Here is a 72,089-nt window from a genome sequence, read left to right on the forward strand (position 1 = left end):
TATTCTTAAAAAAAAAAAAAAAAGTACAATCAAGTAGTTACTTCCCAAGGATTTGATTGTCTAATGCAAACATGTTCCTTTTGATTATCATAAGAAAATCAACACAACATAATTGCTGTTAGCTTTTTGTTGGTTTTTGAAATGTACTTTCATAGTCATTTTGATTCTGCATTTATGTGCCCCAGATTCTGAACAATGGTTATATTTTGAGATCAGATTGTTACTTAAAAAAAAAAAAATGATTGGGAGTAGTGGTTTTAGTGTCAACATCAGCAAAATTGTGGGGGGTGGGTGTTTGATGACTTTAAATATGGAAAAGGAGTTCTATAATTTGCTAATTGAATAAGTAACTTGCTGTTAATTTCTTTCATGATTATCTGCCAAGTTTCTGTAATAACATGTCTTCAAAATGAAAGTTGCAGATGCTATAATGCTTATGTTTCCACTTAAGTTTTACCCTGATGTCTCATGGCATGAAAGTTTTCCTAAGTTGTCAACACTACAGTAGAACATTATTTCTAACAGGACCTATTCAAAATGGAAGGAATATGGTACAAATATAGTTTCTGATGATGGACTATGAATCTATTCTTTAAAGAAAAGGTTATAGATGTTCAACACCAAAGGGTTGATTATAACAGTTTACAAAAGCAATAAGGAATATCCTTATGAAACATGGAAATATTGAAGTAATATTATTCAGCCCCTCCTGTTGTTATGAATTAAATAATTTTCAAAACTATCATATATTATTAACACATCATGGACTTTTTGGATTATACCCTTTGGAATTTGTGGCTTTAGCACTGATTACTTCATTGTAGGTGATACTCTATGGCAGGCTATATTCTTATAGGCACATAATTAACTGAGAGGAATATTAAAGGCTTATTTTTTTAAAAACTTTTTAAAAGTATATGGTTTGGTAGCTTTTCTTTAGCCAGGTTGTTTAAAAAGCACACAAGCACACATATGTGTGAATATGTATATGTATGTCTGTCTGTATATATATATATATATATATACACTCACACACACATTTATATTTCTCTCTCTATATATATATATATACATATATATTCATGTATATATGTATAGAGATAGTTACATAGCTATAGTTAGATATATAGATATAGTGATTCTTTGAAAAATGTAAATGAGGCATAAAATTTGGAAACTTGTATTTGCTAAAAGTTTTTTGCCTCTGTCATGAAGAAAGGACAAACTCCAAAGAGAAAAAATATTTCCTAGAGATAGTGAGATTTTTCTGTTTACAGATGACAGTACTGACTATATTAAGACTTATAATACTAGTGAACCTTCTAAATAAGATTTTATATTATAATTCTCTAATATACCTAATCAATTTCTGATTTCACTGATATAATTCCCTTCAATGATATAAATACTACCCCTCAATTCCACCTCACCATTTCAAACTTATGTTTGTATCCTTCCATGAATCCAACAGATGAGATTTGCCCAAAAGCCTGGGAATCTTCAATGAGATTTCCTGGCATTGTTTGATACCAAAGTAGCATATGACCAAGAGATCATTTATGTCTTATCCTTAATATATATCCAGCAAATCTACTTCTTTTTTGATTATTTGGATTGTATCCTATGGAATTTGTGACTTTAGCCCAGACTAATTCATTGTAGGTTGTACTTATAACAGTCTACATTCTTACAGTCACGCAATCAACTGAAATGTGTAGTAAAGATTTATTGTTTTTAAATTTTTTTTAAGTACATAATTTTGTAGCTTCTCTTCAGCCAAATTGTTTACAAAGCACATTTATGTGTGTACATATATATATAAAACATACTACCTCTATCTATACATATATACATATGTATTGTATATTTCTGTAAAATTCACTGTTGATTAAGAAGAGTCTAACAGTTGGCTGAGTCTTATGGATTTTTTTTAGAAACAATGATTCAAGAAAAAATTATAGAATGACTATCTTTCAGGATCCTGAACTCATTAATTAATGTAAATTTATAAGGAAATGATAAAAATTGCATTATATCCCTGCATATTGAAAAAAAAAAAAGAGGAACTTCCAATTATTTGCCAGTATATATAATAGACAGAATGGCACTGTGGATAGGCAACTGACCCCAGTGTGAGGAAAACCTAAGATCAACTCTTGGCTCTGACATAAACTGTTTATGTAACCTACAGCAAATCACTTAACCTCTTTGAATGTTAAGTTCCTCATCCATAAAATAGGAGGGTGAGGACAAGGAGTTTTCTATGATCTTCTTGAGCTTAAGCCTATATTCCTATAATATACATGTTTCATAAATTAATAAGCCATACTTAAATGCAAATCTCAAAAAAAGTTTGGAGAATTTAACAAACAACAGTAAGAAATGCAGCATTAACACAGATACAATTGCTCTACACAAACACCAAGATATAATGTTGAGACATAAAAATTTAGAAAGAATGTTTCTAACAGATATAACCATATCAAATGTCTCTAATAGCCAATCTCTATGGAAAGAAAAACTTTCAAAATGTAGAAACCCAGAAGAAAAAAATCAAAAGTGTATGTGAAAAGGATGAAATATATTTCATCCTTATCCTATCTGCTGCTGAGGTCATCTTAAGGATAATTTCAGTGAATCTACAAAAGATGAATTTATATCCCAATACTTTTATTCAATTTCAAAAGCAAGGATCTTATTCACTTGTTTAATGTTCTGATGAATATTCAATATAAAATAATAATAGTGGGATTGTGGGTTGATGCAAGATTATTTCTATCTAAATTATATTAAGTAAGAATGAGATAATGGATGATGATGATAAAGATTTATATTACTGTTTTAAAACACTTGGTTTGAATTATCTCATTTGGTTATCACATCAATTTAGCTTTTAAACATCAGATGAAGAGAACAATCTATTGCTTAGTAATCTTAGATTCTTCCCAGAATCTGGTTCAGAATCAGTGGGACACTTTGGTACCTGAATCTTTTAATAAAACCTGAAACTAGAAAACCTAGTTATAAGTTTTTAGTCATCAATGTATCACTAAGGAATTTTGTCAACAAGGATAGTAATCATGATACTAGTCATCAGTAGTATCAGTAGTAACATAATTTCTGGAAATTCTGTGTTTTTCCTCAAGTCTTTTGTTTGTTTATTTGATTTTGTGGTACAATTACAATAAAATGGGAAACATTCATTTGCCATTTTAAGTTTTACAAAATGCTTTATATTGCATATATTGTCACATTGATTCTCACAATAATCTAATAAGATAGAAGCTATTATGTGTCCCTCCTTCACAGAAGAGAAAATTTTTACTTTGAAAAAATAATGACTTATCCAGGATCACACAGAAGGTAAAACATCTGAGGCAGAATGCAAACTGACATCTTTCTAACATCAAGCTCACTCCTTTATCTACTAAGGCACTTCTGTAAATAGATACATGCATCTGTTATCTTGAAGTTTTTCTCATCTATTTCATATTATGGTCAGTAAAATATTTTTCTTAGTCTTTTGATACAGCATAATTATGATCTACCAGAAATAATCTTTCCATATAATATAATATAGTGTCACTATGGAATCTGATGAGCAATGCCAGTTACAAAGAGCATGATAATAACTATGGTATTATGGTGACTATTTAAAGATATCTCATCATCAGGGGTAGAAAATTACCATTTCAAATTAGCATAATTGAAGAGCTACTTCTTTTTTTGACAGCTCCTAGTTGAGGGACCCACCTTCTATTATTTATGAAATGCTTCATAACATAGCTGTCTCAAAAATTTAATGCTTCTCCTTGAAATATTAATCCCTGTCTCTTGTTGCTCTTGAGTCTTATCATTTTATGAAGCCTGAGTTCCATCAAGATAATGGCATTAATCTTGATGACAAATGTGATTCTTCAGATGCTAGTAGAAGTCAAATCTATTACTTCTTATTGCTTTGGCTCACTTTTACCCAACTCTCTTCTGTCAGAAAAGCACACTGCAACTCAAGAAAAGTAGTCTTTATGGCTTTCTCCATCTGTTTGCAGCACTGTAATGGATGTACCAATGATGGATATCAGTAATATTGATTTGGAGAATATGCACAGAATTGTTAAAAGAAACAAATTTTATGTTAAATGAAAACTCAAAGTTAAGGAATGTTCTCTTCAAGTTCACCATTTGCTAGATGACAATGCCTACTGACAGAACATACTATTGCTGTCTAGCTCTTTTTTCTTTCATATTCATATGACAAACATGTCTTCAGAATGAAAATTGCAGGTGGCAAAATGCTTGTGTTTTATCCTGAATTTTGTAGGAAAAGTTTCCTAAGTTGGCAGCACAACGGGATAGTAGTGGAAAGAGACCTGGACAAAGAAAAACAGCTTTGAAAGATTTCAGAGCTCTTATCAGTGAAATAACCAGTTATGCTATTGAAAAAATGAAAATGACTACACTTGCATAATGTAATCTGTATTTGTAGAAATAGTCAGTGACTAGATTATTTTTGCTTAACTATTCTAATTTGTCACGAGACCTTTCTTTTTGGGGGGGGGTGATTCATTTATTAGAAGAAGAGTGATGTAAAAATAAAGAAAGCAAGGGGGGAAAAGGTGATCATTGAAACTTTTTTAATATACCTAGAGAACCCCAGAGATTCTACCAAAAAGCTATTGGAAATAATTCATAATTTTAGCAAAGTAGCTGGCTACAAAATAAATCCCCATAAATCCTCAGCATTTTTATACATCACCAACAAAACCCAACAGCAAGAGATACAAAGAGAAATTCCATTCAGAATAACTGTTGATACCATAAAATATTTGGGAATCTATCTACCAAAGGAAAGTCAGGAATTATATGAGCAAAATTATAAAAAAGTCTCCACACAAATAAAGTCCGACTTAAATAATTGGAAAAATATTAAGTGCTCCTGGATCGGCCGAGCAAACATAATAAAGATGACAATACTCCCTAAACTAATCTATTTATTTAGTGCTATACCAATCAGACTTCCAAGAAAATATTTTATTGATCTAGAAAAAATAACAACAAAATTCATATGGAACAATAAAAAGTCAAGAATCTCAAGGGAATTAATGAAAAAAAAATCAAATGAAGGTGGCCTAGCTGTACTGATCTAAAACTATATTATAAAGCAGCAGTCACCAAAACCATTTGGTATTGGCTAAGAAATAGATTAGTGGATCAGTGGAAAAGGCTAGGCTCACAAGACAGAATAGTCAATTATAGCAATCTAGTGTTTGACAAACCCAAAGCCCCTAACTTCTGGGAAAAGAATTCATTATTTGATAAAAACTGCTGGGATAATTGGAAATTAGTATGGCAGAAATTAGGCATGGACCCACACTTAACACCATATACCAAGATAAGATCAAAATGGGTCTATGACCTAGGCATAAAGAACGAGACTATAAATAAATTAGAGGAACATAGAATAGTTTATCTCTCAGACTTGTGGAGGAGAAAGAAATTTGTGACCAAAGATGAACTAGAGACCATTACTGATCACAGAATAGAAAATTTCGATTACATCAAATTAAAAAGCCTTTGTACAAATAAAACTAATGCAAACAAGATTAGAAGGGAAGCAACAAACTGGGAAAACATTTTCACAGTTAAGGTTCTGATAAAGGCCTCATTTCCAAAATATATAGAGAACTGACTCAAATTTATAAGAAATCAAGCCATTCTCCAATTGATAAATGGTCAAAGGATATGAACAGACAATTTTCAGAGGATGAGATTGAAACTATTACCACTCATATGAAAGAGTGTTCCAAATCATTATTGATCAGAGAAATGCAAATTAAGACAACTCTGAGATACCACTACACACCTGTCAGATTGGCTAAGATGACAGGAAAAAATAATGATGAATGTTGGAGGGGATGCGGGAAAACTGGGACACTAATGCATTGTGGTGGAGTTGTGAACGAATCCAACCATTCTGGAGAGCAATCTGGAATTATGCCCAAAAAATTATCAAATTGTGCATACCCTTTGATCCAGCAGTGTTTCTATTGGGCTTATATCCCAAAGAAATACTAAAGAAGGGAAAGGGACCTGTATGTGCCAAAATGTTTGTAGCAGCCCTGTTTGTAGTGGCTAGAAACTGGAAAATGAATGGATGCCCATCAATTGGAGAATGGCTGGGTAAATTGTGGTATATGAATGTTATGGAATATTAGTGTTCTGTAAGAAATGACCAGCAGGATGAATACAGAGAGGACTGGCGAGACTTACATGAACTGATGCTAAGTGAAATGAGCAGAACCAGGAGATCATTATACACTTCGACAACGATATTGTATGAGGACATATTTTGATGGAAGTGGATTTCTTTGACAAAGAGACCTGAGTTTCAATTGATAAATGACGGACAAAAGCAGCTACACCCAAAGAAAGAACACTGGGAAACGAATGTAAACTATCTGCATTTTTGTTTTTCTTCCCGGATTATTTATACCTTCTGAATCCAATTCTCCCTACGCAACAAGAGAACTGTTCGGTTCTGCAAACATATATTGTATCTAGGATATACTGCAACATATCCAACATATAAAGGACTGCTTGCCATCTAGGGGAGGGGGTGGAGGGAGGGAGGGGGAAAAAAATCGGAACAGAAACGAGTGTCAATATAATGTAATTATTAAATAAAAAATTTAAAAAAAAAAAAAAGAAACTTTTTTAATATATAAAAGAGAGCACAAGGGAGTTGAGATAGGGTTACAGACAAAGGGGACAATACTGGTGCTATTGTATTAAATTTAATATACATTAAAAACAAGCTACATTACAGTAACACATTCATTTAGATGCATAGCACCATAGGTTTAAAACTGGAAGAGACTTCAGAGGTCATAGAATTCAATCCTCTCCTTTTATAGATGAGAAAACTAAGGCTATTACAGGTTAAATAACATGTAAGTACAAATATATGAGACAGGTTTTGAATGTAGGAATTACTCTTCTTTTCCATTATTTGTATTTCAAAATGTTCTATGTTTGTTAAGTTCATAATAAAAAGAAAAAAAAAAAAGGAAAACAGATGTAGAGAGACTCACATTTGCTTTCAGAAAACCTAGCCCTAGATCCTGGCTCTGTCCCTCACAACTTTTGGGATCTAGATCAAATATACACCTCTCTAGCCCTCGGGTTTTTCATATGTAAAATCAGAAAGGTTGTTGACTAGATCTTCTGTAAAATAATCTGGAGAAAGAAATGGAAAACCACTCCAATATTTTTGCCAAGAAGACCCCAAAATCAGGTCATAAAGTCAGACAGAACCGAAAAGAAAAAAAAAAAAATACTGTATAAAAACAATAATATGTAAAAGGCATCATATTAGGTATTTGAGATATAAAGACAATTTGAAAAATTGTTCTTGTTGAATGAGACCAGGTTAAGTTTTCTCAAAAAAGTCTATGAGAAGGAATAGGTCAGACCTTAGGCCCAAGTTGCAGAAAGTCACATGATCTCTAGGACAAGATATGTTAGACCCTAATTCCTAAATTCAAGAAATGAAAGGCAGTGATGTGACCCATAGGAAGTAGACAACATTGCTGACCATTGGTCCATAATTGTTATTTCTTTTTTAGTCTATCCAATGAAAAGACTTGGGTTTTTTGCTATTTAACCAGCTTTACTATTACTGGCTTGTCAAGTCAGACACATGTTGGGAGCTGAGATGCCTCCCAGGTGTGCTTGGGCCTCTCGCTGCAGGGACTAAATAAAGGCTTTTTCTTTGTACCTGAAGATGTCTCTGATCAGTTAATTTGGAGAAAGGGAAGGGAGTCTAGCACCCTTCCCACACACTGTTCTCAAGGATTTTATATTCTATTGGGCATATGCCTGTGGGACTGGTATTTTGGAATCAAGCACTCGAGGAGTTGGTAGTTAATACTGGAAGCAATTTCAGCCCAGCTCCTGAAAAAGAATCACTTGGAGGAATAGTGAAGGAAAAGAAAGAAAGAAAACAGTCTGGTTTTGCTCTTGGTACACACACACACACACACACACACACACACACACACACACACACACAAACATATATACATGTAAACAAATAATTCAAACAAATAGAGAAAGGTAATTATGAGATGGGGAGAGAGTATTTTAAAAAATCTTTGCAAAGAAAGTGTGTCCTGAAAAGTAACTTACAGAAAGTTAAAAATTCTAAGAGGAAGAAGCAATGGAGAAATGTATACAAAAAATGGAGACAGTATATATGAAGGCACTGAGATAGAAAAAGGATTCCAAATTTGAGGAACATCAAATAGGATAGTTCAATTGTAACACAAAATGTATGATATGAAGAAATGTGAAATAAGATGTGCCCAATGTAGAAATATCTTCTACAAAATCTGTGAGAGATGGTCAACTTGATTATTCTTAATTATCTTTAGTGACTTCTAGTCACTACCTCAGGAGGTTACCTGTTTAATTTTGGATTTGAGAATTATTTCTTATAAGTCACTAATATCAGTATCTGTAATTCCTGCACATCAATCTTGATTGTGATTTCCAAAGTAACAGCATACTAATTTATTCCTTCTACTCAACAGTCATGCAATTATTTGAAAAACTATCATCCTCTCCCCACACATCCATCCCTTGGTCTTCTCGATTGCAGGCTAACATCATAGTTCCTTATATAATGGGTTTTTTAAAACTTTTCACCATCTTGATTAGCTTGTTTTGTACACACTCTATTCTGATTCAACTGAAAGAATAGGGAGAAAAGGTTTATTTTCAAAGATGATTAGGGAAAAAGGAAAGGAACTTTTATGTTCTAAAATTTTAAAGCAGCTCTCTTTGTGGTGAAAAAGAACTAGAAACTGCAGGAATGCTCATCAATTGGGGGAATGATCAAACAAGTTGTGGTATCTTACTGTGATGGAATACTACTTCTCTACAAGAAAGAATGAATTCAGTGATCTTAGAAACAAAATGGAAAAACGATGAAATAATGGAGAATGAAATGAGCCAAACCAAAAGAACACTGTATATGGTAACAGCAATATTTTTTAGAAATGACTTCAAGCAAATAAGTAATTTTGACTATTATAGATACTCAAATTAATTACAAAAGACAATAAATACAATGTCTCCATCCAGAGAAAGAACTAATAATTAGATGTATAGAATAAGTTTGCATAAAGACACATATATACATATGGACATATATGTACATAACACATATACACCTATTTGTGTTTAATAGTAGCCAACTCTAAAGTGGTAAAGGTGGGGAGAAAGGGAGAAAAAGAAATTTACATAATAACTTTATGATATATTGAAAAGGAATAATAAATTGTATATAACAATTGCATTTTCATATACAATCATCTTTTTATTATATGTTATGGAATTTCTTGTTTTATTTCATAAATTAAAAGATAAAATAAATTTTAAAAATAAAAATTACACTGCTCTGAAAAAAAAATTCTTACTATCAAAGTGATATAATAGTTAATTTTGTCATCTTTACCTTGTAAATCAATCAATTCAGAGTTCTTGTTATTCCTTATAATAATAATCCCTCAGGATAAGATTTTTAATGTAGGAAATTCAGTGCCAAACATATATTTTAAATTCATTTACATTATATTCTAAGGATGCTTGACCTATTCAGTAGATATTTATTAGAATTTTCTTTTCCCTAATCAAACTTTATACTCAAAGTGATTCTAGTTTTTAAAGAACTTTTATTATCAGGTTCTGTCTTTATAATGAACTTTCCCAATAAGATATCATCACTAAAGTATTTGCAGCAACAGTACTAGAATCCCCTACTTATGATGTATTATCACATTAACCTTTTATTGTGGACACTCCTGGATCCTTGAAGTATTATTTGTGCTCTGCATAATTCACTAATGCCAAACTGTTCTGTTACTGATTTCCAACTGGTGACCCCATGCTCTTCTACCACCTTTTCTTCTAAAGCAAAAACTATTATCTTCTTTGGCAAGTTATAATAGAGTAGAGGAAAAGGCTATTTAAATTAAGTGAAGAAATCTGATGTTTCTAATCATGTAGCTTTTAGTAAAGTGAAAAGATAATTGTTAAGTCTTTTACACATTTCATTTATGTGTTGTTTGCACTTTCTTTCTTCTAAGTATTCTCATTACTTTTCCAACAAGCCATTTCTGAGAATCCAAAAAGTGAAAGAATGGACAAAATTTCTACCACTTCCTTGTTTTTCTGCTGTCAATAGAGGGAAATGTGATCCTTAAGTACTCAGGGAATTGTACTGCTAATTTCTCTCTTCAGGAACCAGAACAGGGGGAAAAATGTTACAATAAAAATGTGATCTGAATGAAAATGTGTTCTTTTTAATCTTATTTCTGAAGTATTTTTTACCAATCTATTGCCTATCCTTATATGAATAAATTCATTTTGATGTCAGCTTAATTTTTCATTTTTAGAAATTTTTTCAGTATGTTCTCAGAAGTTCATTTCTACATATATATGTACACACATATTAAAAATATGTACTTATAGATGTGGCATTTCTGCAATGGCAATTTGAAATGTAAAAGATAAAAATGTCAAAACAAAAATTCATGTATGTTGCTGTAGCATCACCAAAAATTGCTCTCAATAATACTACTTTAATAAAAGAATTTATCTGAGATTAATATTTTAAATTTTATCCCTAATTACATTAACAAAATGGAACATTCTCACTCTATTGTGTTCACTGTATTCAGACTTCTTTCAGGGATATTTCTGTAGCCTAGCTCTAGAGGATGAAAACCCCAGCTCATTTTAATTCTTCAAAGCAACTATCTCTTTTTTGTGATTTTTTTTTTCATGTGGGCACTACTTACTTTCATAAATATGAAGACTTTAAAAAAATTTTTTGATACTTATCCATTAGGTAAAATATAAAATTAGCATGCTATATGTTCCTCTTTTTCTTCCAGATTGACTTCAATCTAAAAAGCAGCAACAATGAGCATTTAGACGGACTTTTGAATTCATTTAGCATACTTTGCCATTTTATAGAGGAGGAAACAAGCCTAGAAAGATGAAATATCTTGCCAAAGGTAACAGAGGTTGTGAGTGGCAAAGTAAGTTTTTGAAATTGGCATCCTCTTTCTAGAAATCCAGAATTTTTTTTCCTCTGCCTCCTTAAACTGTCTCCCTAAATATTGGTAGATCAATCACAAAGTTTCTACAAGATTGGGCAATGTTAAGTAAAAAAAAAATAGGAACCAGTCTTTTACTTGTGGATAAATGACTATGTAATAAAATTGACTGTTTTATAGTATAAGTGCAAGCTCGTGGATAATTGGAAAAATCCAAGGGCCAAAAAAGTAACTACATCATAGACACTTACAGTACAATGTCTTTTTGAAGTAGATGTCTATAGAATGGGTTTTACCTGAGCAATTTTTATTAGATTATAGAGAAATCATCATTGGCATTCCCTCTTCCAGGCTTTTCTTTGCTTTCTTTACCTACTCTTGAAATGCCTTTCTAAATCCTTTAGAGTTAATAAAATTCTATTATTTTCTCCCAAAGCTCAGCTCAAAGTCCCAATTTCTTTTCTTAAACTTTCATTGACTGTTCTATTCATTCTACTCTGAACTCCCCAAATTGATTAATGTGCATATTCCATTATAAATCTCACACATGCTGCTCTTTCTCACCATTTATATTAGTAAAAGTATTTCTTTACACTATAACTGAGTGGAATTTATACCAGGAATACAGGGGTGGTTCAATATCAAAGAAAACTATCAGTATGATTGACTATATAAATAACAAAGTTAACAGAAATCATATGATTATCTCATTAAATGCAGAAAAAACATTTGACAGAATAAAATATCTATTATTAATAAAAACATTAGAGAATATAGGAATAAATGGAGATTTTCTTAAAGTGATAAGTAGCATCTTTCTAAAATCATCAGCAAACATTATATATAATGGGGATAAATAACAGCATTCTCTTTAAGATTAGGGGTGAAATAAGGTTGCCTATAATTACTATTATCCAATATCGTACTAGCAATGTTAGCTTTAATAAAAAGAGAAGAAAAAAGAAATAGAAGGAATTAGAGAAGGTAAGGAGGGGCAAAAAATTTTCACTTTGTAGATGATATGATGGTATCTAGAGAATCTTAAAGAATCAGCCAAAAAAAAAAAAAAAAAACTACCAGAAACAATCAACGATTCCAGCAAAGTTACAGAACATAAAATAAGCCTACATAACTTATCTACATTTGTATATGGTACCAACAAAGTCCAGCAGCAAGAGATAGAAAAAGAAATCCAATTTGAAATAACTGTAGACAAAATAAAATATTTGGGACTCTGTCTACCAAGACAAAGCCAAGAGTGATATAAACATCATTACAAAACACTTTTCACACAAATCAAGTCAGATATAAATAACTGGAAAAATATCAGTTGCTCATAGGTAGGCTGAGATTATAACAAAAAATGACAATTCTACCTAAATTAACCTATTTATTAAATGCCACATTAATCAAACTGCCAAAAATTACTTTATTGAGCCATCTGAAAGAAAAAAGAAACCTCAAGAATATCAAGGAATTAATGAAAAAGAAAAAGGAAGTTGCTAAAATTATAGTATAAAGTAGCAGCTATCATAATCAGTTGGCACAGGCTAAGAAATAGTGATGGATCAGTTGAATTGGTTAGATACACAATATTCAAGGTAATGAATATAGTAATCAAATATTCAAATAGTAATAGTAATCAAATTCAAATTAAATCAAATAGTAATTAAATGTTGGATAAGCCAAAAGATTACAGCTTTTGGGATAAGAATTCACTATTTGACAAGAATTGCTGAGAAAACTGGAAAATAGTATGGCAGAAACTAATCACTGACCAACATTTAACACCCTTTACTAGGATAACATCTAAATCAGGTCATGATTTAGATATATAGAGTGATATTATAAGCAAAATAGGAGAGCAAGTGATACTCTACCTAACAAATCTGTGGAAAAAGAAGGAATTTATGAGAAAAGAAGAACTAGAGAACATTATGAAAGGCAGAATGAACAATTTTGATTACATCAAATTAAAAAAGTTTTGCACAAAAAACACAATATAGCCAAATTAGAAGAGAAGCAGAAAGGTCCGGAAAATTTTACATCCAGTGTTTCTGATAAAGGCTTCATTTCTAAAATATGTGGAGAATTGCCTCTAATTTACTAAGAAAAAAAAATTGTTATTTCCCAACTGATAACTGGTCAAAATATGTGAACAAATTTCAGATAAAGAAAATAAAGACATTTCTAATCATATGAAAAAATGTTCCAAATCATTATTGATTAGAGAGATGAAAATTAAGACAACTCTAAAGTACTACTTTACAAGTCTCAGATTGACTAAGATGACAGTGAAAGATAATGATAAATATTGGAGGGGATGTGGGAAAACTGGAACACTAATGCATTACTGTTGGGAGTTATGAAATGATCCAACCATTCTAGAGAGCAATTTGGAACAATGCTCAAAGGGTTATAAAACTCCTAACTTTTATCTAGCAGTCTCACTACTGGGTCTGTATCCCAAAGAGATAATAAAAAAGGACAAAGGATGCGTAGGTACAAAAATGTTCGTAGTAGCTCTTTTTTATTGTGACAAAAAACTGGAAATTGAGTGAATGCCAATCAGTTGGGAAGTGGATGAATAACTTATAGCATGGGAAGGTAATGAAATATTATTATTCTATAAGAAATGAGGAGCAGCCTGATTTCAGAAAATCCTGAAAAGACTTACATACACTGATGCTGAGTGCAGTACCAAGAGATCATTGTACACAGTAACAAGAGTATCATGATGATCAATTGGGATGAATTTGGTTCTTCTCAACCAATAGATTTCCAATAGATTTGGGATAGAAAATGCCAATTTCATACAGAAAAAAGAACTATGGAGACTGAATGTGTATTAAAGCATACTATTTTCACCTTATGGTTTGTTTTTCTCAGATTTTTCCCCTGTTTGGTCTGATTTTTATTGCACAACATGACAAATGTGGAAATATGTTTAAAAGAATTACGGATAGTTAATCTATTTCGGATTGCTTGCTGTCTTGGGGAGGAAGGAGGTAAGGAGAGAAGGAGAAAAATCTGGAACACAAAAGTCTTCTAAAAGGAATGTTGAAAACTATCTTTATGTGTATTTGGAAAATTAAAATATTATCTTAAAAAAAAGTACTTCTTGCTTCTCCAACCACATTTTCCTATGAAAGTATGTAGTCAAAGGATGTCTTATTCTACCTCCAGCCCTGAACACAGTATTTTGACTGTATTATTAGCTCAATGAAGGTTTATTGATAAAATGAAAAAAGCAAAGTTTTGATAATACTTGTTGTTCAGTTGTTTGAATCATGCCTAAATCTTTAGGACCTCATTTGTAATTTTCTTAGCAAAGATACTGGAGTGGTTTGTCATTTCCTTGTTTAGTTCATTTTACAGATAAGGAAAGTAAGATAAATAGGATTAAGTCACTTGCCCAAGGTCACATAGGTAGTAATTTTCTGAGACTAGGTTTGAATCCAGGTTTTCTTGACTCTTTCTGACAACCCTACAAATTGGTAATTTGTACTCTGCCAAAAATAAATCAATAAATTATTCTAATGGAGTTGATGCTAGTGCCAAATCTGGCTCATCTCACTACTCAACATTGTCATTTTTTTTTTAATGGCACAAGCAATAAGAGGAATTTTATCATTTCTATTAATAGATAATGTCTTTCTTATTTATTGAGAATGGCTTAAATGGTAACAAACTTTTAAACTAAAAGTCTAAATTGCATAGTTTTAAGTAATGTTTATTATATATTTGTGTGTATGTCTATGTATGTGTGTGTGACAAAATCTGTATTTACAAAACATAGATTGTAAAATATGAAACAAATTTATTTTACTTTCTTCCTCACTTTTCTTCTTGTATCATTTCTTTACCCATATCTTTGTCTGATAATTCTTTACAAGGTTGAGATCATAAAAACTAGCTAAACCTCTTAAACAATTGCAGATTTGAATTGGAGATATAAAAATCCAGGTCCACACTGGAGTTTTCCTTTGAGACTGTGTATATGAGATTCAATAAAATAGGAAATCCCTTCTTTGTTATATAGGATTATTTCTCAAACACAATAAACAAATAAAAGGAAATATTTGCTACAAAATGAAAGTAAGCAGGAAGTGTCACCTAGACACAAAAAAACTCACTAGTCAGGCAACAATTTTCACTAAATGTAATACTCAGGTAAGCTGTGCTCACACAAATTACTACTCCCAAGTCTCTGACTAAATTAAATAGCACAGCTGGTCAAATAACTGGACAGCAAGTAAACAGTAAATATTTGGGTGAAACAATCTCTTTGAGATTTATTATTATTGTTATTATTATTATTGAATTACTTGGCTCTTTAAATGAATTTACTGAATTGATAAAATTGATTGTTTTTACATTATGGAAACACATAGTATAAGAGAAATAATTAACGAAACAATTACTTTTTAATTTGTCTAATAACAGCTGGAGAAACTTTATGTGTGTGTGAATCGAGAAAAGTTAGCTAGTAGGCATTGAAAATCATGTCTCCAAAAACATATGTAGTTATATTTTTCAAAAATTTGAATAGTAACCTTTACATTAGGAGAATATAATTAAGCAAATATTCTTTAATAAATCTATACTATTTAAGTTTCTGTTAATACATGTTAATACATATCTCAAAAAGGAGTACTATATTGTACCACTGTTTCATAACAATTATTTCTGTTTATATTATAAGAGGACAAAAAGACTGTTAATAACAGTTGAATTTTTTACCTTAATTGATTGAATTCACAAGTTGAATTACAAGTAATAAGACACCACACATATTTTGATTACTTCCTTTTGGCTATCCTATACAATGCCAAAATAGGAAGATCTACTGAAAAAATTCATATTTGAATGCCATGGATTGACACCTATTGATAACTAATGAATCCACTTTGTGAATGATTCTGTCCCTTAATTTCATGTGTAACTCTCCCCAGACGACAGTAACTTTTAATTTGTTTATTTATTTTTGCTATTTTCTATTGAAGGCTCCATTCTCTGAGAGTTTATATGGTGATTTATCACTTTTAATTATCAACTTTGTTGACTTCTTTTTGACTTGTGAGAAGGGAAAGAAGCATTTCAAAATAGTTAAACTTTTTTTAAAAAAAACTTGAAACAGGTGTTAAAAAAATTGCTTTAGGTAATTTCTATGCCAAAATCAAAAACTATTAGGCTCCATATGGTGTCTGAGGAACTGTCTCATATGATATATGAGTTGTTACAGTTCCAAACTGACATCTTATTGAATTTGAATTTACTGTAGGATTTCAATATGTAAGGCCACTTTAAAAAAAAAAAAAAAAAGGTTTTCATGCATTTGTACTTAGACTTTGCTGAATGGACAAAGGAGACCCCATGAATGCAATGCAATTATATTTGGAAAAGCAGCTGATTAGTTTCTTCTAAAAAAGATTATGCTGAAACTCATTAATTCTCGTGGTAAAGTAATATATGCAATCCACATCTGTATTTTTCTGACTCCAGTGTTAAGATGGATTATCCTTAGTGTGTTTACAATTTGAGAGCTCAACTTATTTATTCGTTCAAAGATATGAACAGAATGTAATGATAATAATAATTCACAATAAAATAGCACTCCAAGGTTTATGAAGTACTATCTTCACAACAATCCTTTGAAGAAAGGGAAGAAAACATGCATTTATTAAGCACCAACTATGTGATAACTGTTTCACAAATATCTCACTTACTTTCCACAAAAAATTCAGGGAAATAGTCGCTGTTATGAAATCACAGATCCAAGCTTTTATCTCTATTATAAAATATGTAGAATAAAGAGTAGCTAGGTAGTTAAAGTGCCAGATCCAGAGTCAGGAAGACTCATCTTCCTGAGTTCAGATCTGGCCTCAGATACTTCCTAGCTATGTGAGCCTGAGCAAGTCACTTAATCTTGTTTTTCTCAGTTTCTTCAACTCTAAAATGAATCGGAATATGATATGGCAAAAACCCTCCAGTATCTTTGTTAAGAAAACCCCAAATGGTTTCAAAAAGAGTAAGACATGACTGAAAATAACTGAACAACAACATACAGAATAGGAAATAAAAATTTTAAAAAAGATGAGATTATGATGAAATGAAATATTTTAAGATGTTTCTTATTTAGTAACTGTTAAATGTATTTGCTTTCACTAAATATGAGTACTAATGTTTTTAGTGCCAGCAATATAATGGGATATGATTTACTAAAATGAAAGTCATTTGGAGTGAAAGGGGGAAGATTTGAATAAGAAATGTTTTGCCCTAAGTGCTGAGAATATAAATAGAGAAATGAGACAATCCTTAATTTCAAGTTTACATTTCCAAGAGAAAGGGAACATATAAAGGAAAGTTCCCAGAGAAAGAAATTGTGATCTGGAAATTCACAGAGATGATGGTTGAACAATAAATAGGACAGTCAATTGACACAATCAGCCTTTCAAGAAATAATTAATTTGAATACTTAGAGAAAGGTATAGAAAGGAGGGAGGAGAGAAAGGAAAGGGATAAGGAAAAGAAAGGCAGGGTAGAATGGCCATGATGAAAAAAGGCTGAACACTTCCAGGACATGCAGAACTTAATTCTTTTCAGACTTGGTGTTTGGTAATTTGGTTTGGAGAGCATCCCTAGGAGCAAAGTACAGGTAGAAATAACAGCAACAATAATAAATCAGTTAATTTTAATCAATACAGCTAACCAACCAGGTAAACTTAATTCTTTAAGATTTTTTCATTTAAAGGTATCTAATATTCCCACTGAATCATGTCATAAGACTCAGTGAACACAACTTTTCAACAAGAATCATGTTTCTCTGTGTATAAAAATTCACATAGCACATTCTAGAAACACAGTGCCAAAGTGTATTGTCTGTAATTTCAACTAACAAGAAATTTTTCAGTAGAAATAAATTTCTCATTGTTTTCTCCAAGTCCTTTACTCTTTCAAACAACCTTAATTTCTGTTGAAGACACCATTTTTGTATATGTATATGTGTATGTATATATATTATATATATATGTACACATGCACACCTATCTCTTTCTAATGTTATATTTAATAAATATTATATATTATGTGATTTATATTATATTTACATATTACATAATTACATATTATGCCACATTTTTGTTATTATATATTACATTATATTTACTTATATACATATATATCATAAACATAGGCTTATATATACATATGCATATATACATTATGTATTAATATATATGTGATACAATATATCATATATAAATGCAGAGACAGAGACAGGAACAAAGAGAGACAGAGACATAAACAAAGAGAGGGGTTGGGATAAGTGTATATACATGCATATTGTAACCCTTAATACAATGTAAGTTTCTTTAAAACATAGATTAGTTTACTTTTGACTTTGTATCTCTTGGACCTAGTACAATTTTTATCAAATGTTGATTGATTAATTGATTTTGCTTAAGGATAACATAAAATCTTAATTTCTTGTTCCTTTTTTGCCATATAGTTTTGGGGGAATTTCACTCTCACTGAGATGTCTTGCCAATCCCCACCTCCACTTTGGAGATAATGGCAGAAGATGGAAATGCCTTGGGATTTCCCAGTGTCTTACATGTTTATTTGTTTCCTTTAGCAGTAATTCAGAACTCAATTTGCAGCTTTGTTTGAAGTTTTTGGCATAAATATAGTTATACTACTAATATCTAAATTCTTGTTGCTTTTCACAAAAGTGTCTTAATTTGATTGTATATTCAACTTGTTTATCTGGTTCTACAACAAATTTGTTTTATTTAATCTTTACTCTCAGAAAGGAAATTCTATTAGTCCTCGCTAAATTAACTCCATCAAATTCAAATTCCTTTACACAGCAGCTGTTTAAATCTTTCTCATTTCTCCTGGAACATCCTCTACGACCTCCCTCCCTCTTCCAACATAGAAAATACTGAGAAAATAGAAGCTATCCCCTTGGAACTCCTTCTTTTACACTATTTTAAATTTCAAAACATCCTTGGTATTATATCCTATTCTATCCCTCCTCTATCTTAATTTAGGAGGAATTTTCCCCCCTTATTACCAGGGCTACTCTCTCTACTTAAACCCTTTATCCCAACCTCTCATATATTTTGAAGAATATTGCATATATTATGCATATTACCATCATTCATTTCTTGAATAAAACTTTAATAAACTACATATTAAAATTTTAAATGTTTATAACTCTTCTAAAAAGATATCAGTTGTCTATTAAATAGCATTATAGATTTAGAATTATAAGGATTCTTGCAGGCTTTCAACTGCAAACCTTTCATTTTCTATATGAGGATACTGATATCCAGAAAATTTCCTTGACACAGATCACCCAACTTCTAAATGTCTGAGACAAGATTTGAACCTATGGCTTTTACTCCAAATCCAGCATTCTATACTGTGTTGCCACTAATAATGTAGAGTTTTATATACTTTTTAGGTGTGATCCCTTGACTTTATTAAAAGTCCATTATCTCTCAAACAGCAATATTTGATTAAATATGCATACACTTTGCTAGATTGACATGGACACATAGATTTATTACAATTTTTATTATGCTAGTTCATTAAATTCCGTTTATTTTGAACAAATTGTGTTCTTTGATGAATAAATAGTAAACAAATTTATGGGAGTTATTGAGTTATGATTTTGATTGGATGCTGATGTACATAGTATCTTCAATCTAGTCCATATATTCTAAGGGCTCTCATGTGACAAACGGGGGACCCTGGTACTATAGGAGACATTGGCATTTTTATAGATTCAAGAAAGGAATTTAGACAAGGAGAAATACCAGAAGAAATATAGGTGATTAAAAAAAAAACTATCAATACACATCTATTTTTTTTTAATTCACATATTTTAACCTTTTTTCCAAAAAAAAAATTTTTTAAAGAAAAGAAAGGAAAAAAGGATGTGGAAAAAAATTAATATTGTTTTAGATGAATTTCCTAAAGTTTCTAGTTTTTGGTCCATTTAGGACAAATAAATTATAGTATTAAAGTTATTGTAATATAATTAAAATAAGAAATATTCACTTACTGGTTATAATTAAATTTTAGTTATTTGGGTAAAATGTTTACCTAAGTATGTCTGATGTGGCATTTTGTTGTTTCAATAACTCACTTTAAATATCACATGCAAATAAAAATGTATTTCATTAATTCTTTGAAATTACATATGGGACAGATTGTTGAGAGACATTATCTATTAGGATTATATCCTGGAAAGCTGAAGAAAGCTTGTAAAGACATGATGGCTCCCTATAGACAGCCTGGAGCTGCTGATGATTTCATTCATGCTAGCTAGCACTTTGCTCTCAGTTTTACAAATGGATTGACTTGCCCACAGTGGCTAAACTTTCTGCACAATCAGAAAAAAAAAAAACAAAAAAACACATGGGACTAGTATACAATATCTGACTATGACACCACACAAGATAAATTATGACATGTAACTTACAAAAATGGGATTGCCACAGTATTAAAGAAAAAAGTTTATTACAGATAATTGCTTGCTCTGTTTATGCTGTTTCTGTAGAACTCGGATAAGCAATTTAGCTTACAGAGATTTATAACTGTTTTCATGAAGATGTATGAAACCCCAAACTTGCAAGCTTTTTTAATCCACCTATAAATCATTTTATACATTTAATTTCTTCCCGTATAAATTTTATGGGATCATATACAAACTGAAAGTTAAAATTACTACATGCTTTCTGAGGAGGCAGATATTCCTGAGTTTATTCCCCCCTCCATATTTTTTTGATCCAAAATATGAAATAAATTCCAGGAGTCCAGTAGTAAATACTTAACAAGTAACATTTAATTTTTTCCAACATCTAGAGACCTGCAGAGTTCTATTGGGTTGAGGTGTAGCCTTGAGATACAGCTATCACTCTAACTAGGTTTATCTGTAACAAATATTGTGGGCCTTATAAATCTCAGAAATAACTAATTCTTACTCTATACCTGACTAGAGTACAGAGATTAGTATCATTGTAAAATTGATTGAGGAGTGATCTTTAAACTGTAATACCTGATCCCAAGTAACTTCTCAAATTTTGAGCAAAATAGTGAATAGCTAAGTGGTAGATTTTTTTTTTTCAAAGAGAAAAAAGATTTCTAGGAGCTTCTGGATCATTTTTTCCTTTAGAAGGGCCGAAGACTAGTCTTATCAAATTACCCCTCTCCCCATCATCACTATCTGGGATTCAAAGGGAAAAAGCCAAATTTTTGAGTGCAGAAACTAATGACTCTTTTAAAGCTCTCTATGGGAAAGTGTTTCTGAACTCTACTGAGAGTTCTCTTATTGTCAGAAAGAGTTGTTAAAGCTTTCCTAAGTATTTAAGATACTAGTACTAGGGGGTAACATATATACCAGGTACTCCTGACTGAAATTGTCAGGTTAAGGAGAATTACACTGAACACACTGAATACTCAGCAACAATCAAATCTTGGTGGACTTTTTTTTTTTTTAAGGAAAAAAAAATCAGTAACTGGAGGTTTGAGCACATATTGTTTTATTTATTCTGAAAAGAAGATAAGGGAAATAGAGAGTTGCTTTTAACTCTCTCCTTGATCAAGACACATTAATAATCAGATATAACAGTCAGCCTTTAAATCAGGTTTGAAATCCTTGAAAAAACCCCCATGGAGTCGGCTCATCTTTCCTAGGTAATGAATCAAGGCCCATGTAGTTTTTGTTCAGATGGGCTCATTGAAATAGGACTTTGATTTATTTAGCTGGTATTTTGTGTTTTTCCCATCACAGAGGACTTCTTTGGAAAGCACAATTTCCTCTTGGCATAGTTTCAGCTCTTTATACAGACCTTGTCTTCATTCATTTCTTCAGTCTTTCCTTTAGGGAAACGAAGATCTTGCACTGTGAACATTTTAATTTCTGAGTAGTATCATGTCTATTCACATAGAGGCATAAACCAGGACAGCCTTTGTCCAAGTTGAGCATCTGATTCTGCAATAGAAAAGACCATTATGTGGGCATTTAAAAACAAAAAACAAAAAACAAAAAACACATCTTTCATTGTGATAAAGATGAGATTTCCAAAAAAAAAAAAAAAAAAAAAAAGGATGCATTGTCTCTTTTGCATTATGCAGCCCAAAAATAAAACAACAATCCTGCAAACAAAGTTGGTGTCCATGAATGAGAGAATCACTGACCAAACTATGCTTTGCAGATATTATGTAATATTATTGCACCATAAAAATGACAAATATGGGTAATTCAGAGAAACACGGAAAGGCTTTAAGAACTGATTCAATTGACAGGGTTAAGAAAGCAAAATCAAGAAAATGATATACATAAGAACATTAATATAAATTAAAACAAGTCAGAAAAGCAGTCATCTTAGATTGAATATAATGACTAGTTTTGGACTTGGAAGACAGGCAATGAAATGAATTTCCTTCTTTTAGGGAGAGAAGCATGGAACTAGTCGCTTAAATGTTATACACATTATCCAAGGCATCCACAGTGGGAATTCCCTTATCATGCTGTTAATTCCTTGAGAACAGGCACTGTCATTTACCTTTCCTTATAAAAAAACACAGTTCCTCTCATATAGTAGATGTTTATTAACTGTTAATTCACTGATGATTAACTAACTTTAACTACTTTCTTATGTTGTAAGGAAGAGTTTCATGAGGGAGGTATATTAGAAAATCAGTTTAATATTTTTAAGTAATTTTTAACATTGAGAATATAAAATTGGCAAAATTATATAGGTAAGAATCAAAATGTTTAGTTTATATATATGTGTGTGTGTTTGTGAGTGAATATATCTCCTCTACAAAAGAAAGCAAGTGTATTTAGTTATAGTTTAGTAACTAGAGTTGTTATGGCTTAACTGCTAATTAGAAGAGGTCATCATAGAACCTTTATACTTCATAAATCTAGAAACAAGTATCCTCCAAGTAGTCTCAAGTTACTTTTAGACTCGTCCATATACAGAAAACATCATCAGCAAAGTAATATATTTAAATATAAATACATTTAAATACAAAGGAAATAAATGCTTAAAATAAAGGGAAATAAAAGTCATTGTCCATTAAAAGATAAATTGACAAGGCTTACATGTAACCTCTACATGTGCTAAACACTTTAAAATGATTTCAATTTTATTTAAGTGAATATAAAAACTGTTAATGACTTAAATACCTCTTCATTACTGATCTGCAAGTTACCTGTCAGGACCCTCAAACAAAAGCACTTAGTTTTCTATGTTAAAATGGCACCATTGTTGGCTATAAACTTGTAATTTAAAGCAATAAGTTAGCAAAATTGCATTATGTTTATTGTTGTCATCAAAACATAAAAGGCAACATTAATCTTCTAGAATTTAATTTTACTTGGATTTTAATTTCATTTCCCCTTGCCATAGGGATTTATAAGACTTTTTTTTATTTGACTTTACAAAGTTATGCATGAGAAAACGATATGCTACAGTACTAAAGTAATTTTCTAGTTGATAGTTTTAGTATCATCCTCTTATTTTCCAATATTTTACATAAAGTAAAAGTGCTATGGTACTAAATTTTGACTTCATTCAGCAGAAACATTATGCCTCTAATATTTCCACACCCAGATCATCTATTCAGTCAGCATCACTGTGGAAAAATCTTTAGTTACAACTCCAGAGTTTGTATAGTAGGAGCTTAGTAAATAAAAATACTGATTTGAGTTGATATAAGTAGAATGCAGGTAATTTGGGAAAGGGTGAAACTGCTTTGTCATGGCTTCTATAAATGTAACACTTTCATAAAAAGTAAGAATAAAATTTTAGCAGTCTGAAGACTTGTGTCATAATCCAGAACTGTTCTTTTCTAGCAAGCTGTTAGTTTGCTTTGTCTAAATGAATAATGTTTTCTAGCTGGCCTACTTAATTGCCTTTACAGGAACATGAAAACTTCCTAAGGGAGCAGTTCTTCGAAAGATTCTAATTCTTTTTAATAAGCAGAGCTTATCCAATTTTTGAAACTTAATCCTATGATATAAGGTCCATCTTGACTACAACCTCATTATCCAGCATCCCACACAAAGACCCCAAAATAAGAACTACAACAATTGACTTCATTTCATGCTTACAACTAAACCTTGCCAATCATCATGGAGCATATTCAGCATGAATTGTTGGCTTTCATTGTAAAAAAGCAAATAAGAGAGGCAAAAGAGAAAGGAAAATGAACTTTAATCTCAGGGACGGAGAGACAACAATGACTGATTTATCTTAGCTCCTCTAAATTCTACCCATTTGAATCTCTGTTCCAAGGAAGAGAATATGCCTTCATTTTTATTGCTTCCAACCTTTCTTTATTCCTGGAATCAGAAAACTAGATCTGGAAAGACATCTCAGAGGCCATCTAGCCCAAATTTTTCATTTTATATGAAGTGAGAGATCCAGAGAGGCTTAGTGCATTTGGTTACACAGTATAGCAATTGTAATAATAAATAATGATAGAAAGCATTTATTTATCTCTTACTATGTTCCAGGCACAATACTAAACATTTCGTGATTATTACTTCATTTGATCCTTACAACACCATTTACAAATGAGGAAAATGAGGCAGATGGACATTAATTGACTTGCCCAGGGTTATGTGCAAGTTAAGTGATTGAGAGTAGATTTGAACTCAGGTGTTCCTAACTCCAGGTCCAGTGCTCTATCCCCTGAGCCACCTACATGTTCCAAGAAAAAGCATTAGAGAGGCAGTATGTGATTACTGTGGAATTTCTATTATTATCACATGGATTCTATTCTCCTTTCTCCCTTACATGCAGTAAATACTGCACATTCCTTCTATTTGACTTCTTTGAAAATATTTTTATATACCTTTTGACATGGCACCAAGAAAAACAATGCTATCTTTGACTAAATAAACAAGTAATTTCAGAAGGGGGGAAAAGTTGTTAAATAATTTGAAGTAAAACATTAAGCAAAAAGCTCATAATAAAATGTAAGAATGAGATATTTAACTAATTACTTTGTGAGGAAAATGCTTCTAGGATCCATAAATATTTGAAAACATTCATTGGGAAAAATTTTGGTCTGCTCTTTAAATTTACATATGCCCTTTTAAGCCAAAGTAATGGGGAAAGTAACAACTATGAAAATAAAGATTCAAATACTATTTAGATGGGCTATCTACCTACAGCTAGCTTATGAGGGACAAAATGAACTGGCTGAGCTTCATGCCCTTGGATTTATCTAGTTAATTCTGAGAGGCTAGCTAAAGAGAGGTGGAAAACCAACTAAATAAGGACCTCCAGGAGATGATAAGGAATAAAGTGCCTAGCAAACTTCTCTTCCTACTCTTGAAAGAGAACTATTTAAGAAACCTAAGAATCCCTTAAACAAAACAAGTCATTTTGAGGGAGAATGAAACCTTGACTCACTGGACACTTTAGGGGACAGAGAAAAGACAAGGATAAGAAGAGGGAGGGAAAGATATTATCCGTACATCTTATCTACTTTACCATTTTTTCTTCCCAGTATGGACTATAGGGCAGTAGATAGCAAGTCATTCTTCATGTTCTTCTCTTGTTCAGGAATATTGGAGGGGGGGAATCATCTTCACAGTGAAATAACTAAATATGGTGATAACAGTAGGGATGAATTTTGAAATCCACCCTGCTGAGAAAAGATGGCATAAATAGGCAGGCCAAAGCCTCCTGTCTCTATGAAAATAGAAGAAATGGCAGAACTGTAGTCTCAATTCCCTAAAATAATTGTTTCCAAAAGGCATTGCCCTGCTGTCTAGGTCATTTCTATTTTAAAGTGTATGTACAATACAGCAGAGTCAAATCAACAAAAAAAGGTGATGATGGTACATAAATGGCATTTTCTGTGCCGATACTTTTGCTTCTGGAAGATGGAAACAGCATGGAACAGTAGCTAAAGAGTTGGGCTTGAAATGTGAAAGAACTGTATTCAAATTCACTCTCTGTACCTCACTAATTCAATTACCTTAGGGAAGTTACTTCCCTTCTGTGACTCAGTTCCCTCATCTATAAAATGAGGATAATAGCACCTACTTCATATAATTGTTGTTAGGTTCAAATGAGATAAAAGATGTATGGTGTTCCACAAACATTAAAACACTACTATATAATGTTAACCTGCTTTATCGAATATATTGTTTTTTTTACCTTCACCATAACCTTTTGAAGAAAACTAAAAACAAGTATTATTATTTCATTTCACAGATGAAGAAAATAAAGCCTAAAAATTTAAGTAACCCCCTTTCTCCTGATTTATTTTACAGTGTTCTTTCCAGCAGACCCTTGAATCACTGTTAACTACCTGACAGAAGAAAATGCTGCTGATTTTTAGTCTTCTTCTTGGTCTATAAGAGATGTATAAGGCAAGAAATTCCTCAATAAAGAAGCAGTTCTTCGTAGTCAACACATCTCAATATTGTTCTTAGTAGGGGCAGCTAGTTGAAGCAGTGGATAGAGTACCAGCCCTGAAGTCAGGAGGACCTGAGTTCAAATTTGGCTTCAGACACTTAACACTTCCTGGCTGTGTGACCTTGGGCAAGTCACTTAACCCCAATTGCCTCAGCAAAAAACAAAAAAATTGTTCTTAGCATATTTATGTTATCCTATATTAATACCTTATTAAATGCAAATTTCAGGAAAACAAAGATACCACAAGAATTCTCTAGCTGATGAATAAAATTAATCAATAATAACTGTTGATGTCATTCACCAAGCATTTATTAAGTAGTGATTATGTCCCAGGAACTACGTGAAATAGAGATAATTTTAAGAAAGACAAAAACAATATCTCATCACAAAGAAATCACATTCAAATGGAGTGCACAATAGAAATAACAACATGCAAACAGTGTGTGTGCTTATAAGAAAAGTTTAATAATTGGCTTTATTGGGGGAAATGTGTACAAGACAGACTTTTAAGTTTAATTTGGCAATTAACATTTTCTCTACCACTTTTTAAAAATGTAGACAAGCAACAAAACATACAACCAAGCCCTGATTTTTAGTACTTGCTGATTTCAGAAGGGCAAATGCTTACACTGAAAAATTGAAAAATCTAATAGCTCTCCAAACAGGCATAAACTATCTCCAGCACACCCTTGCATAAAAGCTATTTACTGTGTAAATGGAAAGTTATCTGAGATAGGAAAGAGAGGCATCAGAAAAGGCCTCCTGAAAATGGTTAGATAGAAGTTCAGTCCTGAAGGAAGTCCAGTAAACTAAGAGAAAAGGCAAAGGGAAGAGAACTTTCCCAGCATGAAAAACAGTGTAAAACCATTGTGATGGGAGATTTAGAGTATCATGTGAAGGAAACAATTACAGTAGTATGACTGGATCATAGAATGAGTGGAGGAGATTAAAGTATAAGACTAGAAAATTAGAAAGGGCCCAGGTAGTGAGGATCTTCAAATACTAAACAAGGGGTTTGGCACTTGATGTTGGATAATCATAATGGATAGTCACTAGAGTTTATTTTCTGCTTGGACTCGGTGATGTGGGCAGATTAGCATAGATTAGAAAAATCATTTAAAGATAGATTGACTTGGCCTAGTCAAGTGATACATTTAACTATATGTATTTGTCTTTTAGGCTTCATAGATCCTGTTTTTCTAATATGATTAAAACATTAAATATCACAACAGAATAGCTAGACTAAAATTGTATTCTATAGATGGTAGAAGATAATGAGATCAAACAACTACCCTTGAAGATGCAGTGTATCTTTCAAAATTGTGTTTTGCATATATTTTAGAAGTTCTTTCTGCAAATAAATGCTAGATGAAGTAATGTTCCCAAAAGTATTGGCCTAAGGATTTTATACATTTTTTATTTGTGAATATTGACTGAGGAAAGAAACTATGAGTATGTGACAGGCTATCTTTTATGATTCTAATCTTCCTGTCATTTGAAATGTTGTATCTGTCACTTTTTTGTATGTTTTTCTTTGGGTGAGGAGAGAGTTGTGTGTTTTTTTCTTTGTTTTTATTTTTCATTGTTGTTCTGGTGTATATTTTTGCAAGATTAATATTGGAAAAAAGAACTTGATGGTAGCAGTGATCTACATGTATTCACAACTTTTTCTATGTCACTCAGCAGATCAAATATCTTCCAAATACTTCACTGGAATTCAGAGTCTAACCTCCTTTCTAAGAAGTTATTTATAGTGATGATTTTCTAAACTTTGATGTACTTATTTATTTAAAACCTCAATGCAAAATAGAGGGAAGCAGAGCCAAGATGGCAGAGAGAAGCCAGAAAGTTTCCTGGTCTCTCTCTAGTTTCCCTCAGAAATATCTCTAAATCAAAGCTTTAAATGGATTATGGAGTAACAGAACCCACAAAAATTCAAAGTAAAACAATTTTCCAGTTTAAGATACCTTGGGAGGACTTTACAAAAGTCTGTGTAAAAGTAAAACATGATCCAACACAGGCACAGTGTGGGAAATCTAACAGAAGGTTCTTAATCAAAGCACAAAGCAGCAATGGAGATGCCTCTGTTCTGGACCAGTAGTTCAGTAGTCCAGTGGTTCAGCAGGCCAGCTGTAAGACCTCTGAGCCTAGTGCAGAAGGCAAATCGTTAGCTCCCAACTCCAGACACAATAGACAGGACTAGGCTAGGGGGCAGTGGTAAAACCAACAACATCTCCAGTCCCAGTGTGACAAGCCAGTGAGAGGCCCTTCTTCCCTCATAAAAGAAGTTTTGGATGGTCTCTTCTGAGCCCTAAGAGCAGAATTCAAGCTTTAAAAATGAATAAAAAGCAAAAAGGGTTCTGACCAAAGCAAGCTATTATGGCACCAGGGAAGATCAAAACACAAACCAGAAGGGGACAGGAATGGCAAAATAGCTATATGTGAAGCTTCCAAGAGGAAAATGAATTGGTTTTCAAGCTCAAAAGGTTCTCATGAAGGAACTTGAAAAGGAGTTTAAATAATAAGAGAGAAGAAAAATTGGGAAAATAATGGCTGAATAAGTTATGGTATATGAATATTATGGAATATGGAATATTATTGTTCTATAAGAAACAATCAGTAGGATAATTTCAGAGAGTCCTGGAGAGACTTGCATGAAGTAATATTAAGTGAAATGAACAGAACCAGGAGATCATTATACATGGCAGCAACAAGATTATACAATGAGAAATTCTGATGGATGTGACTCTTCAGCAATGAGATGATTCACACCAGTTCCAATGATGTGATGAAGAGAGTCATCTACATCCAGAGAGAGAACTGTGGGAACTAAGTATGAATCACAACATAGCATTTTCACTCTTTTTGTTGTTTGCTTGCATTTTATTTTTTTCTCATTTGTTTCCATCTTGATTTGATTTTTCTTGTGCAGCAAAATAACTTATAAATATGTATGCATATATTGGATTGGATTACTTGCCACCTAGTGGAAAAGGAGGGGAGAAAGGTAGGAAATTGGAACACAATGTTTTGCAAGGGTTAATGTTGAAAAAATTATTCATGCATATGTTTTGAATATAAAAAGCTTTAATAAAAAAAGACTTGCATGATTTTATAATCTTTTGGGCATAATACTAACTTTCAAATACAAAATCAATTTTATTTGATTCTTCCATTTTTATAGAAATTTATTTTAAATATAGGACATACTTCTTGTCTTTTTTATTGTCAAAAAACATAAAATGCTCACTACAGTTAAGCACTATGTGGGGTGCTAGGGAAACAAAGAAAGATCAAAGATCTTTACTGCTTCTGAGAATCTCACAATTTTGAGGAGGTAGGGAAAAATGGAAAGAAAAAATATGTAACCAACTATGTACAAAAAAATATAAACAGGACAAAATGAAAATAATTACCAGATAAGAGGCTCTAGAAATTAAAAGATCCAAAAAAAACTTACTAGAACAGTAATATAATATATAAGAAGATTGGAAAAGTAGTATCCTGAACATATTTCAACTTTTTGTTGGCTTATGTTCATCATTATCAATATTAATTATTTTACAATGAGGACATAAGTGGCAATGAAATTTATTGGCTGTTTTGCCTCTGCACTATTTCTAGAATGATTTGGTTTTGTTATTGTTTTATTTTGTTTTAAATCTTGTGTCTACTTCCTTTAGTTTTGCTTTTATATTTTCTCTCTCAATGTCAGCTCTCATTTTATGCTTATATTAATATAACATGCTTATGTTAATGTGTAGGACAGGAAACTGTTCTGCTTTTTGAGCAGATGACTTCTAACTTCCCATTTCTAATCTTTGGGATCAAGGAGATCAAACTTTCCAGCTAATTAGATTTATTTGTAACAAAAAAGAAGTAGGCTTCGAATGGAGATCTCCCCTATAAATAAAGTAAAGGAGCATACACAGGGCATCTACTTGTATAGATAATTAATGGAAATAGATAATTAAATGTATAGTCAAAGTATCTGGCTTCAAGTTCCAGCTCTGCTACTTTTTTGACATTGGAAAAAGTACATTGCCTCTTTGGTCCTCAGTTTCCACATTTGTAAAGTGAAGTAATAAGATTAGTGTACTTCTAAGTTCCTTTTCAGAAGTCTAAATCCATGATCCAATGACTTTGTTTATCTACTCTAGTTGCCCAAATACCCTTTTGGCCTATTTTTAGGTTTTCAACTGTTTTTATAGATAGTTAAGTTTTTTTAAAAATAAATCACCATTAAACCAGTGGAGCATACAACACAATTCTCTTAAGAACCTTTATCCAAGCTGGATTAACATAATCTACTTTGATGGGGGCTAGTAGTCTTCTATTTATGGAAAAGCAGTTTATATAATTTCTTTGCTTTACAACTGTATTCACATAAATAAAAACTATTGTACAGTGGATACAGAGCAGGGCACAGAGTCAGGAAGACACTTCTTTCTGCATTCAAATGTGGCTTTGAACCACTACTAGTTGAGTGAGCAAATCACTTAACCTAATTGCTTCACTTTATCTGTAAAAATGTGATAGAAAAGAAAATAGCAAACCAATCCAGTATCTTTCTCAAGATAACCCCCAAATGGGCTCACAAAGACTTGGTCATGACTGAACAACAAAAATGTTATGATATTCTTCTAGTCATCTTCTGGGGAAGACTAGCTAATTTTGTAATCATAGGCTGCACTTTTATCTCAACCAGAACAGTATTCAAAAGTTACCTAAAGAAGGCAGCATCATGTTTATGAGGTTTCTTACTATAAGCATTCTGATCTTGGTGTTTCTTAAGTTAGCTTTCTTACAGGTAAGACATATTCCATTACATTGACATTTCAGTATCATAGCCATTTGTATACATATCTCACTCATATTGTAAACCATAACTCCACAAGATGATAAATTTCTTGAGGGAAAATGCCATGTCATTTTTTATTTAAATTTTTGTAACCCCAAACCTTAACAAAGTACAATTTTAAAATAGTGTTTAAATAACTATTTAAATGATCTAAAATAAATCTTGTGTAAAGGTGACTCACTTCTCTCTTTTCCTCCTCAAGATCCAGTCATTGAAGTTCCAAATCTGGAGGCTTAAGACATCCTAGAGAACCAAAGATGACAATTTCCATGCCTTTCTTATCATTAATTCACAACCTTCCATATAAACCAAAAAACCACCATTTAAAAATAATGCAAAAACAGATTTTTACTACCCCACTCCAAAATACCACGCAAACATAAATATAATGTACATATTTCCCCCCCACCTAAGCTCCTTCAAGTTCTAGGATATAGAGAAAGACTCCTTAATTGATGCAATCATTAGATGTTTTACCTCTGAGGATACTCTAAAATATTATCCATTAAAATTCATTATTTTGTTCTGATTTCCATTTAGAGATTCCTCTTCATTTTTGCTGGGTATCCAAGTACAAGATGAATAGTCCTATGTGTTCTAAACAAATAAGCTGATCTATGAGAAAGAATACTCTTAGTGCAAATAAAGAGGCTACACAAAATATTTTGCTGTTCCCTTTTAATTTGAAGATTTGTATCTTATCAGTTCTAAGATATTTATAGCTAGTTGTAGTAGAGTGACCTAACCATCTGTCACCCAGGCTAGTCCTGCAATAATATTTGGTTGATACAGGTGCAGGAGAACTTGAAAGTATAAAAATCTCTGAATTTAGCTGATGTATTATGTTGTTTGGAGGGGCTTAGGGAGTTGAGAATCCCTGGAAGTGCTAAACAGAATCCTTTTAACCAAACCATTAAGTTGGAGTCAAGCCCATCTAAATTTTGACCGCTAAACTATCTTCATATTAAGCAGAAAGTTTGTGATCTTGAGTATATTTGTTTGTTTGTGTGTGTGTGTATGAAAAGGAGAGAGAAAAAGAAAGTGAGACAGAGACAGACCTATACAAAAAGATAAAGAGAGAGATAGAGAGGTCTAAAAGCTCCCTGATTTAATATCCATGTCTCTTGGAAGGAAAAAGGAGGAGGAGGAGGAATAAGAAGAGGAAGAAGGAGAAAGTATAGAAGAATCTGGTTGTAAGTAGTCTTGTATAATGGAGAGAGAATCTTAGAATCAGAAAGTATGCTGGTTTCAAATCACATCTCTGATACTAGTTATGTCACCTGTAGAAAATCACTTAAATTCTCAATGCCATAGTCAATTATCTAAGACTTTATAAACTGATATCAACCTTAAGTGGTGGAGGAAATTTCTTCATTGGAAATGTTCTATACCCATGAAACTATAGGCCCTGTTCCCCAACTTCCTCCATAAACACAAAAATTTTAAAAGTAAAAAGACTGCCATAAAATATTGATTTATGATCATTTCATTGAAGCATACTGTCTAGTTCCATTAAAGGTGAGAGAAATGCTAACAAGTTATTTATAATCCTCCTTTTTTTGGAACCATTGTAAAATGAGAAGGTGAGGAGAAGAGAGAGAAGGAGACTTTGATTTGGAAAAAGGCTGACTTCACTTACCTCTTAAAAAGAGCAGTATGACTAGATAAGGAGGAGCTAAGTTTCCAGAGAGAGATTCTAGTTTTAATTTCCTCTAATCTTCAGATTATGAAGAAGCTTTGAATGGAACACTAACAATGTAAATCATTGAGTAGAGAGGAGGAGATGGAAGTAAGGTTTCTGATTCTATATTAACAAAATTACTGGGGACAGGAAGGGGAACTGGAAAAGGGATCTTTGGCTGCCTCTGATCCAGAGAAAAGGCAATATGCCAAAGATTGCTGACTAGGTCAGCTTTGAAAATCATCTGAAAAGCTCAGGACTAGAAAAATAATCTCTAAAATCTCTGAAATTCTTGTCAAGATTCTTTTTTTTAGTCTCTGAAATTCTTAAAAATTTATGATTTATGTTAACAATCTGGAGGGGGAAAAACTTAGATATATTACTTAAACTTGAAGGAACAGAAAACAAGGATGATCCACTGCTCTTTTACTTTTTAATATAGTAAAGCCATGCATAACCTATTTTAATAAAATACAATATATGAAAATTCATACTTTAAAAATGAATAAATTAGGGGGTAGTTTGTTAGAAATCCATCTTTTGTATAAATCCATCTACAATTATAAAATAAAATGGAAACTCTTAAGGATGAAACATCTATCATGAGGATTTTGTGAATGGAAAAGCCTTCTAAAATAAGGACACTGAAAAATAATAATTGTTTACATTAACATGATACATTAAGGTTTTCAAAGGACTTTAGATACATTACTTCTTTTGACCAAAAATTCAAATCATTTCACCTCTCTAGTACTAAACTTATTCATTATTTATTTAATTTATTCATTTATTTAATTTATTCATTTTTTTTAATGTGAGAGTTGGAGTAGATGGCCTCTAAGATCCTTTCCTTCCAATTCTAAATCAATGAATCCCTGAATCAAGACCAAGCATCAAAAGCAAAGCAGACCCAATATTTAATTTTACTTTTAAAAACTATATAACGTAGCGATCAATTAAAACTGACATAAGGACTATAGAGTACAATGATTGAATTAAAGCAGTTATCTTTCTTTTCTCAGTAACTTGGTTTTCTGATTTGTATTTTTACTATTTTCTTTTTCCTATTTTATAGCTCTTAGTTTTGCTTCCTGGGCCAAATATTGGCTTCTGCATAGGCTACCCTAGTCTGTTATACTGACTACTCTCCACAACAACACTCTACCTGAATACCTGCCCACTGCTCAGAAATCTATAATTAATGAATAAATGAATCAGAGATCCTGCCTGAAATTCCTAGTTTGAATGATTCAATATAGTTAAATACTGCAGTATCTTTATGTTTGCCTGATCCTGATAAAGGGAATATATCTTTGTACCAATTCTAAATCTTAAAATCCATATGACTCTGGGAAAGTTACAAAGCCTCTGACCTACAGTTTTCTCATCTGTAATCTCACTCTCCTTAGTTCCCTATCAGACAATAGTTTTTTTGTTGTTGTTTTGTTTTGTGTTTTATATCTTTTCCCTGTAATTTCCCTCAAATTTACCCCCTTCTCTCTACTTACCCAACTACTTCTTAGTATAGAAACTTATCACATTTTGCCTAGATTAATACAATCATCTCCCTTAGTCTCCCTTCTTTTCCCCATTCCAATCCATTCTTCACTCAGCTGTCAAAGTGATTTTCTGTAAAGGCAGGTCTGACCTTATCACTCGCTCACTAAATAAGCTGCAGTGGCTGCATATTGCTTCTAAAATCAAATATAAACTTTTTCATTTGTTTTTTAAACCCTAAACAATCTATCCTTTATCTCCCCATACTTTATAATACAGTCAGACTGGCTTTCCTATGGCTCCCACAGAGAGTATTCATCAACCATCAAAATGACTTTACAATGACTGTCCAGCATACCTATAATGTACTTATACCCTTCTTATCTCCAGAAGGAAGAATGCTTTATTTCCATCAAGACTAAGAAGTACCAACTTCTCTATAAAGCCTTTCTTGATATTCTTAACTGTGAATGTTTTTTCTCACTAACTTACCTGATCTTTATTTTGTACAAAATTATGGTGAGAAATAGATATGTGTGTGTGTATGTATGTGTATATATATATATATATATATATATATATATATATTATATATATATATATATATATTATATATATATACTAAGTACTGGGGATACAAAGAAAAGCAAAATCATGGGTATATATCTTCAATAAGTTCATATTCTAATAGTGACAGCCTACAAAAAAAAAAACCTACAAGATAAATATAGTGTAAATGGAAGATGAACTCAGAGATAAGACACTAATAGAAGGAGACCGGAAAAAGACTCCTAAGTCTTGAAGAAAACCAACAAAGCTAGGAGAGAAGGGGAAAGGAGAGAGAATTGGGGGCATGGAAGAAAGAAGAAAGGCACAGAGATAGGAAGCCAAGTGTCATGTATTTAGAACAACAAGAAAGCCTATCTCTGTTTTCTCTGAATGACAGAATATGTGCAAGAGAATAAAATAAGAAAACTGGAAAGCTGAGAAGGGTTCAAGTGATAAATGGCTTGAAAGGCCACATCTGGACCTGGTGCTAACAGGAAGTGATTGGAGGAGAAAGAAGAGAGAGTGCCTTTTATGATCTTTTTGGCAGCTGAGGGGAGGATAAACTGGATTAAAAGGACACAGGGTAGGGATAACAAAGATCAGGCTGTTGCAAAGGTACAGACATAAGGTGATGAGGGTTTGCTTCATCATGGTGGTTGTGGGAGTGGAAAACAGGGTATTATGTAAAATATGACGACAGTATAAATCACAGTATTTAGCTTTAGATTAGATATGTGGGGTAAGTGAGAATGAGGTGTCAAGGATGACACAAAATATGAAACCTAGGACTAGGTGAGTAGAAGAATGGTAATATCCTTGAGTAATGATAAGAAACTTCTGAATTTAAGCTTTGTGAAAACAGGAATAGTATGAATTGTGTTAATGTAACCCTAGCACCTACTAAACTATCTGGAACATAACAGTCATTAAAAATGTATATTTGTTAATTAATTGATTGTTTACAAGAAAAAAAAAATAACTTTCCCCAATTATCTCACAAGATAAGAGCTACTGAGAACAGAGGTAACTGGTTGCCCAGTAATCCAAGTGAGACTTCAAGATCACTCGGGAGGACCTGAATTAGATCATTTCAGTGAGATGTTTTGTAATCTAATATAAACTATAAATACAGTAGCTCCCATGTAATCATAACACTTCCCATCTTAATAAAAAGCTAAAAGGGACAGTGAATGAAGTGTGAGATTTGAGGAGATGACATGAGTTGAATCCTTTTTCAGACACTGGCTTTATGAATCTGGGCAAATCACATAACATATCTTGGCCTTAGTTTCCCCCCAAAGGAAATTAATAGCATCTATCTTGCAGGGTTGTTTTGAGGATTGAATTAGATAAAATATGTAAAGCCCTTGGCAAACCTAAAAATGAAATGTAAATGTTAGCTCTGGTTGCTAACAAAACTCCCATTGTTGGTGTATATAGGACTATAGTTGACTAATGTCTGTCAAGTTAATTCTGGGATTATATCTAACAGAATCATCTTAATATAATCATCTTAATAAATTTACTTATTAATGTCACAGGTATTCTTTATGACAAGTGAGGAACTGATATGTAGAGATTCCTCTTATATGTGTTTTAAAAATATAAACAAATGCAATGAATTAAACAATAAATGTGTTATTACTAGATGTTGGGAAGAGACCAAAATATACCAGAAGCTTCACTGAACAGCAAAGAACACAATGATACCAAGAAAAATTTCTCTGAGGTCAACATTACAGAAACTATTATCCCTATTTTAGAGATGAGTAAGTCTAATAAGTAGTAGCGACAAAATTTTAATCCAGTGCTCTTCCCCCTCCCCCCCCATTGCATATCCATTTATAACACAAAGTATTCAAGGTATCCAAATGTATACATATATATGTGTGATGTCCATAAATACACATATTTGTGTGTGTGTGTGTGTGTTTTTACTGTTTGCTTTTTGCCTTGCTATCCAGTATAGACCAAAACCTCAGAATATTCTGAGATTTGTTCTTTTTTGGACTGGATCCTCATTAGCCATTACATAAGCTATATTCATTTTATCCTTGGTTTGGCTTTTTAAATCTAGATATATTTTATCATAAAACATAGCATGTTTTGACTGAATTCCTCTGAACAGTATATGTCAAACCAAATATTAATATCGGAGTAATATCTATCAATTACTTTTTGTTATCCTCAAAGAAAAAAAATATTATATGTATAACTGATAGATATATTTTACATTAAAAATAGGATATTAAAATCTTGTCATTAGAGAACTTCTGGAAGCCAAAAGTATATAGTGAATGTCAGAATAAGCAGTAAGTTTCCATAAATTTCCCATATTCATCTCTAAACAACCATAAGGCATTGTCCCAAAACAAATCCTAGAACAACAGAACCAGCAAAAATATGGAATGAAATAATCTTTAAGCCAAAGAAACTTGGAGGATCGACAGGAAAGTTCTGCCTCTCTTGGCAAATGGGAGCTCAGTCCAGGACAGTAAATATCTTACCAAGACAGCAGCAAGCCCCATTTCATCAAAGCAGCACTAGATCCTGAACTCTAGCATGGCAAAACAGGCAAACACCAATACCAAGACTCCTCATGTGCTTCAGCATAACCTTGGGACTGGGTAGATTCCAGGTCTGAGAACCTCTATTTACTTTGGTGTGGCCCCAGGCAAAAAGTTAGTCACCAATCTTATAGGTGCCATGGGCAAACAGACTGGCACCTTATGGATGTGCAAGCAAACAAGCAATCTCTAGTAATCAGATTGGCAAGTGCTTCATTGTAGCCCAGAGGAAACATAGGAACACTCTACTGACCTCAGCACATCCTAGAAACCAGCTCTAGGAGCCCAGCTCATAACCAGGCAAGCTGCCAGACCCTTGTGGCTTATAGCAGCACCAGCCACCCCTACTTCCCAATCTCAGTGCATCACATCATACGGGTCCCCTGGAAGCCTAAGGGCAACATCAATGCTAGGTATATAGCCATGACCTACAGCTCCTGGCACAAGAAGCCTGAAATAGTTTTCCTCCAATCCCGGAAATAGAGAACAGATTTAAAAGAAACAACAATAAAATGAACAACAATAACAAAACACCAACAACAACAAAAGGAATCTGACTGTAGAAAGTAATTTTGGTGACTGGGAAGACAAGATACAAATCTAGAAATGGGTAACAATGTCAAAACACTTCCAGGGAAAAACTCATAGAAAAACAGGAAGTGGTCTCAAACCTAGAAAAAACTCATGGAGAGGGGGTTTCTGAGAAGATGGCAGAGTAGGTCAGAAAATTCCAAGCTCTCCAAATTTCCCCCATAAACAAAACAAAATTGTTCTTCAAGGCAAACATAAATCAGGGAAAAACAAATACTACTTGGGTCAGAATAGGAGGTTTTATGGAACAACCTGAGAAGACCTGAACACCCCAGAACCAAGGTTTCACCAGTGTGAAGTGTAAATACCTGAAGGCTAGCTCCACTGAAACAGCAAACAGGGAGCCCTGGGGCTAGCTGGGGTTGGAGATAGCTTGAGCCCAAACCTCAGCAACTTTTACATCCATGACACCCTGGAGAGTTAGAATTCTGAGTTAGGGAAGATTGAAGGAACTTCAGCTGATAAGGAATGCTAGGTCCAGCTGTATGGCTGAAATGTATCCCCAGGCAAGAAGGCACCAACACACCTGGTGAGTGCTGAAGAAGTGGAGCAGAGGAGCTGCTGGCTGTGGAATGGTGGAGTTCTTGATTTGGGTTCTAAGTTAACTGAAGTGAAGCCAGAGGCAATATCTCCCCCTATTATAGGATTAAAAGTGGTCACACTTATAAGTTCTTATTAAAAAAAAAAAAGGCAAAGAAACTTACTAGAGGAATAAAGATTGAGGACACTGAGGTAAAAAAAAAAAAAAAAAAAAAATCTCTCCTATTCCAAATGGTGAGTACCTACCCAGAAAGAATTTATAGAAGAATTCAAAAAAAAAAAAAAAAAGACTGAAAATCAAATGAGAGAAATAACTAAACTAAAATAAATAAATGAAAAATAAGAACCATCCAAGAAAATCAAGAAGATTATAAAAAGAAAGCCAATCAACTACAAAAGGTTATGCAGAGTCTTAAACAAGAAAATCATTCTTTGAAAACAAGAATTGGGCATCTTGTTTTGATCAAATGGATACAAAAATCCACTGAAGAATATAGCTCCTTTAAGACTACAATTGGCCACATAGAAAAAAACAAAAGCTAATTGAGGAAAACTACTCGTGAAAAGTTAGAACTGGGCAAATGGAAGCTAATGACTTTATGAAAAATCAAAAATGAATTCAAAAGAATGAAAAAATAGAAGAAAATGTAAAATACTTCATGGGAAAAACAATCAGTATGGAAAATAAATTCAGGAGAAACAATATCAGAATCAACTGACTATCTGAAAGTCATAATCAAAAGGAGGACCAGAACATCTTTCAGGAAATTATCAAGAAAAATTGCCCTGATATCCTGGAACCACAGGATAAAATAGGTATTGAAAGAATCCACCAATCATCTAGGAAATAGATCCCCAAACAAAAACTCCATGGAATATTATAGCCAAATTTCAGAACTATTAGATCAAGGAAAGATTCTGCAAGTAGCCAAAGAGAAACAATTCAAATAATGGGGAGCATAATTACTATTACACAGGACTTTATATGTACAATATTAAAAGATCAGAGGTCATGGAACATAATATTGCAGAAAGCAAAGGAGCTAAAAAAAAAAAAAAAAAGCAGGGGTAGCAATCCTGATATCAGACAAAGTAAAAGCAAAAGATAGACCAAATTAAGAGAGATAAAGGAAAATATCTCTTGCTAATAGGTACCATAGACAATGAAGTGAAGTCAGCATTAAGCATATATGTACCAAGTAGCATAATATCCAGATTCATAAAAGAGAAGTTAAATAAATTAGTAATAAAATGAAAATTTATTTCACTCATTTTCTTTTCCTGTTTTTTTTTCTTTTGATTATTTCTTCTTTTACAACCTTGACTAATACATAAATATGTTCTACATGATAACACATATGTAACATATCATATGGCCTACCATTTTCAGAAAAGAGTAAGGGAAGTAAAGAAACAGAAAAATTTGGAATTTGTAATCTTGCAGAAATGAATGCAAAAACAATTGTCTTGACATGTAATGTCAAGGGAGGAAATTCTATTAAAAATAAAAAATTATTGGCATTATAGATATATAAAAGCATCCTTTAAGAAAATACAAAATATGTGAAATTTAAGACTATAAAAATTTATAAATTAGTAGGCAGCTATTCAATAATACATCTATGATACATATGGACTTTTATACAAGTTCTATATCCTTCTGCAAAACATTGATCATCTTGCAGAAGATTTCTTCACTTCACACATAGATCATTACAGAATTCCTTTAAAAACAAAATCCCTTAGAACATTAAAAAAAATTAAATCATTATATATGAAGGTTTTCAAAAGACAATAGCATAACTTCTATTTGTATAGCATTCATCAAAGTTCTTTCTATGCATTTGATTCTAAGATTTTTTTTTTAACCTGGATCTGTTATTTCAGCATCAGAGTTGGTTGGTAGGTGTGTTAGCTGTTGTCCTTTGTTCTTGAAAAGGATCAAAATGACATCACTTTGTTGAAGTTAAGGTATTGTGTGCCCAAGTGATCAGACCAATCTAAGCCCAGGAGGCCATATTATAGATTGGGCACAAATAGTCTCTATAACTATTTGGAGTGGAGATGTCTCTAAATTTGTGCAACTTACATTTCTTTTGAGATAGTACATTCTGCTTTGCTCAGAGATGTACATCATCTTCTTTGATGTAGGCATGCCATATTGGACAGGTTTTTCCTAGCATCTCCCATGTCTTGCAATCTATTCCAGAATACAAATTATCAAAGTAAGAAGCTTCAGATGAAAAATTCCTTTCCTTATACCAGAGCAACTCATTCTCATTTTCTCTACCACATATAGTTTCAGAAAGGTGCCTGATTGCCTCTAGAGCTTAAATGTCTTGAAGTCACACAGGAACATAGTTCAGAGATGTGACTTGAACTAAGGACTTCCTGAAACTGAGATTCTCTCTCTATCCATATTGCCTGATAGAAAATAGGAAGAGCATGATTTTAAAAGAGATGTCTTTAAAATAGGTAATACAGATATTATCATTCCCATTTTATAAATTAGGAAATTCATGGAAATCAGAAATAATTTGTCCAAGGTCACAAAAGCTAGTAATCATAAAGGGCAAGATTTGAACTTAGGAGCCTCCTAAATATAGGTCCAGGACTTTTTCTTCATATACAGTACCTCATTTATTATGCTTCCCATCAGGAATAAAAATGAATAACACTTGTACTGAATATAAATTTAAAATAACACCTATTATAAAGAATACCATTAACAAATTAAGTAGCTACTTAATTATTCTCTAATTGTAACCTTTCAACTAACAAAGACTAGGGATCAACCGATATTTCGTTCTTATTTTAATTTGTTGGTGACATAGTGTTAGACACTCAGCATACATTGGAAAGGTAAAGGGAAATGATAATGCATTCGTCTCTCCTGTTTCTATCTATAGTTTATGGAAATGCAAGGGCCTCCCTCATTCTACTGTGCACATTAACTAAAATACTCCTGCTGAGAAAGGCACTTCCCAGACAGGAATTTCATCTTTCATGTAGACCCCAGACATACTATATAAATAATGCATCCATTACTTCTGTCTGGATAGGACGATCTTTCACCTGTATGAGTAACTCTCCAGGAAGCCATCGTCGCTTCAGTTGTAGTCACGCTCTTCTAATTTTTGAAAAGGTTAGCACAGTTTTAGCTTTAATAGCCTTTTGATCATTGCTGAGATTAACAAGTCCTCTTAGAGACATTAGTCAAGGAAATAGCAAAATGTCTTCCAAGATGTCTTGCTGTCTCAATAAACTGTTCAGGTCTACTTTGATACCTATTTTCATGCCACTATCTCTGAATTATAAGGTGGAATTGAAAGTGTATGTTTATGAGATATGAGCTTATTAGCTTTTCATCAAATTCTGAGAGCTCCTAGAGAACAGCTATCCACCAATCTCTATCTTTGTTGTCAGTTATGGTTTTCCCATCCTCTCAGATAATGATGTCTTTCTTAAAGAACCAGTTCCACATTCTGTTAAATGACAACTTCTTAAGTAAACATTTAAAAAATCAATCACTACTAAGTGACTAATTTGATTAATCAACTCCTGGAACAATGCAAATGGGTTGGGGAAGAGGGTTTTCAAATGACTATGGGCCCAGAATAAGGAAAAAACAGGGCATATGCCTTCTAAATTAGTTGTTTTGGAAGATTCTTTCAAATAGCTCAGTAAACTGGTATTTTTGAAAAAAATAATAGAGTGTATCATATGTTTATGTATATAGATTTGTATTTGTGTGTGTGTTTGTAGTACAGAAATAATATAGTACATATAAATCTCACTTATTCTTCTATTGTTCTATTGTTCAGCTACTTTTGGGAGAATAAGCTATTTTGAATAAATAGGTTTTCCTAAGAACTGAAGTTTAACCATTAAAAAATTACACTGCTACATTAAAGATTCTGGTTTTTTAATATAACCATAAAATGACTATAAAGTCTGCAATTATTTAAACAATATATGTTGAATATGTGTTAATCTTCTAATACATCATAGTCATTGCCCCAGTTCTGGATTCCAGCATGCCTGAGAATAAACTATCCATTCATTTGGAATTGAGTTGCCTTTGGGATTAATAATTAAATAATTATTTGATGTCTTTAAACAGAGGTTGAATGACCAATTGCTCAAGATATTGTAATAAAGTTTCAGTTCACTAGAAGAATCCCAGAGGTGGAGTATGATACCATTGGGTTTAACCCATCAACCAACTTCCCAGTGACTGATTATTTGTCTTCTTTTTGTTTTGTTTTGTTTTTCCTGATGGAGAATGCCAAAACTTCTTTATTTTCTTCTTTTAAATTAATTATTTTTTGTTTTTAATATACATTACTTTATGAATCAAATTATGAAAATCAAAACAAAAGAGAAAAACAATGGGAGAGGGAAAAAAAACAGAAAAAAAAGTGAACATAACATGTATTGATTTCCATTCAGTCTCCATAGTTTTTCTTCTTGGATGCAGATGGCATTTTTTTATCCACAGTCTATTGGGATTGTCTTGGATCATTGAATCACTGAAAAAAGAACCAAGACTTTCATAGTTGATCATCACACATTCTTGCTGTTGTCCTGATTCTACTTGTTTTTGCTCAGCATCAGTTCATATAAATCTTTCCAGGACTTTCTAAAATCAGCTTATTGATCAGTTTTTACAGAACAATAATATTCCATAACTTTCATATACCCGAACTTTTCAGCCATTTCCCAATTGATGGGCTTCTACTCATTTTCCAATTCTTTGTTATCATAAAAACAGCTGCTACAAACATCTTTGCACATATGGATTCCTTTTCCTCTTTTATGATTTCCTTGAAATACAGACCCAGTAGTAGCACTGCTGAGTTAAAGGATATGTACAATTTTATAGTCCTTTGAGCATAATTCCAAATTGCTCTCCAGAATGGTTGGATCATCTCACAACTCCATCAACAATGCATTCATGTCTGAGTTTTCCCACATCCCCTCCAACATTCATTACCTTTTCCTTATGGGAAACAAGTCCAGCTTTTCTTTTTAATAAATGATGCTTGCTATTGGTTTTAGACACTGCTTATTATTTTAAGGAGCTCCCTTTATTCCTATATTCTCTAGTGTTTTTAATAGGAATGGATGATGCATTTTTCAAAAAACTTTTTCTGCATTTATTAAGATTATCATGTGTTTTTGTTGTTGTTGTTGTTATTTTTTTGTTTTGTTTTGTTTTGTTTTGGTATTGATGTGGTCAATTATGGTAACAGTTTTCCTGATACTGAATCAACTCTGCATTCCTGTTATAAATTCCACTTGGTCATAGTGTGTTATCCTGCTGATAAATTACATAATCTCTTTGCTTATATTTTATCTAAAATTTTTGCATCAATATTCATTAGGGAAATCGGTCTGTAATAAATTTTTTCTCTATTTTGGCTCTTCTAGGTTTAGGTATCAGTACCATATTTGTGTTATAGAAGGAATTTGGCAGGATTCCTTATTTACCTATTTTTTCCAAATAGTTTACATAGTACTGAAATTAATTGTTCTTTAAATATTTGGTAGAATTCACTTGTGAATCCATCTGGCCTGGAGATTTTTTTCTTAAGGAGTTCTTTAATGGCTTGTTCAATTTCTTTTTCTAAAATGGGACTATTCAAAAAAATTATTTCCTCTTTTGTTAATCTGGTCAATTTATATTTTTGTAACTATTGTGTTTCAAAATTTCTAATTCAGTATTTAGTTGGGGATTTTTAATTTGTTCTTTTCCTACCTTTTTTAGTTGCATGCCCAATTCATTAATCTCCACTTTCTCTATTTTATTCATGTAGCTATTTAAAGATATAAAGTTTCCCCTAAGAACTGCTTTGGCTGCATCTCATAAGTTTTTGTATGTTGTCTCATTATTGTCATTATTTTGAATGAAATTATGGATTGTTTTTGTGATTTGTTTCTGCCTTTCTGCATTTGATTATGAGGTTTTTATGCCCTAATGTGTGGTCAGTTTTTGGGTAGATGTCATATACTGCCAAGAAAAAAAAGTATATTCTCTTTTTTCTCTAAGCAGTTTTTTAAAGAGCTCTCTCATATGTAGGTTTTCTAGTATTCTATTAACCACCCTAGTTTCTTTCTTGTTTATTTTGTGGTTAGATTTATCTGTTTCTGAGAGGAGAAGGTTGTATTCACCCTGAGGTACAAATTTGTTCTGTTTGTGGAAATTGGGAGAGCCTAAAATTTACCAGCCTACTCTGCCAACTTCCCTGAATCCTCCCCCACCACCTAGACAGTACCCTCTTTACCCTAGGAGCAGAGCTCAACCATAAAAGTTAAAAAAAAAAAAAAAGAGGAAATAACAAATGAAAAGTTAAAAAAATGAGCAAGAAACAGAAAAGTACCTTGACCATAGAAAGTTATTACAGTGACAGGGAAGTTTAAAACCTCAACTCTGAAGAGGACAAAATCCACAGAGGAAATCTCAAAGACTGTTATGACTTGGTCAAAGGCTCAAAGAGCCTTCTTGGAAATGGTGGAGCATGCAAATTCCATTGAGAATGGGTTCAGTAGACAACATCACATATAGACTACAAATGGTATAGCACCCTCCAAAATCTATAGAGAAACAGATAGCAAGTGGTGTGGGAAGAAAAAAAAAAAAAAGGGAGAGTTCCATGAGTGAAGGGAGGTTGGGTAATAATAAGGCAAGTGACAAGAAGAATTAAAGCAAAGGTTATGCAGGGATAGGAAAGATATGTGTAAGTGTGGGGGTATGTGTGTGTATGTATATATGAAGATGAAAGGGGGAAAAAAGAATAAAGTTAAAGGGTTCGCAGCAGAGCACAAAAGAACAATTTACAAGGAAGTGAAGATGGAAACTCGTGAATATATTTTTTTCCCTTTTTTCTAGTAAGTTTATTTATTTTTAATACACATTGTTTTATAAATCATGTCAGGAGAGAAAAATCAAAGCAAAAGGAAAAAAAAACATAGGAGAGATTAAAAAAAAAACAGAAAAAAAGTGAACAAAGCATGTGTCGATTTATATTCAGTCTCCTTAGTTCTTTTTCTGGATGCAGATGGCATTTTTCTGTTCACTGTCTATTGGGATTATTTTGGAGAACTGAAACACTGAGAAGTACCAAGTCTTTCATGAATACATTTTTTTCTACTAATATATCTGCTTTCTTGAAGTGGTATTTCTTTTTATATATTTTGAATCCTCCCTGATGTTTCACTGGGCACATGACAATGTTCTCTTCTGTTTTGTATTCCTTTTCTGTTTAAATAAAAAAGGAAAAGGAAAAAAAAAGCAAATTGAATTCTCTGAGAAAAAAATAGGGTGCTGTCCCAAGCTTCCTGTGCAGCTCCAGCCTTGGCTTTGAGTACAGGGATCCTTTGTGTTTTCAGAGAGTAGCTTTATCTACAATTTCCAGAAAACAGACGGATTTCCCATAATTTGGCTTTTGAGCTGGGACTGGGGATTGCCCTTTTAGTTTCCTCCACTACTCAGCAGGACAAAGGGTCTCAGTTGCTAATCTGTTGTGATTAAGACCTTCTTAGTGGCTTCCCCAGACTCTGACTGAGTTGGGCTGAACACTCTTTTCACCCCAATGAGACTGATCTTTCTTGAAGTTTTAAAATTTTTCCTATCTATCTTGAGCTGGAGAGTGTCTTCATTCCATCAGATGCTGTTCAGAAACTTGATTCATGTGTTTTTCAAGGAAAACTGGGAGAGCTCAACAAACTTCCTGGCTTCCCTATGCCATCTTGGCTCCCTGCTTAATGTCTTCTTAAGGAGCTCCCAATAAAGAGACTACATTGTCTCCTGAGTCTTCCCATTTTATTTTTTTAATAACTGTGGTTAGGAAGTTTTGTTTTATTTTATTATAACAAAATTACAAGTAGCTCTCCGCAATTCACATCCATTGATCCTATTTCTGCATGCTGGCACCAAAAAGAATAAGTCTAATACCATTTGCATATTTATGGATTGATACAGAAGAAATACAAGGTTCCCTCCAATTCTAAAGCAATTATTTTCTTGATGGTTAAGGTACATCACTATTAACCTCAGGTATTATACAGTAATATTGTTGCAGGAATACCTTCACATAAAAATAAACAATAGAGTTGATTGGGTACTCTTTTTTAAAAAGTACTTGGGAATTTGCTTTGTGAACATTAGGCTTTAATTATGGAAGGGCTATGAGAAATCCTTTAGCTCATTCCTCTTACTTTGAAGATTATAAAACTAAGGTCCAAGTTGTTATAGCTTACTTAATGTCACACAGATAGCAAGCAAATAGAAGATTTGAACTCAGAGCATCTATTTACCAATCTGGTATTCTTTCATGATACTACACTGTCCTTTGAAAAAGCTAATTACAACTTATTCCTATTTTCTTTGTGCATCCTTCATACAAGTAAAGTAAAAAAGGATCAGATATGAAATCTTTATCAGAGCTAAGTTTTCTACTTACATTTTCTATAAAACCAACAGGAGAATGAATAGTCAATTCAAACTTTTGCCAACTGGTTAGAAGACTATAAGAAAATGGTTTTATTCTATCAGAAAACCTATATTCCAGTGAGCTGACATCATTTCTAATTTCCACTAGTATTATCAATCACTGCTGTTATTATTTTTTCACTTGGCGTAGCATTTATGAACCTATTCCCTGATAGGCACTATGCTAAAAACTAAGATTACAAAGACAAAAATGAAACATTCCTTAGTTTCAATTATATTCTACTAAGAGTAATAACATGTGCTTATATAAATATAAATATATATGTATGTGTATGCATATATGCATATATATCAATTATATAAATAAACACCAAGTAATTAAGGGGAAAATATCACTAGCAGTTGGTAGAAATCAGTAAATTCTTCATAGAATAGCTGCTTGAGCTATCTGAAAGGAGATGGGGGCAAGGAGAAAATGTGCAGCAAGTAGAAAAGATAGGTGATGAAGATTGTACAGAACTTTTGGAGGGCTTTTTGGATGCACTGTGTGTGTGTGTGTGTGTGTGTGTGTGTGTGTGTGTGTGTAATGAGTACTATAAAATATTATTATTATATGAACATATGAATATGAATAACATGAATATATTAAATACAGTATCTATGAATTTTGGAGCAAGGTTGTAAAGGCTTTATACGTCTTTTTATTTATATTTGGTTTATATTTGGTCTTAGAGGTAACAGGAAACCACAGGAATTTATTAAGGAGGGAAGTTATATGGCCAAAACTTTGCTTTTGTAGCTTCAAGGAAGATGGATTGAGTCAGGAAGAAAAAAGGAAGTCATTATTGCAATCTATGTAAGAAGTATGGAAAACCTGAGCTAGGGAGCTAAGCTAAGTCATGTGAGCAGAAAAGGGATGCCTAACTGTTCTCACCACCAATACTAAATTATACTGCTGCTTCAACTGCCCAGTGCCTCTTGCTTCTTTCTTGTTCTCTTTTTTTTTTCCCCTTTGTTCTTCCTTTGCTACCTCCTTTGTTTATTATTTCTCACTTCCCACATGAAGCACCTTGGCTTTAGCCCCCATGAGGCCTTACCTTTCCTTTTAGTGAAGTCACCAGCCTCACTTTCTCCTCCAGAATCATCTGAATCCAATGGCAAGATCAGTAGATCAAGATGACTAGACATGGGAGCCCTTGGTCTTTTTAAACTAAGGTCTTTCCCAGGTCTCAGTTTCATTGAGACAACACCTATTTAGTGATTGCTGGTATCATTTCTATTAATTTATTTTTTAACATCCAGATTCAGATACCGTATTTAGAATATTCCTGATAATACGGACTGTTGGAGGTCTGACTGCCATTACTGCACTATAGAATCACAGCTTTTTCAGATTAAAAAATAAGTTGGAGATAATCCAGGGGCAGATGGGTGGCTCAGTGGATAGAGCAGTGACCCTGGAGAATCAGGAGGACCTGAGATTAAATCTGGCATGAGACATTTACTCTGTGTGAACCTGAACGAGTCACTTTACCCCAATTGCTGAGAGATAGACAGAAACAGAGACAAAGACAGAGAATTCAGCTCAAAATTTATTAGTGTCAAGGATCCCTTTGATGATCTAGTTTATGAACTCTATGTCAAATTATATTTAAATACACAGGATAAAATATAGGATCACAAAGGAAATTGATTACATTGAAATTGTTATCATTTTTAAAATTTCCAAATCTGGATTTCTTTCTGCTATACTACTAAAACAACTGAAGTTGTACCTTAGTTATATGCTCTATACCACATAACCCAGCATTTGACTACATGCTGTCTTACTCTCTAGCTGATTTATATGTATGTCCTATCTAACTTTCATAATAATAAGTGGCTGCTGGATAAGGCTTAGTCCTTTTATTTTTCTGACATCTTCCACAAAGTTTAAAAAAGGGCTGTTAACATGATAGGCTCAATAAAGTGATCCCTGATTTTTTTTTTTAATTTTTTGATATGCAAAGATGAATCAGAAATAGAGTCTGATCATCAGGCTTTGTCATCCTTGAAACATTACAGGGGGCACACCATGTATATCTGTTTCATTTAACCACACATTCTGATGTGGGTCTGAAATTTTTTCCATAGTAATTGATCACTGTCTAGATAACAGCAGAGGCTATACTTCCTATAGTGTTGCTATTTCTTATCATGAAGGGCCCAAAGGTGTGTGGTTCCATCAGGAACAATCAAAGGAAGTGAAGGATGATATCACCACTGAGATCAAGAGGGCTAGCAGCTTAGGGCTTCTCAGTCTGGCACAGGGTTCTCCTGAAGAAACAGATATTGCAAAAGCTGACCTAGATGATACAGAAAGTTTTCATTCATTTTCACTAAAAGTGAATGAAAAGATGAACATAGCACTAAATTACTTAATTACTTCTAAAATACTAGTAAATACAAAGGTAATCACACCCAATATCTCAGGAAACATGAAAAATTAATTTATATAACATAAGAGATAATAGGTTTTATATACAGATGGACAACAGTTGAGTTTGTATACACATAGTTCATAAATTCATAGATTAAAAAGCTGAAAGTAGACTGAACCTTTCTGTCTAATCATGGTACTCCAGTCAAGTTATTGATCATAGATTTAGGTCTAGAAGATCGAGATCACCTAATAAAATCCTATTGTTTTATAAATGAGGAAAACAATATCCAGAGAGCTTGTTACTAGCCCAAAGTCATATTAGCTTAGCAGTACCAGAACTAGTATTTGAACCCAGCAGACAAATCTAGTAGCTTTTCCATCAAACATGACATCCTGATTGCATGAAGAGCACATATCTTTCCATGTTGTTGAAGAATCAAATGAGCTAATTTTTGTAAAGTTGTTAGTACAGTGCCTTCCCACATAGTAGGCACTATATAAATACTTATTTCCTCCCCCCCACACACACAACCCTTCTATCTCTGCAAAATTACAGAATATAGGTAAGGCTTGGTCTTTATCTCATATAATATACTCAAGTATTAATCCCCTTATTTATATTCCTCCTCTGGATGCCTGAAACAATGGGAAATTCACTATCTGCCAAGGCAACCCATTCTTCCTATAAGAAAAGTTTATTTCCATTCAAGGGAAAATCTAGTTCTCAGCAACTTCTTCCTAGATATGGGTCATATCAGGTTCTAGATAGATTTCTTTTTGCTATGTCCAAGATGAATAAGTCTGTTTTCTTTTCTACATAACAGACATTTGAATAACTGGAACTACACCAAAATTTCTCTTTGTTCAAGGTAGTTTGTTCCATGGGAATGAATAAGGTGATGATTTAGTTAATTCACCATTTAAAAATTGTCAGTACCTTCTGTTTTCATGCTTTTTACATTTTCCCTACACCTCCCAACAGCTATTTTTTATACTAAAGAATAAAAAGGAAGCAAAAAAAAATCAGGAAAACTAATTAAGATAGAAAAACTATTTAATATTCGTTGTTCTATTCTATAATTGCAACAAAGAAATGAAAAGATATGGCAGACAATTTTTAATAAGCAACAACCAAAAGGCATAATGAATAGAGTACTATATCTGGAACTAAGAATAACTGAATTCCAATCTGGACTTCAATACAATCTGTGTGACCCTTGGAAGTTTGCTCATCTTTAAAATGGGGTTGTTGAGAAGTTAAAATGAGATAATGCTTGCAAAGCATTTTACAAACCATAAAGTATCATATAAATGCTAGTTATTATTACCACTATTATTAAAATAAGAATTCAAATGCTAATGTGAATGAGAGCATTGATCCATTCTAGATTTTAGTATCTCTGACAATTTCTTCCATATTGTATCCTCTATGAAATTGTCTTTCCAATAAAGTAATAATGATGATGATGATGCTGAAGGATGTAAGTGTAATGACCAATCTATTTTACTCACCTCGGATTGATTGATAAGCACTTGACACTTGTCCATTTTCAAAATGAGGTGCCAAGCCTAAGGGAATTTCAAGACTTTAAGAGTGCTGATTCCCACACAATATTAAACCAGGTGGCAAAAGGACTCACAAGGGGTAAAAAAAAATAAGAGGGAATATTTCCCCTTAGACATTTTAAATGAAGCTTTTAATTTGTTGTTGTAATTTCTAAAACACTACAAAGATTACCTTGCCACTGCCAACAAAAATTAAGCAACCCAGGGCCCACCAGGACATTATATTCTATAGTGTATTTCTTTTCTCAAGCTTGCAGAACCAATTTTCAGATTGCTCTGAGTAGTTAAATAAAAGTTGGAAATGTTCTATGTGACCACAAGTGGACTTGGAGGTCATTAGATCTTGAGGGAAAAATGCAAGCTCTTAAAAAACGGCTGCTGTTAGAAGTTGTAGATGTGTCATTAAAAGCAGGCATCAAAGAGCTAAGCTACCCTACAGATATAATTCAGATCTTTGTTCAACCATTAACTACAATTACCTTCGACTCCTTGTGACTTTATTAGGAAGTTGTTTTTCAGGGAAGTATTGAATCTTCAGGCAATTAGAATGAATAACAAGTACAGTGGAAAGTGGCTAAAAATCTGTCTAGTAGTTGATTTTAAAAAATACAATACTACAAAATATGTTACAATGTTAAAGGTGTATAAAAGTTGCAAGAGTTACAACTATTTGTTCCTCATTAAAATTTTTCATTCTGTCTTAATATACTGTTACTTGTATACCTAAAGCATACAATTTCACTTTAGCTCAGACCAATATCTGAGCATTTTAAATCTGTCTCAATATTTATTGGTTAAAAGAGAAAAAGAAAAATAAACTTCAATTTTATTTAGCTAAAGTTCAACTTTTTGGAATATGTAGTAGTATTCATGGTTTACTTTCCTCTGCAAGGGAGTATAGTAACTTTTAAGTGAAGATGAGCAGAAATGGAGAATGAAATTGCTCCTGATTGAATCTCTGTAGTGGAAGGTAAGGTTTTAGTTGTGTAACTACAATGTGCAAAGGAGTCTTTAGCACATTAGGAGGAAATTACATGGTCACATTTTATCAGCATTTTCTCCCTGAGGTCTAAAAACTTGAAAATGAGAAAATAACACATTGGAGAAGTGAAATATACTCAGATAAGAAAATTAATGGAAAGCTGATATTTCAAGTATAAATGATAGAATTTTCTGATTGCATTAAAATATCAGGTATTTTTAATGAGTTGGAGGGCCTTTGGTATTAGAACAAAATCATCAGTCTCTTGGTAAGCTCTTTTCTCAAACATTGATGGCATCAGTCTTATAATTGACAATTCAAAAATATCTTTATTCCTGAAAACTTTAACTAATTTAAATGAAAATAATGGGTAGCCAAAAGTTGTCTTTTTATTAAGACCTTGCAGAGAAGATTTTGCCATTTTTATTCTTGGACAAGCATTTCCTTTGCAATTTTATAGTTTAAGAGTTTTTCTTGACCTCAGCATCTGATCTATATTCTAAAAGTAGATTTTGATATATACTATGAGTGGGATTTGGCTTTTTTGTTGGTAGGATAATAGGATCATAGGGCTAGAGCTAAAAGAGATCCTAGAGGTCATCTCATACAACAGGGTCATTTTATAAATCAGAAAACACTCTGGGGAGAATAAGTGAGTGGTCCAAGGTTAAAAAATACTGTTGTGATGCTTACCATTTAGTTGTAATATATTGTCTTGGTTACTAACTTTATCTTTATATTTTAAGCTGATTAAAATTAACCTAAGAATAGTCAAATGGGAAGAACATTATAAGTAGCAACAGAAGCCCTGGATTCATCTCTTACATCTGACATTTACTGGTTCATACAATGAGTGTTTATAGCTGTACTTGAAAGGTAACTGGAAATTTCAAGTGCCAGGTCAAACACTATCTCTTCCACAAAGCTTTTCCTTAATTCATGCTAGTCTGAAATGATCTTGCCTTCCTCTGACAGAGTAAAATGTATATTCATGATTTAGCTCCAAAGTTTCCATCTTTTATTTCATACCATGCCTCTTCCTGTACACTATACCTCTGTTCTAAACAAATTGAAATGCTCTTCATTACTTATTTTTGTTATGCCCTCTTCTTCTTTCTTAATTCCATGCTCTTCCCATATTATTAAAATACATAGAATGAACTGTTCTCTTCCTGTCATCTTCCATCCTCCATCTTTTCCAATTGATGTATTTTCATACCTTTAAGACATAGTTCAAATGCCAAACTTTCCACAAAGTTTTTCTTTACATCAATCCTTGTCTTTCTGTCCCATATTGTCTCACCTGAAAGCAATCTCTAACATTTGAAATTCCTCATATCACTTTGACTTCTCAATCCCCTTTTTTTCATATCTATTATCTATGTGTATCATTTCCAATTGGATTGTAAGTTCTTGATAGGAGGTTAACTGTCCTATTTTTTCTATTCCTAATATATAACTTAGTGCTTATCACAGGAAGTACTTAGTGTTCATTGAAATGAATAGAGTTCTACCTATCCTTTCATTTGTAATAGTCATTAAAAGATACTTTTCCTATATACAAAACCGTTGGGGGCCCAGATTCACTATAACTTCCAAAATAATTAGTCACTTTTAAGACACTTAACTTAAATGTGGCCTGAAATTGAAAAGGCTGATACACAACTCAAAACAAGAAACTTATGATTATCCAGTGGAAATGATGAAGAGAAAACCTTTCTTTGCCATGTACATGTGAAGAACTGTAGAATGTCAGAGAAGTCAGATGCATGGGAGGTAGATTCCAGGCAAAAGATTCTGAACAGTTCACACAGAAAGGATGACAAGCAATGGGATGGAATGCCTGACACAGAAATTGGATCTCATAGACTTATATGCAGCTTTGTCTTATTAATGAAATATTGATATAAGTTTAAAATTACAATTAAAATTATTAATGCAACTCTCATTAAAGTCTTTTCCAAGATAAGAGATTGGTGGATGAGTCAACCATCGTATCATGGAAAGGACTTTAATGAGAGGTGCATTAATAATTGTAATGAACCAATAATGTACAATTACAGCTATCTTATATAATTATAATAAAGTAATTATAACAAAGTAACTATAAGAAACACATTAAAAGTTGATTAAATGAAAAATGTAGATTGCTTTATATAGAAAAAAACTAAGAAAAGTCAAAGATAAAGTCACAATCTCCCACCCAGTTTATGAAGTCCTTGATGGTAAAGATCATGTCTTATCAAAACATTAAATGTCTTCCATTTCCTAATACCATACAGTGTAAACAGAAGTCCTTTCGATATGTTTTTAATTAAATATCAGTAAACTAACATCACACTAAAAAAATACATTAAGATCCAAGATGTTATGCCAAAGTAGCAGTAGAAAGGTGAAAAGGTACCCCACCACACTTAACATAAGCAAATTATAAAAACTTCAAGAAAAAAAAAAGCTTATGATGGGTAATAATACTTTCATAAAATATTCTCTTCTCCCTATTTCACTCCTAATTTTACTAACTTTTCCACCATACTTCAGCTGCTTTTCTATCTGACCCTGGAATTACTATTAACAATTAATATTATTATAACTATCTTCTTTTCCTCCTTTTTACTTCCCTTTTATGTGCTAGGATTATTCTATACTAGAATTTAAGGTCCTTGAGCAGAGGCTGTTTTTTCCTCTGACTTCTTACACTTCCTTGCCTTTCATGCTCTTTGTAACTTCTCAGGACATCTAGAACTCCACAGGGCTTGCCTTGCTCCACCCAGGGCACACCCTCAACACCTCTCCCTTTCCTGTCACCCATAGAGGCTGACAACTTGAATCAAGTCCATCCAAGGCCAAATCCTAATGGATAATAATAACCAATCTGAGCACTTTCTTCAAGTATTAACAGAAGTCCACCTTAATTCTCAATGATTGTTCCTTTATTCTCATCCCATTCAACACACCCATCTCTCACTCTAAAGCTATTCAAACTATGCTTTTTGGAAGGTCTACACCATAGATAACAAACTACTTTTAATCTTAAGTCTTTTCTGAATTTAAATCTTTTCCTAATGGCAAAGCTTGCCTTGGTCACCCTATCTGATATTGGTTTCACTCTCACCCCCCACCCCAATTCACTGGGTAGGTAGGGAAGACACCCTCCCTCAGTAAATTCAGAGCCTAGTTCATTGTCTTTCTCTCCTTCCCAACTCCTAGGCTTATACAGGGGATATCAGCATGCATATTGATACTCCTTCAAATATCTTAACCTTCAAGTTCTTCCATTTACTTATTTCTTATGATTTAGCACATCACAGTTGTAACCAGAGATGGTCTGACCCTTGAGCTTTTCATTACCCATGAGTGTTCTATATGAGCTCTATGACAGAAAGGCAATTTTTTCATACCCACCTAATCACTTAACTCTCATCTTTCACAATTGCAGTTTTTTCCCAAATGTTTCCATCGCTCCCATAGCTCATCTTTTCCCCATGTACTCAGCTGAGAAACTTATCTCATACTTTACTGAAAAAATTGAGGTCATTAACCAACAGTTCCCATTTCTTCCCTCCTCTTCATCTTACATCACCTTATACCACCTAGATTGCTTTTCCTACTCCTCTTTCTCCCCTGACTCAAAGTGGCCTTCTTCTTGCCAAATCAAAGCCTTCTACATCTATAAAATGATCTTATCCCATCTTTTCTTAAGCAGATTGTCCCTCTATCATCACTACTCTGTCACTTATCTTCAACCTCTTTCCAGCGTGCCCCATCTATTCCATCTTCAAAAAAAAAAAAAAAAAACCTCACTCAATCTACTCATCCCTGTTAGCTCTCATTTTATGTCTTCTTAGTGTTTCTTGGTTAAATTACTTGTGAAATTTGTCTACAATGGATGCCTTCACTTTGTGTCTTCTTAATCTCTTCTTAATACTTTGTAGTCTGACTTCCAATCTCACTATTTAACCAAAACTGCTCTCTCCAAAGTTACTGGTGATAGCTTAATTGACAAATTCAATGGCTTTTGTCCAATACCTATTCTTCTTGACTTCTCTTCAGTCTTTGAACCCTATTAATCATCTTTTCCTTGATAATCTCTTCTATTTTGTGATACTGCTATCTTCTGATTTTCTATTTGTTTAACTATTTCTTCTTTGTTTCCTTTAATAATTCTTCATATATATCTATATCTATATCTGTCTATCTATCTATCTAGATAGATCACACCATCTAACTGTGAGGGTTTCCCAGTGCTTTATCCTGAGCCTTCTCTTCTTCTTCTATACTATTTCACTCAGTGATCTTATCAGTTTTTATGGTTTTAATTATCATCTCTATGCATATTTTTCTCAAATCTACTTATCCAGTCCTACCCTCTCTCTCAGAATACATTTTAAAATATTTAAATATTTTTATTTTGATATCTCAAACTATATAGATATCTTAAACTCAATATGTTTAAAACTGAATTCATTACCTTTTCTTTCAAATCTTCCTTTCTTTGTAATTTTCCTATTACTATGGAAAATACCACCTTCCCTTCATCTCCAAAATATGTAAAAAATGTACTCTAATTTATAAGAAATCAAGCCATTCTCCAATTGATAAATGGTCAAAAGATATGAACAGACAATTTTCAGATGATGAAATTGAAAATATTTCTAGTCATATGAAAAGGTGTACCAAATCATTATTGATCAGAGAAATGCAAATTAAGACAACTCTGATATGAGTCTTACACCTGTAAGATTGGCTAAGATGACAAGAAAAGATAATGATGAATGTTGGAGGGGATGCGGGAAAACTGGGACACTGGTGCACTGTTGGTGGAGTTGTGAATGCATCTAACCATTCTGGAGAGCAATCTGGAATTATGCCCCCAAAGTTATCAAACTGTGCATACCCTTTGACCCAGCAGTGCTACTACTGGGCTTATGCCCCAAAGAGATACTAAAGAAGGGAAAGGGACCTGTATGTGCCAAAATGTTTGTAGCAACACTTTTTGTAGTGACTAGAACTGGAAATTGAATGGATTCCACCAATTGGAGAATGGTTGGGTAAATTGTGGTATATGAATGTTATGGATTATTATTGTTCTGTAAGAAATGACCAGCAGGATGAACACAGAGAGGCTTGAAGAGACTTACATGAACTGATGCTGAGTGAAATGAGGACCACAAGATCTTTATACACAGCAACAATAATACTATATGATGATCAATTCTGATGGATGTGGCTCTCTTCAACAATGACAGGATCCAAATCAGTTTCAATTGATCTATAATGAACAGAACTAGCTACTCCCAGAGAAAGAACACTGGGAAATGAGTATGAAACACAACATAACATTTTCACTCTTTCTATTATTGTTTGCTTGCATTTTTGTTTTTACTTCTCAGGTTATTTTCACCTTTTTTCTAAGTCTGATCTTTCTTGTGCAACAAGATAACTGAATAAGTATGTATACATATATTGTATTTAACATATACTTTTAACATATTTAACATTTATGGGACTACCATCCTTCTAAGGGAGAGGGTGGAGAGGAGTGGAAAAGTTGAAACAGAAGTTTTTGCAAGGGTCAATATTGAAACCTACACATATGTTTTGTATATAAAAAGCTGTAATTAAAAAAAAGAAAAAAAGAAAAAGAAAATACCACCTTCCTCCCACACAAACAAGATCATAACCTAAATGTCATCCTTGATTCCTCACTGTCTTTCACCACCACCCTATATCTATATTTTATCTATATCTATATCATTTATATCTAGATAGATAGATAGACAGATATCACTTACATCTAGAGGGCGCAGTGGATTCTGGGTCCAGAATAAGGAAGACCCAAGTTCAAATCTGGCCTTGGGCAATTACTAGCTGTCTGACCCTAGGTAACATAATTTCCTCAATTATAAAATAAAAATAACAATACTTACTTTGTAGTGTTTCTATGAAGATCTAATGAGATAACATTTATAAAGTGCTGAGTACCATGCCTATCACATAGTAATTGCTATATAATTGCTTATTCTCTGCTTCCCTTCCTTTGAATTCTATTATTTCTGCATTTATAAAATCTCCCTTCAACTTTCTTTTCTTCCATGATGCTATAGTTACCCTAGTTTGGGCCCTAATCATTTCATATCTTAATTATTGCAGTAACTTGTTGATTAATCTCCCTGACTTAGACCTCTTCCAAGTCCAATACATCCTTCACTTAGCTTCCTACATTGCAGGTCTAATTTGCATCACTTACTTTTTCAATAAGTTGCAGTGGCTCTTTATTACCTAGTGAATAAATATTATATTCTCCATTTGACTTTTAAAACTCTTTATGACCTGGCCTTTTCCTACCTTTCCAGTCTTCTTACATTTATTCTTTTAATCACTTAATCTTCAGGTCAATCACAATGACCTTCTTGCTATTCCTTATACAGGCACTATATTTTCCAACTATAGCATTATCCCCATGCCTGGAACTATGTCCTCTTTTATCTAAATCCTTGCTTTTCCGGTTTCTACCTTCTGTAAAAATCCTTTCCTAGATCTGTTTAATCTCAATGTCTTCACTTTAAACTTAACCTCAATTTGTTTTATAAATTGCTTGCTTTAGAACCAGGAGATCATTATACACTTCGACAACGATATTGTATGAGGATGTATTCTGATGGAAGTGGATTTCTCTGACAAAGAGACTTAACTGAGTTTCATTGGAGAAATGATGGACAGAAACAGCTACACCCAAAGAAGGAATACTGGGAAATGAATGTGAACTATTTGCATTTTTGATTTTCTTCCCGAGTTATTTTTACCTTCTGAATCCAATTCTCCCTGTGCAACAAGAGAACTATTCGGTTCTGCAAATATGTATTGTATCTAGGATATACTGCAACATATTTAACATATATAGGACTGCTTGCCATCCTGGGGGGGGGGGGGGGGAGGAGGGAGGGAGGGGAAAAAACGAAACATAAGTGATTGCAAGGGATAATGTTGTGTAAAAATTATCCTGGCATGGATTATGTCAATACAAAGTTATTATTAAATAAAATAAAATTAAAAAAAAATTGCTTGCTTTGCATATTGTTGTTTGTATGTTGTCTTCCCATTAGACTGTGAGTTCCTTAGCAGTATGAGCTATTTCCCCCCAATTTTTTGTATCCCCAAAAGTTAGCAGAGTGTTTGGTACATTGTAAGCGCTTAATAAATTCTTGTTGGCCTTTTGGCAAATTCAATTAGATTTCTAGGGGAAGAATATTCCATCAACATACCCACCATCAGAGGGATGGAATTGGGGACCTCTGTTCATCTTAATTTCATCTCTCCTTTTCAACATATCAAGAGATCAGTCTTTTCTAAGCAAACTATAATTATAGCCTGTGTGTGAATGCCTACAGGAATGTACATCTTTGTGTAACAGTCATTTACATAAACAAATGCTTGCATCCATTATATTGATCATTCACTATCATAGATTTAGAAATGGAAAAGAACTTAGTCACCATGACCTTTTCTCAGATAAGAAAACTGAAGATCAAAAAGTATGTGTGATTTTTCTAGGGTCACACAATATAGAAAATGTCTGGGAAAATATGTGAACTCAAATCTTCCTATCTCCAAGTACAGTGTTCTATCCATGAGACCACCCAGAGATAATTCATGTACAACACTTTGCATATTTTAAAGTCTTTATAAATGTGAACTATGATTATGGAGACCTTTAAATTCTTTTTAGAAATAAATCTTTGAAAATTGGAATTTTTTCCAAACTCCACCTCTCCCCTAATATCATATATTAATTGGCATAGCTATAATTCGGGTGCATTTCTGATTTGACAATCCAACTATTTGCACAGGGATGGAAATAATAAGAGCCAGTTTCTAGCCCAAAGTGTATCAGAGTTCTCATCCTAATGAGCCAGGGCAGATATGACTATGAATGTAAATTTAAATCTTATAAACTAATGGGAAAAGACTAGAAGGCCCCAGGGTTATCCTTTTTTTCTCAGATAACACCCGAATTCTAAAGTGTAGTTTGTAGAAGGTGAAGGAAGGGAATCCTACTTTATTTAATTGAAAAGGAGTGGCTCTAATAATGGAAATTTCAGGTCAAGTAGCAAGAGTGAGTATGGTACAGCAACTTTTTTGTGGGTGCCATTCTATCGCATATGTGTAAGGTTGATACTGATGAGTTTTCTCCAGTTTTAAGGGGAGGCCTACATTAAAAGTTAAATTTTTATTCACTGTCTCACCCTATTCCCAACTGTGCTATTAATCCCAAAGGCAGAAAGAGAAGAATTCTGGCCCAGAAATTTCCCTTAAAGGATGTCATATTTCTGAAGACTAAATACTTCAAATGCATGTGCACTAGACCTATGAGGATCTGAGAGAACAGAATTATATGAATTAGAACACCTTCTCCTGCCGGCAATCTCCCACAACCACTAGCTTTTGGTCCCCAGTCATTTGATTTTTTTTTTTTCCTCCAAGGCTGAAATGGAAAGGGAGTGAGAGGATTATCACACAAATGATTTGATGTCCTTTAGCAGGGACGCCCAAGACACAGACATCTTTATATCAATAGATTTCAAATTAGACATGGGAACACCCTTGAGTGAGAGGAGCAAGAGGATTGTAGGAAGTCAGAGGGAAGAAAGATAATAAGAGAACAATGGGAGGATGGAACCTAAAAGGATCTGGGGAGGCAAAGAAACATAATTCACATTGGTAAAGCATTCCCTGGTGCCCTCTGCCTTCCTCTTTTCTCTGTCTTGCCTTAAGACACATACTTTTGAAATTTTTCTTCTCTCTTTTTCCCAGACCTTCTTCTTCTAGTCAAAAAGAAAAAAGAAAAGAAAAAAAAAAAAAAGAAGAAGAAAGCTATCTGACCTAACTCTACTCAATATCTATAGACAATCTTTTTGGAGAAACAGAGTTTAGAAAAAAATCTCTACTCCATACACTCCCTCTGCCAGACATATATTTTATTTTATCATATAGATGAGAACAATCCACCATATTTGCACCACCAATCCAACTGAATGGGGAGAACTTCCTATTAACAATCACAGAATGACTGGATGTGGTGGTGCAAAACTATGACAACTACTAAGGGAGGCTGAGGCAAGTAAATTTTTTCATTTTAAAATCTGTAGTAGGGCTAAAACAAATTGGATGTCTACATTATGTTTTATACCAATAAAGAGTGGGAACTGGGGGACAAAGATGCTTATGAAGGGATGAATCAACTTTTGGAAAAGGAGCAGCCCAAAACTTCTAGATCAGGTCTTTGAATGGCTGTAGTACATTCAGACTGGATTAGACAGGGAGACCCAGTCTCATAAAACAAAAGCAAAATGTTAAAGTTGGAAAGCAATGATTTATATAAAGTCATATATAAACATATATAGTCAAATAACTGGCTCCTGACAAAGCTGGAAGATGGCTGGAAGTCTACTAGACTCCATTCAAAGTTCTTTCCATGCTGCCTATAAGATCAACTCAAATGGAATATCTTGAAATTATGGCACAATTTTCAACTTCAAAAGGAAAAGCATATAGATATAAATACCTAAAGATAGATAGATTAGTAGATCGATATAGATACATAAAATGCCCATTGTGTGTCAGACCCTGTGTCTTGCATCTGAGATACAAAGAGAAAAAGGTCCTTCCTTTGAGGAGTTTATAGAGGGGAGCCAATTCAAGACCTTTTATGATTATTTTCTTCTTTTGTAAAATCATAGAAATTCTTCCCAATTCTTCTGAAACTGTCTATTTCATCATTTCTTATGGCACAACAGTATTTCATTACATTCATGTGTCATAATTTGTTTAGCCATTCTCCAATAAAAAGATAGTTCATTAGTTTCTAATTTTTAACTACACAAAACAGTATGTTTTTTAGAAATATAGATTTTTTTTTTTGATATTTACAGGATATGGTGTTAGAAGCGGTATAGCTGAGACAAAGTATATGCAAAGTTTAGTAACATTGGGGGCATAGTTCAAAATTCCTCTCTAGAATGACCATACTAATTCACAGCTCCACCTTTATGTCCAAATTAGGCCATATATCTATACCTTGTTTATACATGGTTGTTTATATGTTGTCATTATGATAGTACCATGAATTTCTAGAGAGTAGGAATAATTTTTTGTTGTTTTATATTTCTTTGAATCTTCAGCTTAGTATAATGTCTGACACATAGAAGGTGGTTAATAAAGTCTCATTGAATTGATTACATAAAGCAATTTTTCACCTCTATTTTCTTGTTAGCTGTATTTATTTATATTTCTTGTATTTATGTTGTCTGAGAAGTGTCTGAAACACAAATCCCTCAATTCCAGCTATCAACTCCATGGGTCCCTGAAGCTAGTCATTGGCAATTGATCATGTGGGAGGACAATTTCAGTTTAGTAAAAATTTATGGCAACTTCTCTTTTGTTATTTTAGTGAGGTTTACAATTATAGATTCAAGATTTTCTGTTTTGCCAAATAATTTTTTTGGTAGGCCATAACTTCTGATTTCACAACTTTTTTTTCTCTTAACCATTCAAGAATAATGGCTTGTGATTTCATGCTCTTTTGAGAAGCCACAGCACCTCTGCTTTGTTAGACTGATTTTCTTTTGTTTTGTATTATTTACTCACAGATCTTCACACCTTTACAAAATCTACTGGATATTTTTTCTTCTTTTATTAACATTTTCCCTGTTGCTTCATTTGCTTCTGCTCAAGATCTATAATTGATTTTTTCTTGCTCTTCAGATCTTATCAAATTTCATCCCTCTTCCCCTTTATTAATTACTCTCTTGTTAATGATTTAAGTCTTTTATATTTGATAGTATTTTCTCCAGGAATTGGACCTCAAAGTTGTATCCAAGTTGCATCAAACATGGTAAAGTTCTTGGTGTCATAGACTGGGGAGACAGTTGTTATTTGGAGGGATCGTTAGCCTTGTACATAATTTGTAATTTAGAGAAAGGTCGCAAGAATTGGAGAAAGTGCATGGTCTGCTATCTTTTTGTTGACATGATTTGAAATTTATATGCTTTTATTGATTTTTAAAGTAGATCAAGTCAACTTTATCTTTTGCCAAAATCCATCCATCTTCTAAACATTCTAATTACTATCAATATCATCAAGTCTTTCCTGTCACTCAATTCCTCAAGTACAGTGTCATTCTCAATATACCACTCTTAACATCCAATCATTTGACAAATTTTATGGTTTTTAGATCTATAGCATCTATGTACCCTTCTTCCCAGTTACACTGCTACTATTTAATACAGTCTCTTACTTCCTCTCATCTGGATTATTTAAATAAATAAAAACTTCAGTATTAGCAAATTCAGTCTTTCCCAGTTCTAGTCCATCATCCATATAGATGCCAAAGTAATTTTCCAAAAGTCCAAATCTGACTATCATCACTTTAATCAATAACATACACTAGATCACTATTATCTCCAGAATCAAATATGAAATCTTCCATTTGTTATTTAAAACTCTTTATGAGCTATTTTATTTTACTATTTCTGGTCTTTTTTAATGGAGTACTCCTTTCTACATATTCTGCAGTCAGCCACATTATCTGACTTGGGTTCCTTACACACAATATCTCTTCTTCAATTTCTATGCATATTGAATTAATTGGGCCTGGAATCAAGGAGATCTGAGTTCAAATGTAGCTTCAAACATTGACTAATTTTATTACCTTGGCAGGTCACTTAATATGTCTGACTCAATTTCTTCAACTATAAAATGAGGATAATAACAGCATTATACCACCTAACAACAGTGTTCTTGTGGGGATGAAATGTGATAATATTGACCCAGGACAATACTTTGCACATAGTGGGGCAGATAGAGGTCACAGTGGATAGAGCACCAGGGCTGAAATCAAGAAAATTTTTCTTCTTAAGTTCAATTCTGGCCTCAGACACATAGTAACTACATGAGCCTGGGCAAGTCACTTAACCCTGTTTGCCTCAGTTTTCTCATCTGTAAAATGAAGTGGAGAAGGAAACGGCAAACCATTCCAAAGCCTTGCCCCAAAAAACCCAAATGGAGTCGTAAGTAGTCAGATACAAGTAAAACAACTGAATAACAAAAAGTACACATGGTAAATAATACCTTTTATGTTCTTTTCCCCATATATTTGCATTAGTTATTGATCCTGGCTGCGAATGTTCTTGCTACTCACCTCTGAGTCCTGAAATCCTTCAATTTCCTTTAAGACTCATCTCAGAGCTTTCCCCTGAAGTAGGCCCATTTTGCCCTCTAGGGCTGAAGGTGCTTTCTCTCAGGTCGTCATTTATCTATAGTGAGTATGTTGAATGCATGCATACATACATATATGTGCAGGTATACATACATACATACACAGATTATACAGATACACACATTCATACATATATCTATAGTGTGAGTATACATGTGTATTTTTGTCTCATAAAAGCCAGAGTCAGATTCATAGTCAATTAATACTTATTAAGCACCTACTATGTGCAAGTCACTCTGCTAATGCTAGAGATACAAAGAAAAGGCCTAAAACAATCCATGCCCTCAATGAGACCATGAGTTCATAATCAAATGAGGAAAGACAATACACAAAAAGAAGTTGAAAATGGAGAGATGGTGGCAGTGCAGGAAGGCAAGCCAGTGCATCATGAAGTCCTGCCTTCTTCAAAAGGAAGGTCCTATTACACCTTCAGTCTTTTCCATCAGAAGGAAGGAGAGACCACAGTACAAGGGTATGGAAAAGGCATAAAGTGGAGAATTGATATCATCTTGCATGATCATTAATTTTTAGGGATCACTAAGTCCAAGAGAACAGCTGGGATGCATTATATCCATTAGGATATATGTTCCTTGAAGAAGAAGACTGGCTTTTCTTTATATCCTTAATACTTAATATGGTAATTAATCATTGTTTGTTGATTCATTATTCATTGACTAATCAATACTGATAATCAAATGTGACTCAACTGAGGCACACAAATAAAGGTCCTGACTGGGGAGAAATTTTTAGAATATTTAATTACAGAACAGTTCTTACTAAATATAACTGCAATAATGAATCTTCAACTAACCAGAATTTTTGTTATATATGTCTTAAAGAGAAGGAAATAAATCAAAAGGAAACAAATTCATATTCAGTGACATTAACTGGGTATGCCCTAGACCCTATATATTCATCCTGTCTTCATATATCTTCGATACCTACAATTTCAGTGGCTACAATGAGAAATCAAGCTCAGTATAATGGCTCACAGGTATAAGATTCTCAATTAGAAAAGAAATCTACTTTTCATGTTGCACTCTGCCATAAGGCAGGGTAGTGAACTTATGTTCTACAGAAACATTTACAAAAGCAAGAGTTGAAACACAAAGGTTTACTTCATGTCCCTCAGTTAGCCAAGAAATTCAATTAAATGTCTATTCAGAGAGCTCATATTTCTGGCATTTTAATTACTTGAAGTTATGCTGTAGCTTTGGGCTTCTGAAGAGAAAGCCATATCTACAATTGTCAGCAACAGTTCTTCCCTCTCCAGTGACAGATCACACATACACAAAGGGACTCAGTTCATTTGAAGCATATTTATGATGCATGTTCTATTTTATATATATTATTATAATATTACTATATATAATTATTATGCACACATAATTATATGTCATAATTGTATATTGTATATTAATATATATTATAATTCACATAACTTCCCAGAGTACTTCTCTGCCATCTCCCCAGATATGCTTTCATCCCTACATAAAGGGTGAGTTTCTCCACAAAACCTCCATTTGAGGATGCACCGACAACATCAACGTTTACTTTAAATTCAAATTAGGTCACAGTTCTCTAAACTATCTTCTCATCTCTATTCCCTTTCCAATTCACTTTTATGTATTATCCTCTTTTTGCTTATATTTGTATCCTTAGCATTTAAATTAGTGCATTGCACATAATAAGATGTTATTAAATGCTCTATTATCTACCTTATTAATGTATGTAAGGAATTTTGCAAAATTTACAAATTGATTTCCTCACAAGATAGATAAGAAAGGGAGCACAAATATTAATATCCTCTTTTATACATGCAGTTTTATAGTGAGGTTAAAGTACTTGACAAAGACCATTTAGCTAGTAAAAATTGAAGGTAAGACTCAAAAATCAAAAGATCATGGAAGATGGCACAGTGGATAGAGCATCAACCCTGAAGTCAGGAGAGCCTGAATTCAAATCTGGCCTCAAATGCTTAATACTCCCTGGCTGTGTGACACTGGGCAAGTCACTTAACCCCAATTGCCTCAGGGGAAAAAAAGATCATGGAGGCTCAGAGTTAGAAAGGACTTCAGAAGCCATCTATTCCAAAGTTTATGGGAATAAGAATTTCTTTTCCATCTTACCCAGGAAGTGATCTTAGAAGCTTTGTTTGAAGAATCCTAATATCCTCCTAGAAAGTCCTTACACTGTGGATTAATTCTAAAAATTAAGATTTGCCTTGTATCAATCTCAAATTTGCCTCCTGCATTTTCTACCTATTGTTTCTGTTGCTACTACTAGAGTCAAGCAAGACTAAATTAATCTCTTTTTCCATCTAATATCCCACATGATCATCTCACCTGAGTCTCCATTTTTTCAGGCCAACTTACATTCCAGTTTTTTTGAACCAATTGCCATGAGGCATGTTCATCAGGCCCTTTAACACCCTAGTCATTCTTATCTGAATTCTTCCTACCTTATCAAAATCTTTCTGATTCCTAGAACTAAAATCAATTATTTCAGATATGATCTGATCAATTAAAGATCCCCAGTATATTTAGTTCTTAAGTCATACATTCATATTGCATTTCTTGTGCATTAAAATTTCTAAGAATTAAACAAAAGTTCCTATTCTAGGAGCTATTGTGTAGCTACAATTCATGAAACTGACTTTTTTGAATCCATGTAGAATACATTACATTTGCATTACATTAGATTCCATCTAACATAATTTAGTCTACTAAGATATGTACAACTTTCTTTAAATGTTACACTTTGTCATCCAATATGTAAGCTAGCTCTCCAAGTTTCATAACATCTATAAATTTGAAGAGCATGCCATATATAATTGTAAGTAAACCATTAATAAAAAATATTGAACAGTTAAAGACATTTCTTTCCAGGAAGCCATAGCAACATTTCTATAAGATGACCTTAATTCATTAATGCCTGTCATTTTAATCTTATTACTCAACTATAAACAAATCCAATAACATTATCATCATCATCATCATCATCATTCACACTGTTGTAATATTTCCATGTGAAAAGTTAGGGAAGTTCCTTTCATGTTTTTAATACCTTTTGTCAAATCTCTCTTTATGAGCCACAGTGAAATACTAACCAACTGTAATATCATGTAGCCCACATCTTGTCCATGAGAATTTCATAGAGGACATGGACGCGCTATCAATTTTTTTATTGTCTATCAAATTTTTTAAAAGCATAAATATATTATGTCTGTAGCATTCTACTGATTTACCAATCTAGTTATCTTGTTAGAAAGAGAAAGTGATACCATTATGATGTGTTATTGGAGTTTCAGGATGTCATGTTGGTTTTTTGCACCACAATGTAGCAGATTCACTAGCTTTCCTTTCTTTGACAGCAGTGTTAGGTTTCTCACTATGAGAGCCTCTAATTTGGCACCAGTCCCAGGGGCTGACTGTGTCACAGAGTGTAAATAAGGTTTTCATTAGGAAAAGGTTAGAGTTCCTCTAGTAGACTGAATTATCCATCCTGGTACCCTACTGATGGAGATCATAAAGCTTTAAATTAGGCTGGAGAACAAAGGTAAGAGCTTCAAACATAAATGCTAGAATCTCATTTTTAGACAAGAAGGATCCCTTAACTCTAAGAAGTTTTTTTTTTTTTTTTTTTTTCCCCTAACTAGTCAAATCCTAGAAAATTTAATACAAAAGGCAGCTGCTAAGGGAGTGTCCCTGGGCAACCTATGGGGGAAAAAAAAAAAAAAAGACGTGAATCAATAGAAAAAGCTCATCAGAGCAAAATTCCCTTGAAATATGCTTTGGTTCTGAATTCTTGCTTACCTGTCTTGAAAGCACATAGACTCTGGTTTATCTAACATTGAATTCTGCCTATTCTTGTTGTGCTACTATGACCTTTGCTGACTTCTATTTGTAATTGCCCCAATTTCTACCAAATTCAGTTCTACTACTATATACCCAGCATGCTGCTTTTGCATACTATACTTAATAAGTATTTAGGGACTGAATTAATGAGTGACCTTTATGCATTTGCTGCAAATCTGCTCCAGCCATGGTAAGGCTGTTCTGCCTCTTCACAGTAGGCTGACAATTTTATCTCTTTCAGATTTTTAATTATTTACTTCATCAAGAGGATAAGAACCCAGACCTCAAACCTTTAGTTATTACAAAATAAAGCCCCCTAATACAACAAATTCCTTTAGTCAGTGAACTGTACTGATGATCACACAGGGACCAATTTCCTACATATTATATGCCAGATAAAAGAGGTTTTGAAGACTCTCACAGTTGGCTTTCAAATAACCCCTACTTTGTCAAGTTTAATTTACAAGAAGAAACCCTGAGTGTGTACCAGAATTGAACAACAATCTTTTGGCACCAAGTGCAGTAAAGAATGTAAAGGCAAACAGCATGCAGACACTTTTCTAAAAAGAATAACAGCACCTGATCCCCACCTGCAAAACAGCTTATTGAAAACACGGGTCAAGACCACAGAATGTGATTTACAGCTGACTGCATCCCTTTAATGCAAATTTTTCTTGGCAAAAGGAGAGGATAGAGTATAGTTAGAAATGACTCTAGTTATTTAGTTTTCTTAGGTTAACAGCTACAAAGTCTTTTTCTAAAGTCTATAAGAGTAGCCCATATCAATATATAAAGCATTAATCATTTATTGAATATTTCCTAGGTCTTCTGGACTATGTACGGTGCTATGGGATAATTGTATATCCCTCCTTTTCAAATCATACTATTCCAAAGATCAATAGACAGTCGCTGGTGTTTTTTTTTGTTTGTTTGTTTGTTTTTTTTTTTTTGATACTAGAACTATAGGGGGAGAACATTGGGACATAAGTGAGAGTGTGTAATAATAATAATTTCACTGCTTTTCAAAATTGTGCTCAATGACTTATCATCATGAAAATGTGCCAGGTTGATTTTAAAAAATCAGTCAATCCTGTACCAACGGAAGTTATGAAACAAAGAAAATTCAAAGAAACAAGGTTCACACATCCACATTGTTGCAGGTTTTTTTGAACAAAGAAAATTGGTTTATTCTCACAGTCATGTATGCTACTACAAGTAATCCCAGTTATTAAAGAATTTAACTTCTTCAAGTTTGAGGTAGATTAAACATCTATTGTTTTCTTTGTTCATAATTGTTTTAAGGTGTGATTTGATGTTCAAGTTATAAAAGAAACAAACCGTGAAAACTAAGCAAACATGAAGCATTTAGTGGCATCAAGTAAAACCCACATCAGTTATCATACATATTTAATAGCATGAATATTCATTACTGTAGCAATTAAACATAAATACTAAGCAGTTCACATAAATTAATAACTGGTATTATTTTTACATATCCAAACTTTATTCTCCTTTTTCTCCTTTCTTTGTTAGTCTTCCACTCACTATTATTTGATGGAAATGTTTTGATTTCCCTGATAAACTATATATAGTTTAATAATCTCAGCCCATAGTCTGACCAATGCAAAAAAAATCTCATATTTATAAACTGAATCATTCATGTATATTATTTATCTTTAATAATAATTTTTAAATCTCTAAGTTTCTCTTTACTAACTACAGAATCCGTCAAAGAAAATTCTTTCTGCTGTCCTCCAGTTTGAACAGGAAACTCAACTATTCCTTTATTCCCATTTCAGCTACCCTCTTTTTACAGGAGGCTACAGTAGGCAGAAGAGTCTAAATATGAGACTTAATATTTGGAGAGCACCCCAGTATGGAGTGTGATGGGAGAAAGAAAGAAAAATAAAAGAGATGGGCAGAAAACAAGTCAGATAAAGTTGTAAATTCAGCACAGATAGTTGAATGAAAATGGACTTTGGTCTCAAACATCTGAAAGTTTTATGATAGAAGGAAAGGAGGAAAGAGAGAAAACACCTCTCATCTGAACTATTAGAATATCCTCCTAGTGGATCCCCTGCATCCAGTATATTTTCTTTCAGACATCTTTCAAATAGCTGTCAAATCTGATATCCCTAAAGCACAGATCTGATTGTATCACTTCCCTGCTGAAGTCTTCCATTGTCTCCCTCTTGCCCCCAGAATAAAATATTAACTTCCTTGTCTGACTTCTAAATCTTTTCATAGTCTGGATCTAATCTGTCTTTCAAGGTTTGTCCTCCTTTACTGAAACTTGACATACATTTCAGTCAAATTGACTTACTTGTGGTTTCCTCTAAATGAGATTGTCTCTGGATTTTTGTACAGTCTATAATCCATGCCTTGATATATTCCTTGCCCATATCCTCTTCATAAAATCCATCATCTCCTTTAAGGCTTAGATCAAGGGAAATCTCTAATCAACTAATTTGCATATATTTCTGATTTAATTTCCTATATTTGTGTCATTTCCTTCCAAAAGAATGAAAACTCTTTGAGGAAGCTGTTTTGTCTTTGTCATTGTATGTCCTCATGAGGGGTGTAATACCTGACAAACAGCAAGTTTATAATCCTTATTAGGTTGAATTGGATTGGATTGGATTGATTTGAAATGGACACAAGGGAATGAAAGAGAAAGATTGAGAATACAGACTATTGATAGAGGCTATACCATTATAATATTATTCATCATATACTTTGGATGTAGGTTGGAGTTATTTCACCTGAAACAATAATTTATTTACAAGATGACTGGGGAGAAAGGATCATACTATAAATGTTTCCAAACGGGTAGGTAACATATTGAATATATGTACTTTTTTTTACATTTAAGCAGAATTGGAAATCAAACCAATCTACAAATATCAATAGCATTCTGAATTTTCTTGCATGATGAGAAACACTGTTACTAGATGCCTGAACATGAGATGGCCTATCAATTTACCCAGGACTACCCAATTTTATTTCAAATCATGCTAGAAATTCTATGTCACTAAATATTGTTGCTGTTTGGGATAAGCCCTATGAAAATAGAACTTGTTTTTTCAATTCTATTCTCTTTTTGGCTCTCTGAAGAATTTGGCATCAAACCATCCTTTGTTTCTGGATGTTTTCTATTGCTAGACAACTTTTATATTGTTCTTCCCCAGTATATGCACACTTCCCTTTTCTCCTCTCTGATTCTTACTCCTTAAAGTAACTATTCCCTAGGTCCTATACTTGATCCTTCACTATTTACCCTCTATTTTAGTAATTTCATTAACTGAGGATCTCAGAGTTCAGAAGTTTCAGAAGGCTCTAAGTGGCCAGCTAGTCCAATCCATTCCTCACCACATTATAAATGGTAAGTGGTGCATTATATGTTGCTATGGCTTCATCTGTCACCCATACACAAAAGCATCTCAACTCTGTGTCTCTAGTCTTAATCTCTAATCTCAACTCCAGATACAGAGTTCTGCTTTTCAGTACCCTCTATCTGGACAGTTAAGTTGCATGAGCAACAAACTTGATATATCTAAAATTTAACTGAATATCTTTCCTCTACCTAGCTTTGCTGTTCCTGACAAAGACATCACCATCAGTTTTGTCTCTCTAAAGCTCAACATCTTAGTGTCATCTTTGACT

General features: G+C 33.0%; 1 long non-coding RNA gene across 1 annotated transcript; it reads right to left on the minus strand.

Moving 5' to 3' along the window:
- Positions 1 to 21,659: 21,659 nt before the first annotated feature.
- Positions 21,660 to 37,761, minus strand: LOC127557967 (uncharacterized). The gene is made up of 2 exons (XR_007952686.1): positions 37,677 to 37,761; positions 21,660 to 22,128 (listed from the first exon to the last, which is right to left on the minus strand). It is a non-coding gene; the product is annotated as an uncharacterized LOC127557967 (long non-coding RNA).
- Between the last annotated feature and the right edge of the window lie 34,328 nt (positions 37,762 to 72,089).

Source organism: Antechinus flavipes, chromosome 3 (genome assembly GCF_016432865.1).
Source record: "Antechinus flavipes isolate AdamAnt ecotype Samford, QLD, Australia chromosome 3, AdamAnt_v2, whole genome shotgun sequence".
Taxonomy (NCBI): Eukaryota; Metazoa; Chordata; class Mammalia; order Dasyuromorphia; family Dasyuridae; genus Antechinus; species Antechinus flavipes.